The following is a 72089-nucleotide window of genomic DNA, read 5'->3' on the forward strand; positions in this document are numbered from 1 at the left end:
GGTGATATGATTTGGAATCATGAACTTGGTACAAGGAATAAATTAGGTTCATAAATTTATAATGGAATCAAGTGTATAAATGGTAGATTGAAGTTAGGAATCAATTAAGATTATTTGATTGGAAGAGTGAATCAATTAAGATTATTTGATTGGAAGATTGGAATCAATTAAGATTATTTGATTGTAACATCGGGAATCAATCAACATTTATTAAGAGGATTTGATGACAATGTTGATGGGTGGCCTTGAAGCCTATAAATAGAGAGAGCTTAGCTCTCATTTTTGCATGACATAAGAAGAAGAAGAAGAAGAAGAAGAAGAAGAAGAAGAAGAAGAAGAAGAAGAAGAAGAAGAAGAAGAAGAAGAAGGTGGAGGTCTAGCTTAAGGGATCGAGATTTTTGTGAAGAAAGGGATCTAAGATTAAGGTAAGATCTCGATGGTTAGTTTGAATTCTGTTATGAGTTTCTTCTTGGTGGTCATTGGAGTGTGGTTTTGTGGTTTAGAGGTGTTTGAACTCCAAGAAATCAAGGAAGGGTAGGATTTGACTTTTTGATCTCCAAAGGCATCACTATCGTTATCATTTTTTTTAGTTTATTCTCACTTAAGGTTGTATATATTTAAGTTTGATTACAAAAATATGGATACTATGATCATGGGTTTAATGCATGTTGTGCATGGCCCATGCAAAGAGAGTGGGACGTGTGGCTTAGATTTTGGGCCTGATGTTGATTCTTACAATAAGGCTCTTATTTTATATTTAGGTTTTGCTCATTGAAGGGGAATCACTTTCTTCTTTTCAAAGACTTCACATACACGCCAAGGTAAGAAGGTTAAACATGTTTGCTTAATTGCTAATGTTAAAGGGATGCATGTTGTATGCTATATGTTTCAGGGCATTGTCTTGGGAAGGTAAAAGGTGGACAAAGGTAGCTACAAAGTTTACCATGGATGTCGTAGAAAGGACCATGAGTACTTCCTTGTAGTTATTCCTCCCCTTTACATGCATAGTGCACGCATAGGTTTTCTGTTTGTTGTTGTTGTTGATGATGATGATGATGATGATGATGATGATGATGATGATGCTATGTCTTATTATGATATGAAATTATGATTTGGCTATATGAGGTTTGCTTTATATTGGTGTTTGGTTTGATTCTCCTTACTAGGCTTTAGCTCACCCCTTTTTTTCCTTTCCACGGGCAAGAAATGATTATTTAATGGCATGGTGAGCAGAGACCGTTCCAAGAAAGTGTATGTGCTCTGTGAGGGGACCGTGTGGACAATGACGATCCTAAGAACACCATAGTTTATTATTAGTTTTATGAAATACATTTATTTTATGTTGGGACATATTTTATTTAATTGTATGTTTTGGCTTTATCTTTTATGAAACTCAGCTCCGGAGCATTTTTAAAGACTACTTTCTTTTGCATTTAAATTTACTCAATGAATATGTCCTAGTTAAATTAGGATGTTACAATAATAAACAGGTTATTACACCCCCACTGAAACAGACTACATGGGAGACCAAAGAAAGCAAGGACAAAGAGCCATGATGAAGATGCACCAAAGACAACGAAAAAGATGAGGTTTGGACAACAGAACCATTGCAGCAATTGTAAACATATTGTGTTGGGAATTATGCCCTTTAAAGTATATGTGTTGAAAAAAAATTTATGAAATAAACAATCAAAATAATTTTTTGCATATATTGATTGTTTGTTATTATTGTTAGAAAAATATTATATGAATATCAAAAAATTCCCAAATTCGTTAATGTGACTACAATCTTGTATTGGTATGAGAGGATTAAGAATATAGGGAACGAGTTTAAATAGTTCGTTGTAAAACCAAGTTATATGGAATATTTGGATCAAATACTGTGAGTACGGTTCACTAGTATTATGGATACATGTAATCTAGATCCAAATTACTGATGTAGTAGGATATTTTAATGGATATACTTTGTATAAAGTAGTTATACATGAACGGGACTTGATAACTCTTGAATAAAGAGTTATTTTTATGCTTTTAAGCTTATAAATGTAAAATTAGAAAGAGTGATGTTTGCTTATTATTGTTATTTTTAGTTAGTTTCTTTTCCTTTTTATGTTGTTGAGAATTTATTGTGTCTTTTTAGTTTTTAAGAGTTGAAAGTAGGAAAACGGTGAGTTTATACATGAATTATCTAAGGAGAAAGAGGAAAAGTAATTTGGTTGCTAAGTTGTCTTGTTTGTGCTTAAATTCCATATTCTGTTGTAGCAGAGAAAAATTTGCTGGAGCATTTCTATCAGGATCCAAGTGTGGATTTTCAGCATGTGAAGGAGAGCCACTTGGCACTTCATTAATTGAGCTGGAAAAGATTGTTGAGGTGGAAAAATCAGAGGCATTATTCAGTATTTTGGAGCATTTTCAAGAGGGAAATGAAAGGAGTTCAAATGTGAAAAATGGAAGGAACAACTTTTTCATTTGTCATCTAATTTGGGTAACCTAGCATCATCAAAAGGGGAGGCCAGCCACCATGTGAAGAAAGAGATGCCATTGTATAGAGAGGAGACGAAAAATGAAGAAAAAGAAGAAGAAGAAGTTTCAAGCTTGAAGAGGAGAATCAAAGGAAGAAAAGGAAGAGGAGGAAGACAAGATTATTGATTTATCATCTTTGGATTGTTTTATCCTCTTTAATCTCATTTTTAAGTTTGTAATTTATATAGTTTTTCTATTTAAATAGCCATGGGATGTTTTGATTATGTATTTTTGCTCTTGAATTTAGCCATGAACTAAATCTTTTGAGGCTTTAATTATTAATGAACCCTAAGTCTTAGTGTTTAAATTTTTAGCACTTTATTTTAGCAAAAATATTCATTGTTCATTCAAGTGTGCTTAATGGTTAATTCTTGTTGTTATTTGGGCATCAATAGCAAGATGTTGAGTCATATTTGTGCTAGAATGTTTGAATGTAATGGATGAACTTGAATGACATAAGTAGATAATCTTTGTTAGGCTATGTTTAGTTAATAGCGTATGGATGTGTTATTTGCCTTATGTAAAAATTGTGAATTGAAGCTTAAAATTGTATTCTTAAATCTTATTTGGCATAGAAGTATGTTTAATTAGGTGAAAGAATTGATACCATAGGATTTGGGAAAGTTCTATGAGCATATTTTTAAATTATTGTTAACTCTAGAAATTTTGCTAAAATATTGTTGCAGCAAACGTTACATGTTACTTGACATAGACGAATTTGATAGTTCAAGCCCATTTCACAAAAAGTGAATTTCTCTTGCTTTTAAATTGGTATCTTAGTTTATTTTAAGCATTTTAATTGGTCAAAATTAGTTTTAGGTTACAAGAATCAACCCACTTTATATTTCACCACTATTAAATTTTTTGGTAATTGATTTGTGTACAATGATTTGTTGATTCAATCCCTGTGGAGACGATACAACTTATCATTATATTACTTATTTTGTGATTGTGTATATTTGTACATTATTGATCAAATTATATTACAACAGGACTCGATATTTTATTAATACTTAACTGAATACCATTTGTTTATAAGTATTAATTAAACATATAATTAGATGATCATATACAAATTGATCTTAATCCTAAAGTTATTATGAACTCATGTTCATGTCATTTGGGTTCTTCGATTCATTTGTTATGGTTTGTCAAAATGATCAGGCTGGAAACTTTTGTTTCGAGAACTCATTGGTGTAAATGGTTGGGGACATAATATACAGATATAGAATCTATACATTTTCGAGAGGAATTGAATAATGGTTCTCTTAAGGGTTAGCTTTTGTAACGGAAAGGTTATTGAGTTCAAATTCATAAAACAGTTTACGAATTAACCTTCACTAGTAAACTTAATGGTACTTAAGGAAACAAGATATAATTAAATTGGTAAAACTGTATCTTATCCCTACTTTAATTATGAACCACTAATAAATGATTAAATTGTATGTAATGATTAAATCAATGGACGCATTTTATATTTAAAAATTACTCAATAAATAAATGGCTATAATTACAAGAGTACAGTCTCATATTTTTAGTAGAATAATATTGAGATTAATAAATTAAGTTCGTTATATTAAAAAGTTTTAATTAATAATCTAAATTTATTGGAACTTGAAATTATAGGCCCATAGGTCCCCGAGTTGGCTCTATCAATATTATTCAAGATAAGAGATGAAACTGGAAAAAATAAGAGAAATGACATATTTGAAAGAAAAATGTTCTTTGGAATCAAATATGTAATTGAGGTAAATTAATTAATTAATATATTAATTTTTTAAATTAATTAAAAATAAATTAATTTTTTAATTAAATTTAGTATTTTCAAAAATGGCATTTAAATATTTAAGATAATTAATTTTGAATTAATTAATATTATTTATTTAAATAATGTGAAAATATAATTCAAATGATTCAAAATTGGTTTTAATTGATTTAAAATTTATTCATTAATTAATCTGATAAGGTTAGCTATGAGGTTTAGATATTTTTTAATAAATGATTATTAAATAAAAGTGGTTAAGACACATATCCCTGAAAAATGGATGTGTTACACGCCAATCAAAGTGACTAGGTCCAAGACTGGGTCTTGGATATTTCTTTTATTTAAATAACTATGTATTTAATAATTGGTTTATATTTTGAATTTATTATTTCTTTTATAAATCTATCAGATAGAAAATTATTTTCACAAATTACAATACGCTTAACAAATAGAATATTCTAGAGACAAAGTTCTAAGAATTTCAGAGAGAGAGAAAAGTATATTGTAATATTTTTCTTATCCCTGAAAATTGTCTCAGACCTGAAAATTCCAAGATCTCATGTGTTAAGAATATCTTGTGAATCATAAATTTTTCACCATAACTCTACGTGTCCACACACGTCTTGAGGTGTAGAGAAACATCTTGAAAGATCGTGGTTTGAGTATTTGGAGGCTGCTTTGGATTGGATGTTCGTAGGAGAAACAAAAAGATAGCAATGATTCTTGATAGATCTACAACTAGTAAATTCTTTATCTTTTTCTTTCTCATTGATTAAGGTATGCATATTGATGGATCCGGTTATTTAAAGATTGTTTAAATAATTTTTTTTTTAAATCTCTGGGCCCACCACCCCGCGCATTCTGCTGCACACATGATAAACCAGTTACCAACAATTAGTACCATAGCAATCATTAATTTGTGCATACATTAATTGATATGTGGGTATAATATGCATTCTTATATTATTGTAATATGTGATGAATGGATGGATGTTTGTTTGATGAATGCTTGTTCTTAAGAGTCCTTAATTATATATGGTGTTTTGGGTTTAGGAATTGTTCTTAATTGTGTAGATCTACAAAATGTAAGGCATATGGGGCATAGGATTTTTGTAATTTTACTTTATGCAATTGTAAAATTATTATTTGAAAAAAGTTGAAATATTGAGCCTCTAAGCCCCAAGAGTGCCCAAGCCTACTCGACACCCCAAGCTTGAGCGCCCTAGGCACACGCTCATGTGCATGTGTCTGCCCGCGCCTACCTACGCACCCTGTGCGCCTACCTGCAGACCTCGCATGCCTGCCTATGTCTGCCAACGCTCCCCCCACCCCTCGCCCCCCGTGCGCGCCTGACCCGTGCCTGCTTGGCGCCTCTTGTGTACTTGCATTGGCAACTTGGTGCGTAGGTGTCTCTTGGGCCACCCGTACCAAGTCGAGCCCCTTGTTGCAAATTTCCACCACCTGGCTCCTTACCCGAGCCCGAGCCCTAGGGTGGCTGGTGGTTTCCTTGAATTTGTGGGCTTGGCCCAAATTTGAATTTTAAAATTCTAATCAAATTTTGAAATAAGTGGCCCAAGTTCAAAATTGGCCTAAATGACCAATTGGGCTTTAATAAGCCAAGTTCAATATTTTTATGGGCTTGATGGTATAAAAATAATGGAAGGCCCAAAAGATGGAGATGGAGATTTGACATGATGCCTTGGTTTTATTTTTATTTTATTTTGTAATTTATTGAAAGTGTTGTAATTTTTCTAAACATATCCAAAGAACAAGGCTCGCATTTATTTATTTAAATATTTGAATGTATTAAATGTGTTTAATATCATTATCATGCATTGTAACATGTCATACATGTTACTCACACAGTATCTAATTAAACACATGCATCTCATACGAGTAAAAACATGTTTTGATTAGGAACATCCTATTTGATTATATGTTTTTGTTGAATAGGGTGTTTTGAGAAAACATATATTCTAAAATAGTGAGTGGGAGAAGGAGATGTAACAATAACTCATATGGTCTCCATTGTTAGTCAACACGGATTTTTCATGGAATGGACCTCGAGGCTCCTTTGTTTGTGTCCCCCTAACGAAGGTTTCTAACTATGTTGTTATTCAAGGTTAACTTCTTTAAAGAATAGGGTGGAATAATGTATTTCAAGTTTAACTGACCCTAAGACTCACTCTTGAGTTAAGACATTAATCTAAAATTATGGGTTACACTCACAAAGGTTAACCAATTAATTTTGACCAAACAAGCAGTTTTTTGTAAGCCAAAAGAGAAAATAGTTGATTTTAAGTTTTCACTTTTGGATTTGAGAATTCTCTCAAAATTAATTTGAGATTAGTCTGACCTACCCTAAGGCTGGTCCATTAATTGTTAAATTAATTTATCACAGAATTAGTAATAATTGTTTTCAAGTGTTATTTAAATTTGTTGCATTCATGCATCATATTTACTATTCCAAAAATTATTGATATTCATAACATGTGCTAAATTTATTTTTATTCATTTATTTATTTCCACGTCATGTCACAGAATCAAACAACGAGATCCCGACTTCAGCCTGAAAACACTGGTTAGGCAAATCCTGAAACCCAACGACTAGTTGGTCGGGCTCCAGGATCTGCTCAGCCATCACGGTCTCGGGACGGGACCAAGTAGTCCCCCTTGCAAAAACTTTGAGCCAATGTTCCAATAGGGGGCTCAGTCCAGGGTGCAGCGACCACTTCATCAAGACGAGAAAATGTTGCCCAACAGAGAGCAAGGTTGCGCCAAACAAGTGTCTGGAACTAGAAGGCCTGCTAATGAGTCGCTGAGGTGGGCAACCTCATGGGAAGGCCAGTCTCCTAATCCAAGAGTTGGTCAGCAATTCTGATAACCAAGGAATGAAAGACCAAGTTGCCAGAATTGAGGCTAGCCACCTCGATATGATGAATATAAGTAATCCTCACAGAAGAAATAGAAGGAGGAATGATCAAGAAGCCAGTAGCAATTATCAAACAACATATAGAGATGGTTATGATGATGAAGAATGGGATAGTCGGTAATATTAACCCCGTAATTATCAATATTATAACGACCATCGCAATGATGGGCACCTAAGATGACTGTTTATTCTACCAAGGCCACCTGGGCCTCAAGATATCTCACCTATGGAAAATGTGCAACTTGAAGGACCATTTGTTCCACCAAGGCATCAAGAGCCATCGAACTGTCCAGAAAGACCACCTCTTGGCCTTCCTTGAGAAGATAGATAGAATGCAGGGGGTAACCCAAAGGAGGAAGAGTCTTCGATAGACTTAGGGACAGAGAGCCCAATTTGTGATATATCCTCAACCAGCTCTGGGAAGGCAATGGTTCTAATGTTGCAGGAACTATTGAACCAGTAATCCCACCTACACCACAAGCAGGAGCTGCTGAAATCCCAGTTGGTGCTTCAGCAGTTGTGCCAATAGTTTCTCCAACAATCCAAGCACAACTAGATGCCCTCACTTAGATGGTTCGGGAGCTGACCACTCCAAAACTCATTGATATTGATATTGAGATTAGGAAATGATTTCCTTTCTCTGAATGAATCAATGCTCTTACAATCCCTCCTAAGTTCAAGATGCAAACTTGGAAAATGTTTAGTGGAAGAGATTATACCATTTCACATGTCAATAACTTTGAAATACAAACAGATCTTCAGAGAGTAAGAGATGACGTCTATTGCAGGACTTTCCCTGCAACCCTAGCTAATTCCGCCCAATAGTTGTTCTTCAAGGTAGAACTAGGAACTATGACATCTTGGGATACATTTGTGAGGCTTTTCTACTAAAAATTATTTGATACTCATATTCCACCAGCTAAGCTCAATGGCCTTGTTGACATCAATAAAGGTCCTAATGAACCCCTTAAGGACTATGTACAACGATTCATGCAGGAAGCTACTAGGTCAAAATTGGTCAGTGATGATGGAAAGCTGATGGCCATCATGGCTGGGATCCAAGTAAAAGGTCCCCTATGGACTGATCTCAGAAGAAAGACCGTCTACTCAACTAGAGAATTTCTAAATCGAGCATACAAGTTTATTAAGCTAGAAAAGGCTATCCAAATAATAAATCAGGAAAACCAAGCAGGCACCAGTACTGCTCCAACAAAAAATACTGGTACATCTAACTAGAACCAGATAACCAATGGTAATGGTAGTAAGAAAAACCAGAATGATGGCAAACAAAGTAATAATTCCAACAGTGGCAACAATAATGATAACAAATGAGCAAAAACCAATGATAAGCAACGAGAGTACAATCCTCATTTTACCACCTATTCTACGCTATTGGGGTCACGCGCAGAAGTCTCTCAAGATACACAGGCTGAAGTGCCTTATAGGAAACCAAATCCTATTAGGAAAGATATAAGTAAGAAAGACACGACTACGGACATGACACCATTGAGTGTAACCAACTCAAGGATGAAATCTAATTTCTCATCTGCAAAATCACCAAGCCATAAGAAGGTATGTCCGACGTCATGCCGAACAAAATTAGGCTACTACACCCAATAGGGATGCACCAGCACAACCACTACAACCAGCCCATGTAGCTGGTTGTTTAGACATAATCTGTAGAGGAACACACATGGCCGGTGAAAGTAGAAAGGCACTAGAGCGTTATGCTCGGACACTTCACCATGAATTGGGAGATGAGGTGTTGGCTGTAATGTCTCAAATTTCTTAATAAGGCTTAATGCCTTGATTAGTGTGCCAGAAGGGCATAATTGATTTTTTATGTGTTAATATGATTATATATGTGATTATGTTAATTATATGATTTATATTATGATTTGACTGCTCATGCATGTTTAAGTGTATTAAACATGCTTGTGAGCCCATTTCTGTTAAAAATGGCATTTTCGTAATTTTGATTCGTTGAGGGTATATCTGTAATTATATATGCTTTAGGATTAAGACTGCAATATTATGTGGATATATTCGAGATATTCAACAGAATGTGATCCTAGTGAGGAATTTTGCGGAAAAGTCACAACGGGGTTAAATACCCGACTTGGGGTAAACTTAGGGGTATTTTGGTAATTTGGTAAATTGTCATGATTTATTAGTTAATGAGAATTAATTTGGTGGGTATTTGAGTTTAATGGATTTAATTGGTAATTTATGGTATTATTTGATGAATAGTGGGAATTTCGAGAAAAATACCAAAATGCCCTTGAGAATGCTTTGGGGAGAAGTTAAGGGCTAGGGGTAAAGTGGTCTTTTGAACACATAACTAGAGAAGAGAACCTTGGCTGATGGGTTTGGCCATACACGTAACTCTCTCTCTCTCTCTCTCTCTCTATCTCTCTCTCTCGTTCCTTGGGGTTTCTCTAAAAAACTTGCTAAGTGCACACAAAGTTTTCAAGTGATCCAAGCTTGAAGCTACTTGAGATTTCTTGAGGAAAATCGGGTTTGACAGGAGCTAGGAGCTTCTAAGTGGTCATTCAAGGGCTAAGATCACAAAATTCTTCATCAAAGGTATGAATTATCTGAGTTTTCTTTAATGTTCTTGGTGTTCTTGAGTTTGGGTGGGTTTTGATTTTTAAATTTGTAATTGGTGCCCTTAGTGTTTTTTAAAGGTTTAATTGATGATGGAAAGTCGTTTATAAACTAATTTTGATACTTGCTGCTGTGAAATTATGTTTTAAAATTGAAATTTCACAATTTGAAGCTTAAGTTGAGCTTGAAACTCAACAATGGTAAGTTATGTTCAACTAGGTTTTAAGTGTGTTTGTGTGGTATAACGAGGTTGGGTTCTGATTATCTAAGTGGTATGAGGTGTTTTGAGGTCAAAAATATGGTATGGAGACTTGGTTTCATGATTTTTGAGGGATTAGGTTGGATTGGGGCGAGTTTGGGTCGAAGGAATTGTAGAAAACGCACCCCAGAATTTTGGGTTTGCGACGTAGCGTCCCTGCACTTGTTTTGGATGCCCGCGCTATGCATGGGAAAGTTTTTGGGATTCTTTGACTTGTTGGACGCCCTTTCCCTTGTTTTGGGCACCCCTACCCTATGCCCATTTCAACATACCTCATTTTTAAGGTTTGGGAAGAACTTGGGGGCTCGGGGGACGATTCCACCACCCTGTTTAGTGGAATTGGAGGCCCCGAGAGCTTGGGATTGGTCCCAAATTTAGTAATTAGAATTAGTTCTTAATGAAAGTACCATTTGTGTTTGTGACTAGGTATACCGGAAGGCTTGGGAAAGGATCGTGCTCGGGGTCATACCATTATTCGCCTAGAACCTAAGGTAAGAAAACTATACCCGAATTGTGAATATGGCTTGAGGCCTGGTTATTAAACATGATTATAATCATGCCTTTGAATATCTGTTTAAATGCGAATGATTGTGTTATGTCTGAATTGCATACTTGATTGAATCTGATTGAAAAGCTCAGCTTATAAGCTGTGGTCGGCATAAGCATGTGGAATGTAGGTCGTTATGGCTGGGACACTTTCGAAGTGCGATATGCACTTGTCTGGCTCTAAAGCTGCTTGAATAAATGAAGTGCGGTATGCACTCATGTGACTTTATGGTCGCATAATTGAGTTAAATTCCTGCTTGAGTATGGTTATTACTACTAAGCATGTTATTTATGACCTATTAAATATATGTATATGTTTATTTAAGCTTTCTTGCTGAGCCCATGCTCACAGGTGGTACATGGTGCAGGTAAGGGTAAGGAGAAGTTGGACCATCCATGAGTTGGAGTGCTTCAGGGGCGACGTGTACATATGTAGTCTGCTCGACCGCCACAACCCGGATTTTTACTGACGAACTAGGGTTGAGCCTTGTTTTTGGTCGGTCTATTTTGTATTCATTTTGTGTTTGTAATTAAACGTTAAACTCTTTTTGGGATCCCATGTACAAACTTAAACTCTTAATGGAAAATTATTACTTATTTGACAAAAAAGTCTAATACCTAAACCATTACTTAATTTAATTACACGTTTAAGTCCAAATGACTTACTTAACGAGTTAAGCATAATTTTAAACACACAGTATAACGGTATTGTAGGGCGTTACATTGGTCGTCGAGGAGTGTACTCCCAAAACACCTCGGTATGAAAGTAAGCCTATAACATTCACCGAGGAAAATGTCACACATGTTGAATTCCCAAACAATGACCTTTTAGTGATAGCACCCCAAATTAACAATATGATCATTGCCAGAACCATGATAAATCATGGCTCCTCCGTAAACATCCTTTTCAAAACTACCCTTGAAAGGATGAAGTTATCTATACGAGATCTAGAGCCCTACACACAAACCCTATATGGATTTACTGGAGAAGGAATGGCTCTAGCTGGAACAATTATACTAGCAGTGACAGTGGGAACTACACCAACAAACATTACAGTCATGGCCACGTTTGTGGTGGTCGACACTCCCTGGGCTTTCAATGCCTTACTCGGAAGATCGATATTGATCGACCTAAGAGCCATTACATCCATATTCCACTTAATGATGAAGCTCCCCACTAACGCCGGAATCGGGTGTGCTAAGGGAAACCAAAGAGAGGCTCGAGAATGTTATAAATCCTTCATGACAACTGCTAAAAAAGCTTGGCAATGACTAGCATGATATTTGCTAGACCAACAGAGAGCAAGCCAACAATAGTGATGGGAATAAGAACCATTGAAGAACAAGCCACAATGTCCTCGGATAAACCAAGAAACTCCAAATAGGGAGTTGCCCAAAGTGAAGGTGAAGATGTTGATCCTCGCTTTGAGGACTTTGATACTGGAGTGGGACCAATTGAACACCTAGAGGAAGTTTCACTCGACCAGAACGAACCGACTAGAACTGTAAAAATTGGAAAAAACTTAGCAGGAGAAGTCAAGTATGAACTTATAATTTTTTTAAGAAATAACCGAGACGTATTTTCCTGGTCGCACAAAGACATGGTGGGCATTAACCCCACTATTATTAGCCATGCCTTGAACATAGACAATGACAACTTCAAACTGATGCAATAGAAAAGAAGGTTGCTCGATAAAGAAAGATCTAAGGCCTTAAAAGAAGAAGTTGAAAGACTAAAAGAGAATGAATTCATAAGAGAAGCTTTCGACCCATATTGGGTATCTAATCCTGTCCTAGTACCAAAGACCAACGAAAAGTTGAGGACGTGTGTGGACTTCACTAATTTAAACAAGGCATGTCCCAAAGATTCTTTTCCTCTACCAAGAATTGACTAGCTGGTTGATGCTACCGCAGGACATGAAATCCTTACATTTATGGATGTCTACTTAGGGTACAATCAAATCAGCATGCACCCTCTGGATGAGGAACATACCAACTTCAGAATCGACAAGGGCTTATACTATTACAAAGTCATGCGTTTTGGATTCAAAAATGCTAGCGCAACGTACCAACGACTTGTAACACCCTGGATAACCAAGGTCGTTACAGTGTGTGATTATAAAGGTGCAAAACTTGCTAATCAAGTCATATAGTTGAAAACGTTACCCTAAAGTCGTAGTTAGGTTAGGGTTAAAAGATTTTGGTCATAAACAGGAAATTTCTCTTTAAGTTAAACATTTAATACATGGGATCCCAAGATAGGTTTTAAAGGACAGTTTACAAAATTTCAAAGTTTATGTACAACCACAAGCCACTCTAATGGAAAAATAGGCACTTTAGGTTCTCCTGTCCCTGTACCATCCCTCGGCCATGGCGGCTGATCAGCTGACTATGTACATTCTGCCCTAGAGCTCTCCAACTCAGGACTAGTCCACCTTGCCCTTGCCCTTACCTGCACCACGTAGCACCCGTGAGCCAAGGCCCAACAAGAAAACCATAATGCAGAGCATAAACGATAATCAATATTCACATAATTCACAAATCATCAATCAGATACTCAGCAGGTCACATTGTTCACATAATCAATGATATCAATCTGCAAACCAATAATCAATCATCCAGATAATAAACATGTAACGACCCAAAATCACTAATATGGCTTAAGGGCCTTGATTAGTGTGTCAGGAGGGCATAATTGGTTTATGCATGAATTTATTGAATTAATGCGTGCTTCTGTGATTATATGAATGTAAGTGTGGTTAAATGTTATATCTGTGAGAACCACATTATTATGTGGGTAGATCTGCACCGTGCGACTTGAGGCAATCCTAGGGAGCTAGAAAGTGGGAAAGTCACAACGGGGCTTAATATTTGACTTTGGACAAGTCAGGGGTATTTCAGGTATCGGGTGGTTATCTAGACTATCGGGTTATGGAAATAAATATATGGAGATATATTTGAGGTTAGGAAGCTTAGGCGGGAATTTTGGGGAATTTTATTCTTTTGTCCTCGAGGACGTTTCCGGTACCCCAAGCCTTGGGATTAGCTTAATCACTTAAGGATAGACTTAAGAAGCTTTAGAAAACAGTAGAACAAATTAGACCGATACTTTCCTCTTCCTCTCTTTCTCTCTCAAAGGAAAAACACAGAACCTAGAAATGGTAGCTGGAATTCTGAGGATTGAAGCTGGGATTTAGAGGATTAACCCAAGGGTTAATTGAGGATTCAATCAGGGTCTAAGGTAAGGATTGATCCCCACTCTCTGTTGTTGAAATTTTGTGATTTTGGTTGTGTTCTAAGTGGTTTTTCGGTTTTGGATTAGAAGATTAAATTGAAGCTAGAACCTTAAAGGTTAGCCCAGAAATCTTTTGGAGGATTGATTCTGCAGTTAAGGTAAGCTCAAATTTATGGTTTAATGGCTGAATTTTGGTGTTTCCATGGCTGGTTTTTGTGTTCTTAAGTTAGTAAGTTTCAGAGATTGAAATAGGATTTTGATGGGTTTCTAATCTAGGTTTCAGCTGGGTTGTGTTGCTGGAATTGTGTGGGAAGTCTTTGGGTAATTGAGTTGTGGAGTTGGGGTAGTTTTGGAGGAGTTTGAGAGTAAAAAATGGAGGTTTTTCTGGGCAAGAAACATTGGGCCGCGACTCTGTTCTAGAGCGTTGCGGCCCTACGAAGCAAAGGAGCCAGGGAGGCTCGGCCGAAGGGGAGCGCCGCGGCACCACAGGGCTGGGCCGCGGCGCATGTCTACTCTCTGAAGGGCTTGGTTTCTGTTTCAGGGGTGAGCCGTGGCTAGGTTTCAGGGGCCGCAGCCCTTAGGTGCATCTTTGATCTTTTGGGGATTTTAAGCGCGGGAACCTAACCTAGGGTGCTTGGGATCAATTTCACCACCGTGTTTGGTGGAATTCGATGTCCCGAAAGCTAGCGTTGTACCCAGAAACCTTTATTTGAATATTAATGGAATCCATTACCTTGGTCGTGACTAGGTGTTAAGCTAGGGCTCGGGAAGCGGATCGTGCTCGAGAGTCATCACTCGGAGTCAGTGAACGTGGAAATTAAAGGTAAGAAAACTGCACCCAGTTGTGTATTTGTTATGGGACTAAGGGTTCTCTAATATGTATACTTTGAAAGGATGGTATTATGCCATGTAAACAGTAACCACCACGGCCTAAGAGTGCCCAATGTTACACTAGCACACAGGGCGCGGCTCGGCCACTGGTAGCCAAGGACAAGTTATTATGCACTGAGCTCGGTTAAACCGGGCCAGAGTCAGTGGGATAAACAGAGGGTGCGGCCTAAGTTGTCGGCCCTAATAATCATGTAACTTGATTATTGTTAATGCTTGCTTGCATCTTTGATTCTGATACGTGCTATGTGGTTAATATGAGTGCTAAGAATTCGATCATGCTTATAAGACTATTCATCTGTTATTGTTGTTTGTGATGCATATTATGTTTTCTTGCTGGACCTTGGCTCACGGGTGTTACGTGGTGCAGGTAAAGGTAAGGGAAAACTTGATCAGCCCTGACTTGGAGGGCTCTGTGAGTTGAATGTACATGACTAGCTGCTTAGTCGCCACGGTTGTGAGGATGATAGGAACATGAGAGCTAAAAACATCTGTTTTGCCTTAGAATGGCTAATGGTTGTCTGTATTTTGGAGATTCTGTAAACCGGCTTTTAAACACTGTTTCTTTTTGGGATCCCATGTGTAAAACTATTTAATTATATAAAATGTATCTTTTGAGACCAAAGCCCTTTTAAACCCTAGCACATTTATGGTTTGTGACATGTTTTTAATTAAATGACTTGATTAGCAAGTCATGCACCTTTATAAGTACACAGTGTAGCGGTCTTGGCTATCCAGGGTGTTACAACTTGGTATCAGAGCATCCTAGGTTTAAGGGTTCCTGAAGACCGGCTGGATATGTACATTCGCTGCTAGAGACAACCTCGATTCAGGGTTTGGTAATGTGTATATGTGCATATATGCTTGTATGTTTGGAATGAATTATGAATGTTGTTATTTATTGAATTAATAGGAAGCATGAGAGATACTGATAGGGCCAAGCCCTTGACTGCTGTATGAAAATATTAAGGCATGCTTATTAGCATCGCTGTGCATGTAAATGAATATTTGGATGATTAACGGTATATTGAGCATGGATGAATGCTTTTATCTTAGCTATTGTGTGGTAATGTTGGGGCATGCTTATCAGCAGCCGGTGCATGCGGATGAATGCCCATACTCTGAATGTTAGTGATTGGTTATGTTACTTTGATGGATTTTGGAGAAGCTTTTGCCCTGTCGTCATGATCTGATTGTCGAGTCGTTGATTGCAGATTGACTTAGATAATCTACATGGCTAGCCGGCAGTAGGTCTGGGACCGGGGATGATGACTAGGGCCAGATTCCTCTGCCAGCTCTTGAGAACTGGCAACAACTCATGGCTGATATGCAAGCTCGGTTGTAGAGCCAGGATGAACATATTCATCTACTGCGACAGTAGGATCCATCAGGGAGTGCTGCCCCTATTGTACCACCTGCAGTGGTACCAGTTGTGCAGTCTGGGGAGGTTGGGAACAGGTGGAAGCCATTATATGAGAGGTTCAGGAAGCAGCAACCTCCAATCTTTGAGGGGGGGCCTGATCCATTGAAGGTTGAGCAATGGTTGACGATGATCACAACTATTATGGATTTCATGAGAGTAGAGGGGCATGACAGAGTGGCCTGTGCCACCTATATGTTGAGGGAGGATGCCTGGATCTAGTGGGATGTGGTATCACAGACCAGGGATGTGACCGCTTTGAGTTGGGAAGGCTTCAGAGACTTGTTTAGCCAGAAATACTACAATGTTGTCGTGAGGGTAGAAAAAGTTAATGAGTTTGTGGGTTTGGTGCAGGGCAATATGACTGTTACAGAGTATGCCCTAAAATTTGACAGGCTTGTGAAGTTTGCACCAGATCTTGTGCCTACTGATGCTGCTAGGCAGGATAGATTTATCAGGGGGCTTAATGCTATGATAGCTCGGGATGTTAGGATTACAACGGTACCTGGAGGAACAACTTATGCCCAGGCTGTTGAGAAGGCTCTTATCGCTGAGGAAGCGGAGAACAAGATTTGGAGGGAAAGTGCGGTGAGGCGCAAGGGTCGCAAAGTGGTGCCTCCTTATTCAGGGACAGGTAGGGGCGGAGGCCCCAATGATTTCAAGAGAAAGACTCCTGACACTTCGACCACTGCTGGTCCTGATAGGAGGGGTCGGGGTGGTTAGGGTGGCCATCAGGGTGGCGGCGAGGCATGGCAGACCTATCCAGAGTGCCCAAGGTGTAGAAGGTATCACCTGGGCGAATGTCGGGCCAAAGCTTGTATTGTGTGTGGAACAGTGGGGCATCTCAGGAAAGACTACCCAACAATGAAGAAAGGTGAACCAGGAAAGGTGGATAGCTTGACTCCAACTCGAGTATTCACTTTGACACAGGTAGAGGCCGAGGCTAGTCCCTCGGTAGTGACAGGTCAGCTTTCTAGCGCTGTCTCTCCTTTTATAGTATTGATTGATTCTGATGCTACACATTCCTTTGTTTCTAGTAAAGTGATTGATAGATTGTGTAGACCTAGTGAATATCAGACTACAGGGTTTGGGACTTTATTGCTTACAGGGGAACTAGTAATTTCTAGGAGATGGATTAGGGCACTGCCAGTGATGGTTAATGGTACGGAACTTTCGGTAGATCTGATTGAGTTAGACATGGAGGATTTTGATATGATCTTAGGGCTGAACTGGTTGGTCAGATATGGGGCTACTATTGACTGTAGGAAGAAGATGGTGACTTTTGAGCCTGAGGGCGAGGATCCTTTCGTCTTTGTGGGTGTGGTGTGTGGACCCCGCGTACCCATGATTTCTGCATTGAAGGCCAGAGACTTGTTACAGGGTGGATGTATAGGTTTTCTGGCTAGTGTGGTGGACACTACCAAAATGTTGCCAGCAGGGCCGAGAGAGACCAGGGTGGTTTGTGAGTTTTTGGATGTATTCCCTGAGGAGCTACCGGGATTACCGCCACGCAGGGAGATTCAGTTTGTTATTGAGTTGGCACCGGGGACAGAGCCAGTATCAAGGACACCATATAGAATGGCACTAGCAGAGCTGAAGGAACTAAAGATACAGTTGTAGGAGCTTCTGGATTTGGGATTCATTAGACCTAGTTACTCTCCATGGGGCGCTCCAGTGTTGTTTGTTAAGAAGAAGGATGGGACTCTGAGAATGTGTATAGACTACAGAGAATTGAACAAGTTGACTATCAAGAATAAGTACCCTCTACCAAGGATTGATGACTTGTTCGATCAGCTGCAGGGAAAGACAGTGTTCTCAAAGATTGATCTAAGATCTGGTTATCACCAGCTGAGGATCAAAGATGAGGATATACCAAAGACGGCCTTCCAAACGCAGTATGGCCACTATGAGTTCTTGGTCATGTCTTTTGGTTTGACCAATGCCCCAGCAGCTTTTATGGATTTGATGAACAGGGTGTTCAAGGACTTCTTGGATCAGTTCGTCATTGTCTTCATCGACGACATTCTAGTATACTCTGATTCAAAGGCAGAGCATGAGCGGCATCTTCCTCAGGTTTTGCAGAGGTTAAGGGAGCATCAGTTATACGCCAAGTTTAAGAAGTGTGAGTTTTGGTTGCCAGAGGTGATTTTTCTTGGACATATAGTTGGCACAGAATGGATTAAGGTGGATCTGTCTAAGGTGGAAGCGGTGAGAGATTGGCCGAGGCCAAGAAATGGCTCGGAGGTGCGAAGTTTCCTTAGGTTGGCAGGTTATTACAAGTGGTTTGTGGAGGGATTCTCAAAGATTTCTTCACCAATGACAGAATTGACAAGAAAGAATCAGAGGTTTGTTTGGTCAGAGAAGTGTGAGAACAGTTTCGAAGAGTTGAAGCGACGACTTATTTCTGCACCTGTGCTGAGTCTTCCTTTGGAGGAAGGAAAGTTTGTGGTTTACTGTGATGCATCGAGGATGGGTTTAGGCTGCGTGCTAATGCAGAATGAGAAAGTTATAGCTTATGCATCGCGGCAGCTGAAAGAGTATGAACAACGGTATCCTACTCATGATTTGGAACTAGCAGCAGTGGTATTCGCACTGAAGGTGTGGCGTCATTACCTATATGGGGAGAAGTGTGAGATATACACTGACCATAAGAGTTTGAAATATTTCTTCACTCAGAAGGATCTGAACATGAGACAGAGGCGTTGGTTGGAGTTGATTAAGGACTATGACTGCGATATCCTTTACCACCCAGGGAAGGCCAATGTCGTGGCAGATGCGTTGAGTAGGAGGGGCCCAGGACAATTGTATAGTTCCACCCAGATCTCGAGAGAGTTAGCTGATGAGATGGCCAGGGCAAAGAGAGTTGGTGGTGGGCCAGCTAGCTAATATTACTTTGCAGTTGACCCTGCTAGAGAGGATCAAGGAGGGACAATTGATGGATGCGTAGTTGCAAGATGTTAGGCAGCATGTCTTAGCTGGGACAGCTAAGGATTATTCTGTTTCTGAGACTGGTATACTTCGATATCAGGGATGGATTTGTGTTCTGGCAGATGAGGGGATTAGACGAGAGATACTGGATGAGTCTCACACTACACCATACTCGCTTCATCCGGGTACCACGAAGATGTATCAGGCTTTACAGACATTATATTGGTGGCCCGGGATGAAGAAGGATGTGGTAGTGTAACGACTCAAATTCGCTAATAAGGCTTAAGGGCCTTGATTAGTGTGCCAGGAGGGCATTAATGGAATAATTTTGATTTAATGAGTAATTATATGTTTAATAATGTTTATATGATAATTGATTATATTATGTGTTAATATAATATGTGATATATGTGAGAGCCACATTATTATGTGGACAGGTTCGCTAAGCACGACTCAAGACGGTTCTAGGGTCAGATAGTAGGAAAAGTCACAACAGGGCTTAAGATATGACTTTGGATAAGTCGGGGATACTTTTAGATAGCGGGTAGTGATTTGGATAATCGGGTCATGAAAATAAATATATGGAGATATATTTGAGGTTAGAATGTCTAGGCGGGAATATTGGGGAATTTTACCATTTTGGCCTCGGGGACGGTTCCGGCACCCCGAGCCTCGGGATTAACTTAATATGTGAGATAGACTTAAGGAAGTCTTTAGAAGAAAACACATACCGACTTAGATTTAGACTCAGCTCTCTCTCTCTCACTCTTAAGGGAAAACAAAGGAAAGGAAAAAGAACACAGAAAACAGGGGAAACAAGTTCGGATTTTTGAGTTTGGTGGTGTGAATTTGGAGGTTTAGCTCAGGGGAAATCAAGGAACTAAAGCAGGGATTAAGGTAAGCATCTAACTCTATTTTCTGTGGTTGAATTCTGAGTTCTAGTTGGGTTTTAGTTAAGTGCTGAAACAAGTAAAGTTTTGATGTTCTAAGGCAGAATTAAGAGGGAAAACTTGGGATCTTAGCTTGGCCACAGCTTGGTGAAGTGATTCTACAGCAAAGGTAAGTTTCAACTCCAAGTTTAGAGGTTTTAAATTGAGTTTGAGTGGCTGGTTTGAGTGTTTATAGCACTTGGGTTTTAGAAATTGAAAGGAGGAGATTAGAGTGTGTTAGGCTGTGTTTTCTTGGGAGTTATGTTGTTTAGATCATGCTAAAGAAGTTGGGAATTAATTAGTTAAGAGATGGGAAGTTTTGGGATGGTTTAAGGTAAGGTTTTGAGCTTTGAAATGGTGTAAAATCTGGGTTTGAAGGGGAGGGCCGCGGCTCTGTTCTAGAGCATTGTGGCCCTAGCATGCAAAGAAGCCAAGGAGGCTCAGCCAAGGGGGCGCGCCGCGGCGCCCAAGGCAAGGGCCGTGGCGCGTGTGTGGTTCAGTGTGGGAGTAGGTTCTGTTTTAGGGAAGGGCTGCAGCTAGGCTTTGGGGGCCGCAGCCCTTGGTTGCACACTTGAGATTTTTAGGGTTTTAAGCACGGGAGAGTGGTCTTGTGTGCTCGGGTTTGGTTTCACCACCGTGCTTGGTTGAATTAGGAGTCTCGGGAGTTAGTTTTGTAACTGGAAACCTATATTTGAATATTTATGAAAACCTATACTTTGGTTGTGGCTAGGTGATAAAAGCTTAGGCTCGGGAACGGATCGTGCTTGAGGGGCGTTGCTCGTAATTCGATAACCGTACAGACTAAAGGTAAGAAAACTGCACCTGGTTGAATATATGAGACGGGACTAAGGGCTCCCTATTGTAGATGCTTGAAAAGATGGTATTATGCCATGCAAGCCATTTAGTGAGCCAACGGCCTAAGGGTGCCAAGGGTCTCACTAGCGCACAAGGTGCGGCTCGGCCACTGGTAGCCGAGGACAGCTTAATATGCATTGAGCTCGGTTTAAGCGGGCCGGAGTCAGTGGGTTAAACAGAGGGTGCGGCCTAAGTCATCGTCCTTGAATATTATGTGATATGAATATTATTTGTGATAGAATGTATCTTGTATTGGTTTGTATATGTTGAATACCTGTTGAGGATTATCTGATGAGAATACATGCTTACTGAGATATTTGTCTGTTGTTATTGTTTGAGTTATCTATGATGTTTTCTTGCTGGGCCTTGGCTCACGGGTGCTACGTGGTGCAAGTAAAGGCAAGGGCAAGTTAGATCAGCCATGACTGGAGAGCTCAGCGAGCGGAATGTACATGGCCAGGTGCTCGGCCGCCACGGTTGAGGTCTAGGCAAGGACATGGAACCTGGAGGTTGTCTGTTTCGCCTTAGTATGGCTAGTGGATACACTTGTACTTTTGGGAGTCTGTAAACTTATTCTAACTTCGTTTTGTATGGGATCCCATGTTTTCTACAGTGTAAATATATGAAATGAGTCTTTTAAGACCAAAACCTTTTTAACCTTAGATCCTACATGTTTAGTGACACGTTTTCAAATTAATGAATTGATTAGCAAGTCCTACACCTTTATAAGTACACAGTGTAACGGTCTTGGCTATCCAGGGCGTTACAGGTAGAGTATGTGGCTAGATGTTTGACGTGTCGGCAGGTAAAGGCTGAGCATCAACGACCAGCGGGGTTGCTTCAGCCTTTGGGTATCCTAGAGTGGAAGTGGGAGGACATCACGATGGATTTTGTGGGAGGACTACCCAGGACAGTGGGACTTTGTGACTCGGTGTGGGTGATAGTAGACAGATACACCAAGTCAGCTCATTTTCTGCCAGTGAAGTCGACCTATACAGGGGAACAATATGCAGAGTTGTATGTGAGGGAGATAGTTCGTCTCCATGGGGTTCCAAATTCTATTGTATCTGATCGAGATCCTATCTTTACCTCTAAGTTTTGGGGAGCTCTACAGAGAGCTATGGGGACCCAGTTGAAGTTTAGCACAACTTTCCATCCTCAGACTGATGGACAGTTTGAGAGGACGATTCAGGTGCTGGAGGACATGCTTAAGGCGTGTGTGATTGATTTCGAGGGACCTTGGAGTAAGTATCTACCATTGATTGAGTTCTCGTATAACAACAGTTATCAATCAACGATTAGAGTGGCTCCTTATGAAATGTTATATGGGAGAAAGTGTAGATCACCCATTCATTGGGATGAGATGGGTGAGAGGAAGTATTTAGGGCCAGATATGGTTCAGAAGACTAATGAAGCTATTGAGAAGATTCAAGCCAAAATGCTTGCCTCGCAGAGTAGGCAGAAAAGCTACGTTGATCCTAAGCGTAGGGACGTGGAGTTCCAGGTTGGGGACCACGTGTTTCTGCGAGTTTCACCATTGAGAGGGGTGAGGAGATTTGGGATGAGGAGATTTGGGGTAAAGGGAAAGCTGAGACCCCGGTTTATTGGACCTTTCGAGATTCTAGAAAGGATTGGACAGGTGGCTTACAGGTTGGCCTTGCCACTGTCGCTGTCAGGAGTTCATGATGTATTCCATGTCTCCATGTTGCAGAAGTATGTTTCAGATACGACGCATGTGCTGAAGTATGAGGACTTAGAGTTACAGACAGATTTGTCCTAGGAAGAGCGACCAGTTCAGATTTTTGATCGGAAGGACAAAGTTCTACGGAATAAGAAGATTTTGTTAGTTAAAGTGTTGTGGAGAAATAGCAAGGTTGAGGAAGCGACCTGGGAGTTAGAGACAGCGATGCAGGATCAGTATCCCGAGCTATTCAGGTAAATTTCGAGGACGAAATTTTCAGTACGAGGGGATAGTTGTAACAACCCTAAATCACTAATATGGCTTAAGAACCTTGATTAGTGTGATGGGAGGGTATAAATGGTTTATGCGTGAATTTATTGAATTAATGCATGCTTGTGTGATTATATGGATGTAAGTGTGGTTAAATGTTATATCTGTGAGAACCACATTATTATGTGGGTAGATCTGCAGCGTGCCACTTGAGGCGATCCTAGGGAGCTAGAAAGCGGGAAAGTCACAACGAGGATTAATATTTGACTTTGGACAAGTCAGGGCTATTTCAGGTATCGGGTGGTTATCTAGACTATCGGGTTATGGAAATAAATATATGGAGATATATTTGAGGTTAGGAAGCTTAGGCGGGAATTTTGGGGAATTTTACCATTTTGCCCTCGGAGACGTTTTTGGTACCCCAAGCCTAGGGATTATCTTAATCACTTAAGGATAGACTTAAGAAGCTTTAGAAAACAATAGAACAAATTAGACCAATACTTTCCTTTTTCTCTCTTTCTCTCTCAAAGGAAAAACACAGAACCTAGAAATGGTAGCTGGAATTCTGAGGATTGAAGCTGGGATTTAGAGGATTAGACCAAGGGTTAATTGAGGATTCAATCAGGGTCTAAGGTAAGGATTGATTCCAACTCTCTGTTGTTGAAATTCTGTGATTTTGGTTGTGTTCTAAGTTGTTTTTGGGTTTTTGATTTGAAGATTAAATTGAAGCTAGAACCTTGAAGGTTAGCCCATAAATCTTTTGGAGGATTGATTCTGCAGTTAAGGTAAGCTCAAATTTATGGTTTAATGGCTGAATTTTGGTGTTTCCATGGCTGATTTTTGTGTTCTTAAGTTAGTAAGTTTCAGAGATTGAAATAGGTTTTTGATGGGTTTCTAATCTAGGTTTCAGCTGGGTTGTGTTGCTGGAATTGTGTGGGAAGTCTTTGGGTAATTGAGTTGTGGAGTTGGGGTAGTTTTGGAGGAGTTTGAGTGAGGTTTGAGAGTAAAAAATGGAGGTTTTTCTGGGCACGAAGGGTTGGGCCGCAGCTCTGTTCTACAGCGTTGCGACCCTACGAAGCAAAGAAGCCAGGGAGGCTCGGCCGAAGGGGAGCGCCGCGGCGCCACAGGGCTAGGCCGCGGTGCGTGTCTGCTCTCTATGGGGCTTGGTTTCTGTTTCAGGGGCTGGCCTTAGGTGCATCTTTGATCTTTTGGGGATTTTAAGCGCGGGAACCTAACCTAGGATGCTTGGGATCAATTTCACCACCGTGTTTGGTGGAATTCGATGTCCCGGAAGCTAGCGTTTTACCCAGAAACCTTTATTTGAATATTAATGGAATCCATTACCTTGGTTGTGACTAGGTGTTAAGCTAGGGCTCGGGAAGCGGATCGTGCTCGAGAGTCGTCACTCGGAGTCGGTGAACATGGAAATTAAAGGTAAGAAAACTGCACCTGGTTGTGTATTTGTAATGGGACTAAGGGTTCTCTAATATGTATACTTTGAAAGGATGGTATTATGCCATGTAAATAGTAAACCATGACCTAAGAGTGCCCAAGGTTACACTAGCGCACAGGGCGCGGCTCGGCCAGTGGTAGCCGAGGACAGCTTATTATGCTCTGAGCTTGGTTTAAGTGGGCCGGAGTCAATGGGATAAACAGAGGGTGCGGCCTAATTTTTCGGCCCTAATAATCATGTAACTTGATTGTTGTTAATGCTTGGTTGCATCTTTGATTCTGAATATGTGCTATGTGGTTAATATGAGTGCTAAGAATTCGATCATGCTTATAATACTATTCATCTGTTATTGTTGTTTGTGATGCAAATTATGTTTTCTTGCTAGGCCTTGGCTCACGGGTGCTACGTGGTGCAGGTAAAGGCAAAGGCAAACTTGATCAGCCCTGACTTGGAGGGCTCTGTGAGCTGAATGTACATGACCAGCTGCTCAGCCACCACGGTTGTGAGGACGACAGGAACAGGAGAGCTAAAAACATCTGTTTTGCCTTAGAATGGCTGATGGTTGTCTGTATTTTGGAGATTCTGTAAATCGGCTTTTAAACACTGTTTCTTTTTGGGATCCCATGTGTAAAAATGTTTAATTATATAAAATATATCTTTTGAGACCAAAACCCTTTTAAACCCTAGCACATTTATGGTTAGTGACACATTTTTAATTAAATGACTTGATTAGCAAGTCATGCACCTTTATAAGTGCACAATGTAGCGGTCTTGGCTATCCAGGGCGTTACAAAACATGTCATAATCATCAGATTAATAACAATAAACATATCACACAATATCCAAGGCCGGCGCCCGCCGCACCCTCTAATTGTCCCACTGACTTTGGCTAGCTTAGGCCGAGCTCAGTGATTATATATTTAACCTCAACTACCAGTGGCCGAGTTGCGTCCTTGTGCGCCAATATTAATTCTTGCACTCTTAGGCTATTTATTTCATGTTCACATGGCATAATACCATCATACAATATTTCATGCAAGTATAGGGAGCTCTTATTCCCAACATAACCACATAACTGAGTGCAGTTTTCTTACCTTTGATTCTGAGCGCTTTGGCTAAGTGAGATTACCCTTGAGCATGATCCCATCTGAGCCCTAGCGTACACCTAGTCATAACCATAAAATAGAACCCTCATTAACATTCAATTTCGTAACCCAACTTCGGAACCACTCCCAAGCTCTCGGGAAGCCCAATTCCACCAAACAGGGTGGTGGAATTGACCCCCGAGCCCCTAAGCAAAAACCCTAAAAGAAATCCCAAAAACCGAGGTTTGGAGGCAGGGTAGCGCTACAGTAAGAAAGCTAGCCCCCCCAGAAAACGAAGCATAGCATTGTAGCGCTCCTATCCTAGCGTTACAGCGCTACAACCAGAACATGCAAACTTTTTAGGTTTTTCCTTCGAACTTTCCCGAGCCAAAGCTCCAAAAACCCACTCCAAACCTCAACTAGACTCAAAATTGACCTTATAACCCACTATATCTCATCCATACCACCTAACAACATCAAAAACTTAGCCAATAGCATCAGTAAACACATAAAACCAGAGTTGAGCTTGAAGCTCAAGAACTTCATCTGAAACCCAGAAAAACTCAAATGGTCAAGACCAGAAATTGTTACCTCAACTGAGAGAATTCGACCCTAGGTTGCCTTCAATTCCCTTCCATACTTTAGTTCCTCAAATCCCCAAGCTCAAGTCCTTAAATTCCCATCCAAAATCTAAATTCAGAGATCAACCACAACAAACCTAGAAAAATTCAGACAAAACCTTTAAACCTTACCTTAATTGGTAGCTAATTCCAATTAAGCTCCTTAGCCACTCCAAGGATCAAAGTCCCAAGACCTAGCCTAGATCTCCTCTGAGTTCACAGCTCCAAAATCCAAAAGAGAGAGAGAGAGAGGAGAAGAAATCATGTGGGGGAGAGAGAGAGTATTCTGTTTGTTTTTTCTTTCCTTTTCTTTTCCTTCAGTTTCTATCACTTTCCCTTATACTCTAAAAACATCAGATATATCAAGTATATCTCCTAATAAGCAAAAGACTCTTTTACCCTCCCATTTAAATCCAAGCCTTTTAATCAATCTAAGGGCATTTTGGTCATTTACTCCCAATTCCCGCTAATTCCTCGAGTATCCCTAACATTTACCCCTTAAATCCCGTCAACTAATTAATCACCAATTATTTTCCCCAACATCTAAAAATCTCCAATATATTTCCAAAATTCCCAGAAATACCCCCAGGCTTCCCCCGAGCCAGGTATAAATCCCCATTGTGACTAATTCGCTAAACCGCTCACTAGGATCGCCTCGAGCCATATGCTGCAAATACATCCACATAATAATGTTGTCTTAAGAATTTATCACAAACAATCACATTTATGCCCTCAACGGGCCAAAATTACAAATACGCCCTTATAGTCTAAACAGGGCCTACATGCTTACTAATACTCATAATCATGCATCTCATATATCCATATAATCATATAAGCATGCTTATCACATAATCATGCATTAAATCATCTAAATCACACATAAACCAATTATGCCCTCCCGGCACACTAATCAAGGCCCTTAAGCCTTATTAGTAATTTTGGGTCGTTACACGACTGGTAAATATGATGTTCAAGAATCAAATAGGCAACAACATGGAAGTCTATGTCGATGATATGCTGGTAAAATAAAAAAAGGTTGGGGGAGCACGTAGCGGAACTAGCAGAATGCTTCACCATTATCAAGCATTACGATATGAGGCTTAACCCTTTAAAGTGTTCATTTGGGGTAAGCTTGGGCAAATTTCTTGGATTTATTGTCAATGCAAAAGGCATAAAAGCTAATCTAGAGAAAATCAAGGCTTTAATTGACATGAAATTGCCAACCAAGATAAAAGAAGTACAAAGCCTAATAGGAAGAATCGTAACTCTTAGTAGGTTTGTCTCAAAATCAACTAACAAGTGTGTGCCATTTTTCAACTTGCTAAGGGAAATAACAAGTTTAAGTGGACAGAAGAATGTGAAAAGGCTTTCCAAGCACTCAAAGATCATCTGGCACAACCACCAGTCTTGTCAAAAAACCAATTGATGGGGAAACACTTTACCTATATCTAGTAGTTACGGAACATGTTGTTAGTGAACCACTTATCAAGGAAGCAGACGGAGTCCAGCATCCAGTGTATTATATAAGCAAAAGGCTTATTAGAGCATAAACATGATACCCCTGGTCAAAAAATTAGATTATTGCTTGCTGTTAGCAACAAGAAAGATAAGGCCCTATTTTCAAGCTCACCCTATCACAATACTAAATGACAAACCTCTCCGGCAGGTGTTACAAAAACTAGGAACATTTGGTCAACTACTAAAGTGGGCAATAGAGTTAGGGCAGTACAAAATCGCATAATAGCCAAGAACCGTTATCAAAGGACAGGCTTTAGCAGATTTTATTGCTGAATGCACTGGAGTACCATAGGAAAATGAGCAGACAAAGGAACCAGAGAATGATGGAGAAATTTTGCCAACATGGAAGTTGTTTGTGGATGGCTTCTTAAGCGAACAAAACTTTAGGGTTGGGCTTATTCTTATTATGCCTAAGGGGCATCGCATTCATTGCGCACTTAGATTCGGCTTCAATGCTTCAAATGATGAGGCAGAAAACAAGGCTCTCCTGGCAGGATTACGACTTGTTAGAGACGTTAAAGCTCTAGCAGTAAATATATACAGTGGTTGACAGCTAGTCGTAAATCAGGTATTGGGCGAATACTAGGCTCGAGGCATAAAAATTGTAATGCCCTGAATTCTCCGCTGTGGTTTAATGGCAGGATTAGTAGGCCGGGAGGGCCATACTTACTTAATTATGCCATTAATTGATAATATGCATGTATATGTGAATTATATTATGATATGATGTTATATGCATGCATGTGGGTCCACATTTGTATATTACGATATTTTGATAATTTGGCCCTTTAAGGGGGTATTTGTGTATTTGGGTGCATAATGTGATTTGTAAATGAGATTCCATTATTATGGAGATATATTCGAGCTATTCTGCATGAGACGGTCATATATAATGGATTAGCGATTTTATCATAACAGGGTCAATTATTGGGTAATAGGAATGTTTATTTGATGATAAGTTGGGAGTATTAGAGATCAGGAGGGAATTCTGGAAGTTTTGGCTATAATGTCCCTGAGGGTGTTTTTGGGACCCTGAGCACTAGGTTTTATTTGAGGTTACTTAAGCTTGAAGTAGCTTATCAGATAGAACGTACGTTAGAAAAACCTCTCGTTCTCCCTTTCGTCAGTTCGTTTTACTGTTTGAGCCTTTTTGAAGAAATCTTGAGTTCTAGGAGTCGGAATCAAGCGAGGATCGAGGCATAGCAATCCTAGGAAAGATTAGAAGCTTCTTAACCAAAGGATTTTATGGAAAATAACCCAATCGAAGGTAATCAAAGTTTAAGTTTTGAGTTTTTCGAGTTTCTAAGCTTTGAATTAGATTTTGTAAATTGTTGAGTTTTTGGTTTGTTCGAACCTTGGGTTTTGAGGGTTTTGGAGTATTGGGAAGCTTGAGAACTTTGATTTGATGATTGGGGAATGTTTAGGTATGATTTTGGAGGCTTTGGAGTGTTAAAATGTGTTTTGGAATGGCCCAGATTTGGGGGCCGCGACCTTGTTCTTAGGGTGCCGCGGCCCTGCCTTGAAGAAGCAGGTGGGGCTCTTTGTACCTGCTAGGCGCCGCGGACCTTGATGAAGGGCACCGTGGTCCTTGCCTCAGGAAAATATGGGGGTCGCGGCCCAAGGTTCTAGGGTCGCAGGCCTTGCCTAGTTTTCACCTCGTTTGCATGTTTTGACCCCGGGAACTTAGTTATAGGCCTCGAGAGTGTTCCTACTACTTGGATTAGTTTGGATTGATGTCCCGAAGGCTAGATATTGGTTTGGAAACCTATGTTGATCATTATTATTAATGATGTCCTGTGTTTGGTTATGATTAGGTGACCGCTAAAGGACTAAAGGTTGATCGTTCTCAAGGGTCGTTCTTTTAATCGTTCTAGCTCGAATCTGAGGTAAGAAAACAGTGTAAGAATACAACTGCACCCTGTATATGTATATGACATGCGTGATTGTTATTGAGGCGTGTTGATTGATAAATGTGGACATGGATTGCTTATTAAATGCTAGTGAATGTTGTATACCTGTATATGTATTGACTAGTCAGGGATACGAACCTAAGAGTCAGAAATGGCAGAGCATCATGAACGTCGGGCCACATGAAGATTAGATCTAATCGATTTAAGCGTTGAATGGATCTAAGGCATTAACGCTAGACCGTCCCTAAGGTCGAAGAACTTATAAGTGCTTGTCTAGTCTAAGACTAGTTACTAAAGTCAGGGCCTAGGGCCCAGGTGACTGCTTGTCACATGGCTAGGGAACGATGTTCCAAGGTTATGACTCTATGGTCGTGAGGAAGGTTATGTTGGTGACTAATCACCATGCACCTATCCTGTTTAAGCTATGGAAGGTTCACTTATCTGTTAAGCCCTGGTGACCCTATCGTCACATGGCTAGAGGGGGCTGTACCCACTTTTGTGACTGTCACCTATCTGTTTTGGACTGATAGTCCTGAATGATTATTATGATCATTGTTGATATTATATCATGCTATATTGTGTTTTCTTGCTGGGCCTTGGCTCATGGGTGCTATGTGGTGCAGGTAAAGGAAAAGAAAAGCTCACCCAGCCTTGAGTAGAGAGCTTAGGTGGTGATGTGTACATATGCGGCCGCTTGACCACCACGGCCAAGGAGTTCTCAGAGGAACTAGGGGGTTTACCCTATTTTTGCCGCTTAGGTCGGCGGGGTTGTAAATTTGAAATAGTAGTGACCTTTTTGTACCGTAAACAACTTGTAAATGTTTTGAATATCTCATGAGCAGTTAATAATAAAATATATCCTATCCTTTTTATTGGTTTTACACCTTAACCTATTAATTACACTTAGAGCACATTTTTAACCAAAGGACTCGGGTAGCGGGTCAAATTTCTGGTTCACCGTTCACCGTAACTATTTTGGGGTAACCAGGGCGTTACAAAAATGGCTTCCTACCTTAGTAAAGTTAAAGATCTTCTGGCACAGTTTAAAAAGTTTACCATAGAGCAGGTGCCCTGTGACCAGAATTCTAACGTTGATGCCTTAGCGAAATTGGCAAGTGCCAAGGATGTCGATACTCAAAACGTAATACTTGTTGAGCACCTTGCCCAACCTAGTATAAACGAATCAAAAAAAAATGCTACTGCTCGACAACACCCCCTCCTAGATGACTCCTATCGCAACATACTTAGATCAAGGAATTTTACCTCAAGGCAGAAATGAGGCTAAAAAAATTTCAAGGCAAGCCGCTAGATACGTAATCGTTGATGGAGTGATGTACAGAAGAGGATACTCGATGCCTCTACTTTGGTGTGTCACTAGAAGAGAAGCATAATTGCTAATGATTGAAGTACTTGAAGGATTATGTGGCAATCACACAGGGGGCATAGTCTAACTAAGAAGATATTGCGACAAGGGTATTTTTGGCCAACAATGAGTAAATATTCTATGGATTATGAAAATGTGACAAGTGCCAAAGATTCTCCAAATACCTCAAGCAGCTCCCAATAAACTTAAACAAATGCAAAGGCTATGGCTCTTTGTATGTGTGGGCCATTGACTTAATTGAGCAACTACCAATAGGAAAAGGTAGAGTCAAATTTGCAGTGGTCGCAGTAGATTATTTTACCAAGTGGGCTTAAGCAGGGCCACTGGCAACCATCACATCAAAGTAGGTGCTCGATTTTGTAGTAAAAAATATCATCTGTAGGTATGTGCCACCAAAGAAAATAGTTTCAGATAACATGACCCAGTTTGACAGCGATATGTTCATGTACTTTTGTGTTCGCCATGGTATCATTAAAAGCTTTTCAGCAGTGGCACATCCTCAAGCAAATGGACAAGTAGAAGTTGTCAACAAAACTTTAAAGGATACAATGAAAAAGCGTCTTGAACAAGCTAAAGGCGATTGGTCATAAATTTTACCATAACTGTTGTGGTCATATCACACTACTGCTCGTACCTCATCTGGCCATACTCCATTCTCCTTAGCCTATGGATATGGAGCTATGATATCGGTTGAGTTAACCCCTCCATCGCATCGAAGGAGTACATATGAACAAGAACAAAATCACTAATTGTTAGCTAAAACTCTTGACCTGATTGATGAAAAAAGGGAGAAATCACAATTACTAGTGGCTGCTTGCCAACATAAAGTGGTCTGGTACTTTAACTCTCGTTTTAGAGATAGAAAATTTTTTCGAGGAGATCTAGTATTACGACAAGTGTTCCAAAACACTAAAGACCCTGTAGTAGGAGTTTTGGGGCTATATTAGGAAGAACCATACCAATTCATAGATGTTTTACAACCGGAAACATATAAGCTTGCTCAATTAAATGGTGAAATAATCGTAAGATACTAGAATAGTAAACACTTATGAAAATATTATCAATAAACACTTGTAACGTCCCAAATTACCTAATAAGGTTTAGAGCCTTGATTAGGGGGCCAGGAGGGCGAATTATGAAAAATTATGTGATATACATATATATATATATGTATGTTTATCATTATATGATTACATGAGTTATATTATAATATGACTAGATATTCATGTTTATGTGTATTAAATATGCATGTGGACCCGTTTCTTATTAGAAGGGTGGTTTTCGTAATTTGGCCCACTATAGGTATATTTAGAATATATGTGATATATGTGTGAGACCACATTATTATGTGGATATATTTAGGTTACTCGGCACAAGGCAATCCTAGGGAGCAAGTTAGCGGGAAAGTCACAACGGGACCAATACCTGACTCGGGGTGAGTCCAGGGGTATTTTTGGTATTTAGTGTATTACTGGGATATCAGGTAATGGGGATAAATATTCGAGGATATATTTGGAGTTAGTGAGATTAGGATGAAATTTTGGGGGTTTTGACAATTTACCCTCGAGGACGTTTTTGGGTACCCCGAGCCTCGGGATTTACTTAGAGTTACTTGAACTCTAAGTAACCTCACACAAACAGAAAACCACTCAGCAAGGCACTCTTTCTTTCTCTCTCTCTCGTGTGCACACTCTTTCTCTCTCAACCCATTGGGAATTTCTTGCGTTCTAGGAGGAATCAAAGCTAGCATAGGCTCGAGATTACTTGGGGAGAAGCTTAGCATCATTTTGGGCAGCAGAGGTAACGATTTCTAGTCTTAATTCTCTATGATTTCTCTGGTTTTGGTTGAGTTTTAGAACTCTGAAAACTCAATTCTGAGTTGGAGATTTTGTGAGGTTTTGGCCAAGTTTTAGCTTGAGTATTGTGGGTAGCGAGGTGTTGGATGGATTGGGAACATAACTTTTGAGATTTAGCTACGTTTGGATAGGTTTTTGATGAATTTGGGTTGAAGAAACGAGGGAAAATTCTGGGTTTTCACATCAAGTTGCGACCCTGTTCTTGGGGTGCTATGACTTTTATGAACGTTGGGAGAAGCAGGTTCTGAAATCCCAGAGGAGAGCCCTTGGGCTCTCTGACATGAGGTGTGTCACGACTCTTTTGTCTTGGGTCGTGGCGGTTGAAGGGCTTTTGAGCCCCGAGAAGGTTTTGAGTGTGGGAACTCAAACCTAAGGGCTCAGGATCAATTCTACTACCCGGTTTAGTAGAATTCGACGTCCCAGAGGCTAGGACTCGGTCCAGAAGCCTTTATTCACTTGTTTTTTACGAGATTCTCTATTGGTTGTGACTAGGTTATCACTAGGGGCTCGGAACTTGGATCATGCTCTAGTTTTATTCTTAATATACATTGCACTCAGACCTAAGGTAAGAAAACTGCACCCAGTATGTGTTAAATGTGATTATTTGCGTGGTTAGGGCTCGGCCCTGTTAAGGAACATGGTCATTACTGTGTTTGTATCTAATTAGCTAAGATGTATGATTAATATGTATGCATACTTGTATTATCCGAAGTATGCTTATCAGTAACTAGTTATTTATTTATCTAGTTGTTTAATGTGATTATGAATAGGGCTCAAACCTTTGAGAATGAACATGATTATGATTATGTCTGTGATTAATTGATTAAGCATGCGTGAATGCTCTATTTTGGGATAACTATTAAAAGGTGTAGGCTTTTTTGCATTATCTGATTGAAAAGCCTTGGCTCATAAGTCAAGGGCGGTAATAGCGCGCTAAGCGCTGGTCGATATGGTTAGGCTTAATCAAGTGCGCTTTATACGCTTGTCCGACCCAATGGTCGTGGAACTCATTAGTCCCATATCCTAGGGTGTCGGGCCGCAATATGACTTATTAACCATTTATTTAGGGCAGCCGACCCCCATTATGACATGGTAGTCATTTATTTGTAATTGTATGCATGCATGAGTAGGTTATTACTGTTGGGCATGCTAGATATGCATCTGGAATCTGTATTTACTATTCATGCATATGTTTAAGTTTTCTTGTTGAGCCTCGGCTCAAGGGTGCTATGTGGTGCAGGTAAAGGGAAAGGGAAGTTGGACCAGCCATGAGTTGGAGAGCTTCGGTGGCGGTGTGTACATTTGCGGCTGCTCGACCACCACGGCTAGGGTTATCTTGGAGGAACTAGGGTTGTATCCCTTATTTTGTCGCTTAGGTCGGCTGGTTGTAACTTTTGAACTATAGTAGACCTTTTAAACATTTGTTTATGTTATTTTGGGATCCCATGTATGAATGCAAATATTTTTAATGAAAATTCAACGTTTCCCTTCGACCAAATTTTTTAACCAAACCCTTGTCACTAACCTTATTTACACGTTTATAACCAAGGGACTTGATAAGCAAGTCTGATAATATTTAAAGTACACAGTGTAATGGTCCTGGATTAGGAAGACGTTACAACATTGGTTGAAAGGCATGCTTTGCCCATTTACTCTGACAAGCATAGTTCTAGATTTATTTTACTTGTAAGGCACGATTGTTGCCCACTTTTATTCTATGTTTGTTTTTGGTTGTAAGGCACGTATTTCCCATTTTTTAAACATCAATTATTGCTTAGATCACTTTTTGTTATTTGGTTATCATGCATGTTTTTCCCTTAAATACGACTAGTAACCTCTGATTAATTCAATTTTTAATTTTTTTATGCGAAACATTCATCGCTTATAGAATTTTTTAATTCAATAGACACATTTTTTCCATGCTATTACAAGATATTTACAAGGGAGTGTGCTAGACACACTCAATATTGCCAAATTTTGTCATTATAACAAGTATTGCTTAACATGTGAGATTTTTTAACAACATATAGGTATACTACTTTATGAAATAAATTCGAGTAGTTGTGTTAGCTCGACTAGGACTGGTTATTTGGTAAGTGATTGTGATTTTTTCATAACATATAACATTTAAATTTCTATATCAAGTCAAAATTAACGAGCAATATATTGTATCTAATGCAAGAAAATTATTACAAAAATATCCGAGATTAAAAGCTGCTCGGTCAGCACCAATGTTTTTTCACCACGAACATGACGATTTTGATGACCAACAAAAGAATATATATATTACTACCAAGGACATTCCCCCTCAAGGCTTGACCACTTCAGCATCATCCTGCTCGAGCCTCTGGTTGCCATCAGGATTCAAGGAGACTTCCAAGGAAGCAGCAGCTAACTCTTCCTCCTCACAGGCTAAGCATTTAGCAATCTCTTTGTCCCGAAGGTTGGCGGGTAGGTAGTTGTAGTTGGCTCCCTTATTTTTTTTCCAAAACATGAGAAGCAATTGAAGGTTGCACTCCTGAACCTTGTTAGGTCCAAGGAATGCGAATCCTTCTCCTTAGCTATCTCATCCTTGAATACTTTTTTCTCATCCGCCAGTTTTGCTGCTCCACCTCCAACTGTTTCACGCGCTCCTCGAGGTTTGTCCTCTTCTGCTCAAGCTCCTCGATCTAGCATTTTTGCTTGGTTCTTGTCTCATCGAGTGCCTTAATCACGTTGCCCTTGTTTTCAACCTCAGTGATTCTATCCTTCAAATCATCTTGAAGCTCCTTGCAAAGGTTGTAGTTGATAGTATTTTAATATTGAAGCTCTTCACGACCGCCTGTGATTTCTTCAACGACTTTGCAACTTTGAGTGCTTTAGTTAAGGTATTGGCGAGAGTTATCATACCATGTGAGAATAATAGAAGTTAGATTCAAGCAGGAAACTTAACAATAAATTTAATAGTTTAAATGGATACTTACCAAAAGAAGCTCATACATGGCGCGACGCAGTCCCTAGTCCACGGACGAATGCTCGTGGTTTATGAAGGATTCAATACTCAAGCGATGTTGGGCAAGCGTTTGGGCATGGGAAGAGATGGCCTCCATGGTGACCTTCAATTTCCCTTTTGCCCACTCGGTCTGAGCAGCAGTTGGGTCCATGGCGGGCGGCCAGTGGGAGATGGAGCAGGTTGGCTAGTAGGAGACTCCCGACCAGCAGAGGGAGTCTGAACAAGAGAAGATGGAGAAGGTATTGTCGGAGAGGCAGGAGCAGGTGGATCGCTCCTTGGGTGCTTGGTGGCTGGCTATTTGCTCGAGCCAGCCTTAGGAGCACCTTTCTTTTCATACCTTCTTTGGTCAAGGCTGGACGAGAGGCGTAGAGATTAAAAATGTCTGACTAAGACACTACTGCAAAAAGAAAAAAGATGAACATTAAAGAAAAAATCGAAGATACACAATGAGAAGCAACAAAGAGCCTATGTCAACATTCAACAAAATTAAACAATTCTCCAATAGCCTATATTACATAGGAATTCCTCATCGAAATCGGAAGAGGAAGACATATCAATAGGATCGTCCTCCTCCTCTAGCACTTGTTTGCCCTTCCCTTTGACCGCGGAAGGGTGCTGGAGCCCTTGGGCAAGGATCATCCTCTTGCTAATCCCTGTTATCCTCCTCCTTTGAGGGACATGGGTTGCTTAGGGCTGTTCAGATCGCCCCACCTCCTTGCCAACTGTGGGATCGGTAGTTCTTCCACTAGCTACACCATCAGTAATGCCTCCCTCGTGGTTCTGTTGGGCATTAAGCAGACATACCATCCTCAAGTTGTCGTCAGGAGCATCATGCATTTCTTCTACTCGAAGGAAATTTTGTTCAAGGTTGCTGCTCATTTTACCATATTAGACGTAGGAAGAGGGCTTTCCCACGGACCTAAAGTATAGTAACAGAAATAAAACTAAGGACTAGAGTAAAGGAACAATGAGAAAGAGAAAACTAAGGATTATCATTACTTCCTTGCTAGAAGGCCAAGTTATCTGCGACCAGATTAGTTGTCAGAAAGTATTCCTTGAAATAACCACCCGCGTTGCTCCTAAACGTGGGCTTTGTTAGAACACCCTAGTCATGTCCCTATGGAAGAAATAAAAGAATCTGGTGCCCCGCTGGTCTGGGTTTGACTTTAAGTCAAATAGGTAATGAACTTCGTTAGGAGTAGGAGCATCCCACCCTCGGATGCGATAAAGGATATATAATGTTGAAAAAATTAGATATCCATTTGGTGTTAATTGGAATGGGGCAATTTCGAAGTATCTAGCAATGCCCCTAGAGTAGTCATGGAAGGAGAGAGTAGTGCCTACTTGAGTATTATAGCACGACCAGGAACTAAATGCGCCACCAGGAAGGTTAGCACATTGGTCGGCCTGATGAATAACCATATTTTCCCCCGTGATTCCATACTTCTTGGGGGTAAAACTCAAGAAAGATGCTTATGAGGGTACTAGCAAGGACTATATACCAAGGCACGTTCTTCCTCCTCTTACGAGGCCCTTGCATGGCATAGAGCCTTATGGTGTCGGTCAACTGCTCTTGTTCTTGCGGCAGCTATTGTTCTTGACGCCTATTTTGTTGTGTGTTGTGGAGGTTGTTGTTGCTGCTGTAATTGTTGTTCATTGGTCGCATGCCTTGTGACCTGAAGGTCTGCAGCCGATCTTTGTCTGGTCGTTTGTTAAATCCTAGACATATCTAGGGAACAAAAAGCAATAGGTACAGCCTCTTTACCAAATGTGGACCTTCTCGTTGCCCTCCCACTGGTCGAAATTCCGACCTGGAGTGGATTAACAGAGTTAGGCTAGATAACGAAAGTCTAATCAGTTGAAAGGAATTTCCTTATTCTTTGGTTTAATTCGAAAATATTTTTGAATGTGAACAAAATGAAAATCATAATGAGAATCACCAGATTCATCAGTAGGTTCTGGAATATCGTGATTGAGATCAATGTCTGGTCGAGTCCGTTCCACTTCATCGACCAGCATTTGTAGCAAATCCGGGTTAATTGAATAATCACTTCCCCAGTGATCACGTACATACATCTAATAACAAGTAAAGGGGAAGTGAGTTATTCGATCAGCTTATGTGTGTGCCTAATAAATGTGAGTTGCTTGAGAAACACAATTCTACACTCAAGAAGAGGCTAGGTGGGATGCAAAAGGTAGTTAAAAAAAAATTTACGAAAACTTTTCACTTACCTTTTGGAGGGAAAGTTCCCATCATTTTTTCCAAAAAAACAACAAGCACTATCTCCTCGATTTTTTAGAATTTTCTCGATGTATCAACACGATCAAATATATCCCGAAGCCTAAACCATTTTCTTACTTCCCAAACGAATACTTTCCCAGAAAATCGTTGGTTTGTACAAGAAAATTCAAAAACTTTCACGTGAAGATCAAGAACATCAAGAACACAAAAGATCCAAAAGTTCATAATCATCTAGAAAGCAGTTAAATCAAAGTAGGAAGTTACAAAAGTAAGGCAAATGTGATTGTAAGATCATAAAACTTAGTGTATTGAAGATTTTGAAGTAGAATCTTGAGTAAATTGAAATTTGGGGATTTAGAAAATGAAGAGAAAGGCTCCGGTTTTAAAAGATTTCAGAGAGAGAAAGTTTGAGAAAATTTTGAAAGTGTGAAAATGAAGAGAAGGAAAGTAAACCTATTTATAGCCTATGGCTCACACGCGAGCGACTGACGTCATGGGAAATTTTTTTCATAATGAGTTTCCGAATGAGGTGACGTCGGACGCATGGGGGAGTGAAAAGTTGCCCCCTTTTTTCAAAAAGTATAGTAATTGTTGTATCTGGAAAAGGTGTCAGACTGCATAGGGACTCCAAAAACCAGCAGTTACACCACTAAGGAGTTGCGATCACTGCCTATAAAGAAGACACTATAAATTTTTATATAAGTTAAAATATGAAGAGGTGTTAACCTGGTCGAAGCTTGCAAGTTCATCCAGTACTGGTCGTAACAGGATAAACTAGGGGCAAATGTTTAACCTAATTTTGTACTCAGTGACATGACATTTGAAGATGACACGTGACAATAAACGACATCAAACTTTGAGAGGTGGTCAAAATGAGATAGCTTCTCGAGAAAGCCATATCAGAAAACTCGATATACAAGATAATTTCACAAGAGGATCCGAATTTCACGAGATATTGTGAAATATCCCAAGATATTTATGTGACTGATATTTAAATATATTTCTCTGATATTAGTTGAATCTGTAATCAGCTATCACAATCTCACACTACACGTGCAGAGCCTAGAATAATTTGTAAGGGCCCATAGCCCAATAAGAGACACTATAATTAGAGATCTCTTTCAATCATTATCTCTAAGTTGAATTGGTGCGCACTTTACATACAATACCCTGCTAAATTGTATTCTCTCTCAGGCTTGAGAAACTCAGTTGAACCTTGTTTCTTCTTGATCTTGAGTTTGAGACTTCTTTGATTAATAACAGTGCAAGTGGACGTAGGTCATTACAAACCCTTATGGCCAAACTGTTAGGAAAACTTTTATACAGGATCTTTATTTATTTTCATGAAGAATTAATATTAAACAAATTAATATGAGATAACCTAGAACATGTTTCTAAAATTGAATTCAAAGAGAAACAAAGATAAGAATACTTACAGTATACACAGCGGAATGAAAGAGTCCTTCCTTCAGTTTCTCTAACTCTTGTATCCTTTTTGTCGCAGAGTATTATCAAGAAACTGAATCGTTCTTCTGATTTCTTCACTGTCTTCCAAAGTATCCTTAGAATCACCTAGACTAGAGTGGGCAATTCTCAACACATGAGATAGATACAGAGAGAAGAAGAGAAAATAACAAAGAGCCTTAGAAAAGGACTTATGTTTAGAGAGCATCTAAAACTATCAAAAAACCGGTGATTAAACTTATGTTTTGACTTTTCTCTAAGCACTCCTTTTATAGACTCAATTAGGCCATTTAATTTAATTAAAAATCAATAAAAATAATAGCCAATTTGAAGCCCTAGGTCGAAATTATCATGGGCTTTAGGCCCGTGAAATTTCCCATTTGATTATAAGCCCATTGGACTTAAAATCAAGGCTTGTATTATTTTCCATTGATTTAATTAATTAACTAATTATATAAATCCTTTATCAAATTAATTATTTATAATTTGAACCTTGATTTAAAATTATTTATTAATCTAGATACCAATTTATATTAATTAATAAATCTGCCCTAATTTCTATTTTCTTCTCAAAATTACATAACTCGGTGAAACTATCCAAAATTGACATCGTCAACTTTGATAATTCTAATTGATAATTAAATCAATTAATTGAGACTATCTAGATGATTTTATCCAAGGTACAATGGGGACCATGGTGTTAGGAAAATATAAATTGCCTCAATGGAAATTGATAATAATATGTTACAACTCTATGCAAAATATTACAATAGACAAGGATTGATTAAATAAAGTGTTACAACTCTATAACTGAAAATACAAATAAAACAAAGGAAATGATGAAGAAGAGAATAATAAAATACAACTCTAAGCAAAATGTTACAAATAAAGTAAAGTGTTTGAAACAAAAGAAAAGAAAAGATTACAACTCTTGAATAAGAAATACAAGTAAAAAGAACAAGAGAATAAGAAGAAAACAATACAACAGAAAGAAGAACATAAAAACAAGAAACTCTCACTTGCACAACCTAAGTGAAGAGGATTGGGGATCACCAACTTGAACAAGGTTTAAAACCTTTGTCCAAAAGCTTATTTCCCCCTAACTCAAGCATTAAGGGATCTCTCACAAATTATAGGAAAAGCTTTCTGGAATTATCAAGCCTCAAGGTGTTTCTAGCCAAGTGCTCTAATGGATAGAAATGTTGTGTCTTACAAGTGAGCTATAGGCTCCTATTTATAGAGTTTAGAGACACCCTTTGAATTTCAAATTCCACCAACCCCCATGGTTGCTACCAATGTTTAATTGGATTAATATGGAATTAAAAATGAGATTTGGGAGTTATTTGGATTTTTTGAGCCGTTCAACAAAGATTGAAAAAACTGAAAATTTGGTCAGTTTTGGCCTGTGGCCGCGGCCAGAGACATTAGTGGCTGCGGCCACTGGTCTCTGACCCACAGGCCGCGGCCACTGACCAATTTCAACACAAAAAATGTGTTGTTTTTCCAAACGGTTCCAAACCCTCCCAAATGATTTTGTAACTCCCAAAACTCATTATTGGGGTTAAAATCATATCTCTAACAGCCATATCACATATGGCTTTATGAAATTCATCTCAATATTTTTTAACAACAATTTTACACAATAAAGGGTAATATTTGGAAGTTACAAATTTGTAACACCAAATATGTTACATTATTTGGATATATCTCAAATATCAAAATATTTTAACTCTCTATTATATGTTACAATATGTGACACACTTTTTCACATTTATTTAATCTAAAACATTATATTATAATATAATATAATATAATATAATATTATAAAATAATATAACACATGGGCCTATGAAATCAAGCTCCAATAAGTTATCATAAATCTAACAAATAAATTTACTAACTTATTAATTCCTCGTGACTCCACTATAGACTTGGAATTGCACTCTTGAATTCATAGAACACTCTATAACAAATATAGATACGCTATTAATTATCCATTGTTACAGTCATAATTGTCACTCAATCCTCTATAGACGGTCTACAATGAGATAAGACTAAAATACTGTTTTACGCCTCATTGTGTTTTATCCTTAAAACACTTAGTTCCTTGTAAATGATATTTAAGTAAACTAATTTAATTAGTGAAATGAGATCTCTATCATTTAACACCTTGAACCAAACTAAAAGGAAACCATCGTTTCACTTCTTCATCAGAAGCTATAGATGTTCATATCTATGATTAACACTCCCACTCAATTATACTACCGAGTTCCCAAGATGTAAGTATGGGCTAGTCCGTAGGGTAAGCTGGTAACGAACAAGTCAAAGAACTCAGATAATACAATCAGTTAGAATACTAACCACTCAGAATTGAGATTGAATTGACCTATGGTCACTATATGATATGACTAGAATAGATAATAACAGTATGTTTACTTATCTTATCAACTGTCAATATCGATTCAGTCCGATGTAACAAATACATCTGATCTTATCTACTTTTCTAATGTTCTGGAAAGAACATAACACTGTAATGTGTAAATAGATAATATCGTAGATTGGCAAGTCAGTGTAAATCTGGTGCACTGACTAATCTTAGGACTAACTTATTTTGAACATATAATCATATTTATATTCCACTGTGATTACGTCACTATAAATAAGATTAGCTATATGCTCGAGATTTAATAGAAATTTATATTAAGCAAACAATCATGAAAATAAAACATGTGAGCAAAGTGATCGACCAAGTCAAACAATGATATCTATTCTTTTATTGATAATAAAATGAGATTACAAAGAATTTGGGTTTTAATTAGGGCATAAAACCCCAAATCAAACAACTAAAAAATTCTTTATATCGTTTACTTGATTTCATTTCGTTATAATTCTTTTCTGTCGTAAAAATTGACTCATTGTCGTTGACCAAAACGTTGGACAACAATTCAATTTAAATTTATTAAAAAAGTGTAATCTATGCACAAGGCGCAATGGCGCCTCAAACTCTTGCTCAAGATAAAATTATAAGTTCTGGCAGCGGTCTAGGCGCAATGACGCCTCTCGGGTAAGTTTCTAGTTGACTAGATTTTTTCAACTCGCTTCAATTCTCGATTTCAATACTGCTCAGTAAAACATGCATAACGTTTTCATCCAAACTTCAAATTCAATGATTCAAAAAGATATGGAAAAGTGGAGAAAAAGATCTTCAACTTGTATTTCTAAAGGTTTTTCCTGAATATAAAGGAATAATAGTCAAAATTCAGCTTGGAGTTGCAATTTGGCCACAAAATCATCAATTAAGCTTATTCTTGCACACTTAAGAGAATACATAAAAGCTAAACAAAAACTTAAGGAAAATACACTAACTCATAGTTTAAAAGATAAGAATGAGTGTATAAATATGCACTCATCATGCAATGATCGACACACATTAGACTCTCAAATGTACTTGCATACTCAAGTTTAGCCACCATTCTACCATTATTCCTTTCAAGCTTTATGCTTGAATCAAATGGTGTGTTTGTCTCTTTGATTTTGAGATGACTAAACTTGTTGAGCACTTTCTCAACATAGTGTTCTTGACTTAAGGCATATCCCCCACTATTTCTGTAACGACTTGACTAACTTAAAGACCTCGGACCATTAAAACTACTAAGCATAACTACTATTTTGGAATACATACATAAAATAATATAACTTTATTAGAAAATCCAAAATACAGGATCCCATTGTTATTACATAAGGAAAATAAAACCTTTAATTAATTGTTCAAATACTAACTGAGGAAATAAAACATAAATACATAATTAAAAAGACTTGAAACAAAATGTCATCCTCAATCTTCCCCCTCAGTCCATTCATTCAGTCCTCGCCCAATACACATGCCAAAGCTGCCATGAATCCATCTCGCCTTTCAAGATTATTTTCCCGCACGATCTAAAATAAAAGGAATGAGCCTAATACCCAGCAAGGAAAATCTACTAAAACATATCATAAATCATAAGTCTAAAAACATAAATCATAAAACATATGATGTAAAAACATAAATCATAAAACATAGGACTACAATATTAATGGTCATTAACTCATTGCCGTAGCATGTGATAGAAACCATCTAGGTTCTCTTGCTACTATTCGGGGTAGGTTTAAATACAATATAATATATGTAAACCATCTAGGTCATCTTGCTACTATTCGAGGTACGTTAAATCATAACTATAGTCTACGATAATGATAAAAATCTTTTGATTTGCTTATTTGCTATCTAAGTAACTACATTTCCCAAGCGACTACAACATAAAACATATACATACATACTTACATACACATATAGCGCATAAATATAATCATAACAAATAAAATCTAACCTATTTTCCTTACCAAAAATCAGGATATTGGAGACAAGAACGGGATTGAAAACTCCTAAAACAAAACATCAATAATCATAAGTTTTCTAAAGAAAATAAGATGAAAAGAAGATACAAACCATCAAGATAAGAACTTACCGAAAAACTTTAAGTTTCAAGAAACTCAAACACCTAACCAAAAGCCAATATAATAAGTTAGGATTTGGAAAAAAATTAAAGGAATAAGAGGAACTAAACCTGAGGATAAAGAATACCTGGATAGATTAGAACTTCAATCTACACCTCAATTACCAAAATATAACTTTATCTTACTTCCCAAATTTTTAGAAAAGCTTAGATCAGAAAGCTTTTAACCCCAAAACCCTAGTGTTTCTCTCTAGAATGAACCTAGCAGATTGGAGGCTTTGAAGAATACTTGAATGATCATGCAAATGGCTGAGTGAAAGGTCATATTTATAGAGTTCAATGAGTGAAACTAACTCCTTTTAAAATGAATAAAAAAACTAATAAAATTTGAATTTTCTATTCAATAGATGCCCATAACTCGGTCAAAAATGTTCAAAAGCAAGTCCAAGTTGTTGAGGGTTGTTTCTAGCTCGGATTCCACTGATTTTCAAAACATACAAGTGGTCAGTCACCTAAGGAGGGCGATATATCTGCTCCATGTGTGTATTTTTGAAAGTTTTGTTTTTCAATTTTAAAAATAGCCTTAACCACTTAGACCTGCCTTTGAACGATTTTGACCGAGTTCTGGGCATCTGCTGAATGAAAATTCAAATATTTTTCATTTTATATTCATTTATTTATTCAAATTAAAAGGGGTTAGTTTCACTCCTTGAACTCTATAAATAGGACCTAGTGCTGAGCCATTTTCTTCATTCTTCAAGCATTTGATCAGAGCCTCCAAAGTACTAGTGTTACTAGAGAGATACACTTGGGTTTGGGATAAAAGCTTTATCATTCTAAGCTTTCTAAACACTTGGGAAGTGAGATATAGTGTGCTTTTGGTATTGAGGTTTAGATCAATCCATAAGATCAACCAAGGTATTCTTATTCCTGAGTTCATTCTTTATGATTCTTTAGTTTTCTTTAGTTTTCTTTTGTTCAGATCCTAACTTTTGTTTATGATTCTTGATTAGGTATTTAATTTCTTGAAACTTAAGGTTCTTCTTGGTAAGTTTCTTCTCTGATGGTTTAGTGTTCTTTTCTTCTCTTTATTCTTTAGAGATACTCACCATTTTACGATTAGTTTATAGGTGTGTTCTAATCCTATTCTTGTTCCTAAATATCCCGATTATTGGTAAGGAAAATATGATAGATTTTATGTGCTTATATGTTATGTTATGTATATGTTTATGTTATGATATGTATATGTATATGTATATGTATATGTATAGTATGTCTTATAGTCCTTGGGCATATGACTTGTTTAAACAACAAGCCCCAAGAATATGTTTTCAGTCACTTGGGCATATGACTTGCTTAGATAAGCAAGCCCCGAGAATTTATGATTGGGCATATGACTTGTTAAGATAACAAGCCCCAAGAATTTATGATTGGGCATATGACTTGCTTAGATAAGAAAGCCCCAAGAAATTATACTGGGCATATGACTTGCTTAGTTAGCAAGCCCCACAAATTTATGGGCATATGGCTTGCTTAGCTAACAAGCCCCAAGAATTTATGATGGCCATTATTATTATAGTCCTATATGATATATGTTTTTTTTATAGCCATACGTTTTATAGTATATGATTATGATATAGTCTTATGCTTATGAAATATGATGTATGTTGTTAGTAGATTTTCCTTACTGGGCATTAGGCTTACTCCTTTATCTGTTAGTGTGATGCAGGAAAATAATTATGGAAGGCGGAAGGATTCTTGGTAGCTTGGCTTGTGTGTTGAGGATGAATGGATTCAATGGATTGCGTGTTGATCGAGGGCGACGTTATTTATTTTTAGGCTTTTAAATTATTTTTTATTAATGTAATTCCGCAATTAGTATTTAAAGTTATGTTTTATGTTTTGTAAACAATGGGATCCCATACCCTATCACATTTTATTTTATACTTTTATGTTATTGATACAATATAAATTTTGGGTTTTCAATAAAGTTATGATTATTTCTTATGTATGTTTTCTCAAAAATGGTAGTTATGTCTAGTAGTTTTAATGGTCCAAGGTCTTAGAAATAGTTGGGTCATTACAGTTGGTATCAGAGCAATGGTGCATTTGCATGAAATTCTCCTTGATACACCCGCTCAAGCTCTGAATCTAACCACCAATGTAAGTGCTTATGTTATAGTGATTATGTTTATGTTATTAGTTAACGTTTCAACCCTTATGTTTTCAGTTAAGAATTGATGGTGCCTTGACCTATGAGGATATCTGAGCCATTAAGGCCTTAAAAAGGATTAGAGAGCCAAGGAATATAGTAGGAGTGTTAGAAAGAATTACTCGGAGATTACTCTTATTCAACAAGGAGATAGTGTTGGAAAAACTTATACAGGATCTTTATTTATTTTCATGTATATCTAATATTAAACAAATTAATACGAGATAGCCTAAAACATGTTTCTAAAATTGAATTCAAGAGAAACAAAGAATAGAATACTTACAGTATACGCAGCGGAATTAAAGAGTCCTTCCTTCAGTTTCTCTAACTCTTGTATCCTCTATGTCGCAAAGTATTATCAAGAAACTGAACCGATCTTCTATTTTCTTCACGATCTTCCAATGTATCCTTAGAACCACCTAGACTAGTGTGGGCAATTCTCAACACATGAGATAGATATAGAGAGAAGAAAAGAAAATAACAAAGTGGCTTAGAAAAGGACTTGTGTTTAGAGAGAATCTAAAACTATCAGAAAATCTGACTTGTGACTAATCAAACTTCTTTTTTTGACTTCTCTCTAAGCACTCCTTTTATAGATTCAATTAGACCATTTAATTTAATTAAAAAATCAGTAAAATAACAGCCATTTTGAAGCCATAGGTCGAAATTATCATGGGCTATAGGCCCGTGAAATTTCCCATTTGATTATAAGCCCATTGGACTTAAAATCAAGGCCTGTATTATTTTCTATTGATTTAATTAATTAAATAATTATTTAAATCATTTATCAAATTAATTATTTATAATTTGAACCTTGATTTAAATTTATTTATTAATTTAGATACCAATTTATCTTAATTAATAAATCTGTCATAATTTCTCTTTTCTTCTCAAAATTACACAACTCTGTGAAACTATCCAAAATTGACCTGGTCAACTTTGATACTTCTAATTGATGATTAAATCAATTAATTGAGACTATCTAGATGATTTTATCCAAGGTACAATGGGGACCATGGGCCTATGAAATCAAGCTCCAATAAGTTATCATAAATCTAAAAAATAAATTTACTAACTTATTAATTCCTTGTGACTCCACTATAGACTCGGAATTGCACTCTTGAATTCATAGAACGCTCTATAACAAATATAGATACGCTATTAATTATCCATTGTTACAACCATAATTGTCACTCAATCCTCTATAGACGGTCTACAATGAGATAGGACTAAAATATCGTTTTACCCCTCATTGTATTTTATCCTTAAAACACTTAGTTCCTTGTAAATGATATTTCAGTAAACTAATTTAATTACTGAAATGAGATCTCTATCATTTAACACCTTGAACCAAACTAAAAGGAAACCATCGTTTCACTTCTTCATCAATAGCTATAGATGTTCATATCTATGATTAACACTCCCACTCAATTATACTACCGAGTTCCCAAGATGTAAGTATGGGCTCGTCGGTAGGGTAAGCTGGTAACGAACAAGTCAAAGAACTCAAATAATACAATTAGTTAGAATACTAACCACTCAGAATTGAGATTGAATTGACCTATGGTCAACTATATGATTTGACTAGAATAGATAATAACGGTATGTTTACTTATCTTATCAACTGTCAATATCGGTCCTGTCCGATGTAACAAATACATCCGATCTTATCTACTTTGCTAATATTCTGGAAAGAACATAACACTATAATGTGTAAGTAGATCATATCGTAGATTGGCAAATCAGTGTAAATCTGGTGCACTGACTAATCTTAAGACTAACTTATTTTGAACATATAATCATATTTATATTCCACTGTGATTACGTCACTATAAATAAGATTAGCTATATGCTCGGGATTTAATAGAAGTTTATATTAAACAAATAATCATGAAAATAAAACATGTGAGCAAAGTGATTGACCAAGTCAAAAAATGATTTCTATTCTTTTATTGATAATAAAATGAGATTACAAATAATTTGGGTTTTAATTAGTGCATAAAACCCCAACAAACTCCCACTTGCACTAATTGAAACTAATGTCTTAATTCTACTAATCACATTTCATTGATATGCTTATCAAATGTAGCTTCTGGTAGTGTCTTTGTACACGGATCTGCAAGATTGTCTTCAGTTGCAATCTTCATAACCTTCACATCTCCCCTGGCCACATATTCTCGAATAATGTGATACTTCCTTTCTATATGCTTACTCCTCTTGTGACTTCGAGGTTCTTTCGAGTTGGCTATCGCTCATGTATTGTCACAAAACAACACAAGCGGTTTATCCATTTCTGGAATAACACCAAGATCCGAATAGAACTTCTTTAGCCAGACTATTCCCTTAGCTGCTTCTGACACAGCTATGTACTCAGCCTCCATGGTGGAATCTGAGATTGCAGACTGCTTTACGCTTCTCCAAATCACAGCTCCACCCCCAAGAGTAAACACCATTCCAGAAGTAGACTTTCTGTCATTGACATCAGTCTGAAAATCTGAATCGGTGTAGCCTACAGGGTTCAGAACACCACCCTTGTAGACTAACATATAATCCCTAGTTCGTCTCAAATACTTCAGGATATGCTTAACTGCTATCCAATGTTCCGGTCTTGGGTTTGACTGATACCTGCTCACTACTCCCACTGCATAGCAGATATCTGTTCTAGTACACAACATGTCATACATTAGACTTCCAACTACAGATGCGTAAGGAACTTTTCTCATTGCATCTTCCTCTTCAGGAGTCTGGGGAGACTGCTTCTTTGAAAGATGAATTCCATGGCGGGACGGTAGACGCCCTTTCTTGGAATTTTTCATTGAGAAACGTTTAAGCACTTTATCAATGTAAGCTGCTTGAGATAGAGCTAAAAGTTTGTTCTTTCTATCCCTGATGATCTGGATACCTAGAACATAACTTGCTTCACCCAAATCCTTCATCTGGAATTGAGTGCTCAGCCAATTCTTCACATCTGATAATTTCTTAACATTGTTTCCAATGAGTAAGATATCATCTACATAAAGAACCAGGAATACCACTATTTGATTTGCCTTCAGTTGGTAAACACAGGGCTCATCAATATTTTGTTCAAAGCCATAGGTTTTGATTATTTCATCAAACCTAAGATTCCAGGAACGAGAAGCTTGCTTAAGTCCATAGATGGACCTATTTAACTTACAAACTTTTCCTTCTTTTCCAGATACTTTAAATCCTTCTGGCTGATCCATATAAATGACCTCGTCAAGCTTTCCATTAAGAAAAGTTGTCTTGACGTCCATTTGCCAAATCTCATAGTCGAGTGCAGCTGCTATGGATAGGAGGATGCGAATGGATTTGAGCATGGCTACCGGACTAAAAGTTTCCTCATAGTCCACGCCTTCTCTTTGGGTATAACCCTTTGCCACTAATCGAGCTTTATAAGTCTCAATATTTCCATCAACACCTCATTTCTTCTTATAGATCCACTTGCACCCAATGGCCATAAAGTCACTAGGTGCTTCCACAAGATCCCAAGCGGAATTTGAGTACATAGACTCCATTTCCTGTTTCATGGCTTCGAGCCATAGTTCATTTTCAGGGCTAGTCATTGCCTGTTTGAAAGACAATGGATCATCATCACTAGTGTCACGAATAACCATATTGGTTTCACCATCCAAACCATAGCGAACTGGGTTTCTAGAAACCCTCCCACTACGACGAGGCTCCGTGACTGTTTGCTTAGGAACAGTGGTACTTTCTTCATTTAAATCGACTTGCGTCGGTTGTACATGAAGAGTGGGAATTTCATCATCGACTTGCGTTGATGACGATGGAACATTGGTTGGAGTCAATTCTTTAACCATCTCCTCTAAAACTACTTTGCTGCGAGGTTTAAAGTTCTGGACATAGTCATTTTCCAGAAAAGTAGCATTTGTAGAAGTAAACACTTTCTTTTCTGAATGACTATAGAAAAGTCCACCCCGAGTACCTTTAGGATAGCCAACAAACATGCAAACTTCAGTTCGCGGTTCTAGATTTCCCTCCTTTTTCCTCAGGACGTGAGCGGGACACCCCCAGATTCTATAATGGCATAAACTAGGTTCACGACCATTCCAGCGTTCTAAAGGTGTTTTGGGGATTTATTTTGACGGCACGACATTGAGAATGTCATTTGTGGTTTCAATTGCATGTCCCCAGAACGAAGTTGGTAGAGTTGAGTAACTAAGCATGCATCTAACCATTTCCAATAAAGTTCTATTTCGGCGTTCTGCTACACCATTTTGTTGCGGAGTACCTGGGGCAGTAAGTTGTGATAAAATCCCAAGTTCAGTTAAATGATCTTGGAACTGCATATCCAAATATTCTCCACCCCTATCAGATCGCAAGATCTTTAACCTTTTACCTAATTGGTTCTGAGCCATTGCTAGGAATTCCTGAAACTTTGAAAATGTTTCTGATTTCCTATGCATTAGGTAAAGACATGAGTATCTAGAGTAATCGTCAATGAAAGTGACGAAATACTCAAAACCACCCCTGGCTTGTATATTCAAAGGTCCACAAACATCTGAATGCACAAGACCAAGTGGTTCTTTGGCCCTATCACCCTTTGCAGAGAATGGACGCTTGGTCAGTTTGCCTTCTAGACAAGATTCACAGACAGGTAATTCACCTAAGGTGAGTTCCCTCAAAGGTCCGTCCTTTGTAAGTCTTTGAATCCTATCATAGCCAATGTGACCTAGTCTCAAGTGCCATAAATACATCATATTATTATTATCGGTCTTTTGATGTTTATTGGTCCTAGGTTTAGCTACTTTGAATAAATCATTGTTAAGAGCGAGGGGTTCGTTAGGTCGCAGAATATAAAGCCGGTTTTCCAAACATGCAATACACAATTGTGATCCATTGAAAGAAATAGATATATTAAAACTTATGAAAGTCATAACAAATCGTTCTAATTGCAACATGGAAACTGAAATTAAATTTCTACTAAAATCCGGGATAAAAAATACAACTTTTAAAATTAAGTATTTATTTCTGAACTTCAGACGAGCTATTCCTCTAGCTTGGACCTTAACGAACGCTCCGTTCCCAACTCTAAGATTTAGGCTGCCTTCCTTCACTTCCTCCCACTATTCAAGAAGCTGTAAAGAGTTACAAACATGGTTAGTAGTTCCAGAATCATTAATCCAAATGGATTTATCATTCTCTAAAACACATGTTTCCAAGATAAATGAACTATAATCATTACCTTTGTTTTTTACTGCTAGAAACTTAGGGCAATCTCGTTTCCAATGCCCCTTCTCTTTGCAGTGAAAGCATTTATCTTTACCTTTCTTGTTTTTCATGTTCTTCCCCTTAGGCATCTGTGCACGTGGCTGTGCACTCGTCTTTGCAGCCTTTGCAGACTTGGGGTTGTTTATTTGTCCACCTTTCCTCTTGTTTCTAGCTTTCGAAGACGAAGCTGGGTTAGCTTCAGCCTTAGCTAGATGAGCAGCAACATCAGTAGTCTTATTTTCACCTCCTTTACTAGGTCCACCCATGATAGGTTCAATAATCTGAAGCTCGTTCATGAGCTGCGTCAAACCATAGTTGAGTTGAGCACGAACGTGCAGACACGGTGCCATCACGAACTTGCAGACACGGTGCTATCCTAGCATTTACGGTACCATCACGAGCATTGACGGTGCCATCACTAACGTGCGGACACGGTGCTCGTTCTGGGGATTCCTCAATCATGACGAATTCCGAGTTGTCACCAATCAACTCCATGTTGATATTCTGCTTCCAATTAAGGAAGTTTTCTCCAGTGAGTTTCTCCATCGAAAGTTGAGAAAGGATGGGAGTAGACACAGACATAACTCAAAACTACAAAGTACCAATAAAATAGAAATCAATCACATTTGCTCAATAAAACTTCTATTCACACAAATTTCAAGAAATAGCACAACATTTACCAAAAATATGTAAGATATGAGAAAAAATACCAAAAACAATCATATCTCTATTTCTTTATATTTTTAACTAATCTATGATATCCTTGTCCCGGTTGGCGAGAGTCAAAAATACCACTAGTTAAATAGAGTTGTAAACTCATTTAATAATGGACACCATTATTAACAACCTACTATTCGATCAAAATAAGAAAACAAAATCTCTTATTTTATGAGCTAGACCCACGGTTTCAATAATCATAGATTTAGTCCTAGTAGTCACCGTAGGGGTGAGTCTAGTAGAATTTGACCTATAATTATCTATCTTTCGAAATCTAACCTTGTCAAAATAACTAATGAACACTTTCCGTAGGGGGACGAATCAAAGCGCCTCGAGGCCCCATTAAGCTATTGACTATGTTAAACCAACGGTGGAGATCGAATAAAATTCTTAAAATGAGCTCATTATTAAATTAAAATTAGTATTTTTATTATTTATTTTTAGAAAATTAATGACTATGGTTTTCCAAAAAAAAAAATTAAACAGATTAAAATTTTTAAAACCAAAGTCCTATAATTTCTTATTAATTCTAAAGTGTCACATTGAAACAAATTCAATTAATTTAGAATTAATTTGTTGCTAATCAATATATAGGTTTAACTAATATAATGAACCTATACAAGTAAGTCCAACTCAGGTAAATGGGCCTTAACAATTGGGCTTGTATGGAGGAGGGTTGGGTCCAGTATGTCGTTCCCACTACAAATGCCCCCTATCTTCCATACAATTTCCAAAAGACAGGAATTTAAACCTTCGTTTTATTAATTGTTATTAATTGATTAGGCCCACTATAGTCATGCAAAGCAAATGGGCCTTCACAAGTGGAATCACACACAAGAGAGGAATTTAAACTTTACATTTTCTAATGGGCCCAAATAAAACCTACCATTTTATGAATATTTTATTTGGCAAAACACCATATATCTAACAAACATATGGGCCACTATACACATCTAAGCTCAATTGCAAAAATACCACATATAGTGCAAACAGACATGTTATAATTGGATGGGCCTAATCATGTTACTATATGGGCAATTCTATGAATTTATGCAAAAATACCACAATTTATTTCATTTGCAAAAATACCACAATTAATTATCTAGAATTTATCAAAAAAAATTCAAATTAATTAAATTTTTACAAAAAATAAGTCAATTTAAATGAAATTTATCAACAATTAATGATAGTTAATTTAAATTTCATTTATCAACAATCAACTTGGTTTTAGGTTAATTTGAAAAAAAAATATTAATTTAATTTAAATAGGATTTATCAACAATTAACCAAAGTTAATTTAAATCCCATTTATAAAAAAAAATATTTTATTAATTGGCTGAAAAAAAATGATATTTTTCAAAATTTAACCAATTTTAAATTTTAAAATCAATATCTAAACTATTTTCCAAAAATATCTTGTGTTGTTACAACTATTATCTAATATTTTAACATTTAAAAATAATAAAATACAAATAGTTATAACAACCCTAAAATATCTCAAATAGTTAAACAAATTCAAATATCCATAAAAATATCTAACTAACAATATTCAAAGTTCAAATAATTTAAATATTAAAAATTATAGAATAAAAAGATATTTATATTTTCAAATAAAGATTCAATTAGAATATGAAAAATTTAAATGAAAATATCTTAAATATCTGATATCATAATTCTAATATTTTAATATATTAAAAGATTTAAAATTAAGTTGTTAGTTTATTTTTAAATTTGAATTTGAATCTTTGTTGAAAATATCTAATTATTTAAATCTCAACTAACAAAAATATCTTTTTAAAAAAGAAACAATTTTAAATGATAAAACAAAAAAAGATATTTTTAGTTTTGATAATAAATAATGTATTTTCACAATTTTAATTTTTTTTTTATATTTTTCAAAAAAAAAAATTATGAATGAACAGTACCCGTATCGGGTACAGTTCACCCGATTGCCCTGGCTGCTGGGGCGCGCGCGCGCGCAGGAGGAATTGGCCAGGGATGCGCGCGCGGAGGCGTGCTAGGTGTAACATGCCGGCCTTGATGGCATGTTACAAGCTAGGATGGCCCTCGGTCAGATGCGCACGCGAGGGTGCAGGCTGGTGAGCATGTTGATGCCTAGTTTGTACGGCAGTGGCATTTTCGTAAATATCTTCAATATTGCCCGGAAATGGACGGGACTTGGTAGGTTCCATATTGAAGGGTCAATGAACGCAATGGTATGATCGTATTTGGGAGATTCGAAGAATTGACGAGCTAGAAGCCAAATATGTCTCCCAAGCAAAAATCATATATGTTCTTGGTAGAAGGCTAAAAGCTCAGAAGGCTCTTTGTAGGGGGAGCACCTGGTGTCAACTCTCCACCACCCCCTGGCGCAGGTGCGTCAAGTGAGCTACTACTAGTTGGGAGGACTAGTAGGGCGGGCATATGAGGACCACGAGGGGACTCATACGTCTCCATGAGTAGGAGTACTCATGGACATTACCGGGCCGCCCTGGTAGTGCGTCGAAGTGTGCTGCCAGAGGTTTAAGGGTACGGTTCCCTTGGCTTGCCGGGATGCCGCTTGCATGGAACGTGGCCCAAACCTTCGAGAGATGTCGTGGTGCGCCATGGCCACGAATCTCGACACGAGATGGCATGGGAAGTCATTCGTGGGACTTGTTAGCATGCAAGCATTGGAGGGTGCACTATGCTTGAGTAGGACAGAGGTCTAGTGTATGCTACTAGTCTGGCAGCCAGTCTCGAGGGCCTGCCAACATGCATGATGGTATGGTGCCTTGAGGATTGGGCCATTGACGTATGGGAGTCCTTGGTCTGTGTCGTGATGTAAAGAACGCCCTAGACTAATACTTACAAAACATTCGCATAACGTAATTTATAAAAGAATACCATCCATTATTAAAGTCTCAGGGGGACTTATTTAAATTCATGCAAGTTGGCGCCATAAGTTTAAAATAAAACATAGGTTTTTATGCAAAGTTCAAAGAAAAACCAATTAAGTTAAATAACAGAGTCCCACTGATAATTTAGGAAAAAGTCCCTTAAAACAAAACATAATTTAAATAGCGTTCTACGTTGATCGTTTTATCGTCCATAGGATTGCCCCACGCCATACACCCCATGATGAAAGAACTCCTCACGTCACCACGCGTGCCATAGAGAAAACCTACTTGCTACCTGGAAGGAAAGTAAGGGGGGTGAGCTAAAAGCCCAGTAAGGAAGTACAAGCAAATAAGCAAATAAGAAAACAACAAACAACCAAACACTAACGTTCATCTAAAACATCATGGTATATCATAACATAATCGTAACACTTCATCACATCATAACATAAACGTAACGTTTCATCATATCATAACATAAATGTGACATATCATCATATCATAACATAAATGTGACAAATCATCATATCATAACATAAATGTGACATATCATCATATTATAACATAAATGTGACATATCATCATATCATAACATAAATGTGACATATCATCATATCACAAACATACAGCATACATGATGAGCATGGAACGCTAGTTGTCCATGTCACCCTATGAGGTAAACAGGAGATCACTGGTCCTTGAATAACCTCGGCGCGTCCGCCCTAGGAGTCACGTCTCAATGTCCTTAGTAACTCGTTCGATGTATCTGACATCGAAATCTGTTTGATGTATCTAACATCGTATTCTGTTTGATGTATCTAACATCCATACACATATCACATTCAACAGATCATCACATTAAGGCATTCATAATTTCATAACAGTTCATTCATATAACAGCCTTACCATTCATAGCATAAAATCATAAAATCTATCTAACTTCCTTACCTCAGGTCCAAGCTAAGAATTTCACAATCTTTCAACGAGCCTATATCATAATCAAAATAACGTTTCTTAGGTTCATAAAATTACTATTTTGCCCTTCCATACAACTCATGTGTGCATGGGCCATGCACTCATGACAACAGTTACACTAAACATGCAATTATCGCCAAAAAGAATAATGCTCGCTCTACCCATTTTACTAACATGATTGTTTTATAAAGATCACATAGTTGAATAATAATCATGATTTTGGACGTAAAAGTTGATTTGCATGTAACATGCATACGTGGGAACGTTGCGTAATAAAGACGTTTTCAAAAACGATAATTCTACATTTCTTTTATTATTTTAAAATCAATAGACATATTATATGCTTTATTTTCTTAAAATTTATAAGTTGATTAAATTTCTCAAAAACTTTATTTTATTTTATAAATTTATTTTACTTTAGCTCAAAATAAAATATGTGACATTTTCATTAAATAAATATTAATTCATCAAGAATTACCAAACAAGCTTGGATTTAATTAAAATACCTATTTTAATATGTTTCTTTAGAAAAATATAATTTGTCATTGTGTTATATAAATGATGTGAAAAATATATTTTAAGTGTGGAAAAATACCTTTTGATTTAATTTACTTAAGACTTAGTTTTTAAGTAGCAAAAATCGATATGTGACAATTTAATAACAATTGTTAACCTTTTTAAAACAAACTTTCAGCCACCATTTATTTTATTCAAAAATCACAAATAAATAGAGTCTAAATATTTTTCTCAATCAAAATAAAGAAAAATCATTATTTAACAAAATATGCATTTATACCATTAAAATATCATTTTTCAATATTACCATAACTTAGGAAAAATAATTTATTCCAAAAATTACTCAAATTCATTTTTAGTGAAACTTACTTCATATTTTATTTACAAAATTCCAGCAACTAATATTTTCATTAAAAATCACCATATTAAAGTTTATAAACTCATATTTTCCCAAAATTCAATAAAAATTCTGTAGGAAATTAATTGAATAAAATATCATAACATGAAACTTAAAATCCTCTTTTAATTTCATAGAAATTAACATATTCATCAAGAACATTATTTATGCATGCAACTCATCTTTTTATCAACTTTTACCCAATTATTTACAAAAAACAGCAAGCTTAATTCTTTATAAAACTCAACTTTTGTCTCAAAAATTACATAAAATCATACATGCTTAACATCTCATTATACTCTTATAATATGCATGATTCTAATATCACTAACATATTCACATGAATCCTTTTAAAAACCATTTGTTGCAATTCCATGAAAACCAACAAAACACTATCAATAAAATAACATATAGTAATTTATAAGCACCATATTCACATATGCCTTATATTAACCTAACATGTTTCTATCATTATTTTCATGCATCTTATAATTTAATCATTCAAAATATAACATGCATCTAACAAAATTTCATGATCAAAATATCAAGATTGCCACTTATTCTCTTACCCATATAACATAGGTCCTAGAACATGGATCTAATATATTGTAAATCACACAACATATCAAGAACACCCTTGGGTGTGCCTAGGCCGAAATCACCATACAAGTATTCATAGATTATTACAATTTTTATGCATAGCAAAATCAACATCCCAACCCTTAAACACAAATCATACTCTCACAAAATCCAAATCCTATACATCAATCCTACCAAAATCAACCATTAGCACCATTAACAAAACCTCATATACAACCCACCAAAACAATATAAGGGCTAAGAAAAGGCCATTACCTCTCTTGATTGTAAAATCAAGAACACAAAAGATCAATACCCAAACTCCACACCCTTGTTTCAAGCCTAGGGTTTTTATGGGCAAGCCACCATGAGGAGAAGGAAGAACCCAAACACACACAAAAAAACAACACAAATCAATATCATATTATCAAATAAAGAGATTATGCAAAAGAGAAAACAAGAAGACATATTCTAGGAGGGGTTCCTCCTCACCTTCTCCTTCCTTCTTCCTTTCTTTCTTTCTTCCTCTCTCTCTTTCTCTCTCTACACGCCACTCTCTCTCTCTCTCTCTCTCTAGGTCATGGCAGCCACACACACAAGAGCAATGGCTCTTCTCTCCTTTCATAGCCCCTTTATCACAAATCCTCCCATAAAGTCTCCCCTAACACAATAAGGTAAGTTTCCATTTCTCTTTTATTTTTCTTAATTCCTCTTTATTTTTAAAAGATATAAAGGAATAAAAATATGATCATGCCTATCCCCAAATGATCATGGTCTTCAATTTTTTACCATCTTAAGGAAATTATTCCTTTCCCACTAGGTCACACGCCCAACTCCCTATTTCCCTTTCCTTTTCTTTTTTTTTAAAAAAAAAAATAAATTAACCCAAATAAAATCTAAAATAAGGAAACATAAAATGTGTAGAAAATCTACACATGTGCACCATGCTACCATGCACTAACACACACTAAATCACTAGGGTGCATTACTATCTATCATGCACCTTAGTGCATTCCACCATAGCTCACATAATTACCTCAATTGTCACACTTAAATAAAATGTAACACTAATAGTAAAATAACATGTTACACAATTATTCACTTATTAAATTAATTAACCAAAACATTTCTAACAATTAAATAAAATAACACACAATCAAATAAAACAAATAATCAACCAAATAAAATAACAACACTTAAATAAAACAATTCATCATACTTAACATTTAAATCAAATAAATCACAAAAATTTAAATAATCTAAAAAATAAAATTTGGTGCACTACACGTGAGCTAATCGGATAGTATCGAATGGGGCATGATGAGAGGTGTTGGCACGTCAGCTTGGTGTTGGCTCTTGACCACACATGCTACCTTGACTTGCGAATGTCTGGGTGAGCATCGATGTTGGGATTTGCCTTGCCATAGTGAGAACCTATGGACAGTGTGAGTGTCTTGGCTAGATAGCCTTGATGCATGATTGCACTCATAGATGCTTGAGAGCATGACTCAGCGAGAGTTGTTCAAGAGACGGAAGTGTGCAGAGGCACACGGTCTCGCGAAAAATGTGCCCATTGTTATTCGAATAGCTGGAAGGCTGACCTTGGCTCAGAGGAGTCAAGGTGACGCACGGGCATTTCCGCTGTCAAAATGTCAGCCCGTGACAGTTGGTATCAGAGCCAGGTTCATCTCAAGTTGGGGTGAACTTGGTTGGCCCATCCTAGAAAGGATGTAGGCGTGCAGAAGGACCAGAAAGGTCTGGATGCTTGGACAGATGTCGTTGAGCCTTTTAGTCACCTAGAAAGGATCAGTAGGCTGATACGGGATGAGACTTGGTTGCTCTTCTTCGTAGGAATACTGGACATCCTAGAGAGGGGACAAGTTATGGTTGCTTCGAATCAAAGTTCAGAGATGCTAGAAAGACAACAACCACGTGCAATTGTGGAGAGGTGCTACAAAAGAGTTGGAACTCATTGACATGAGACAAGGTTTGATCGAGAGGTCAAGGTTTTATGCTTGGTTCACTAGTTCAGGTTTGCCTGAGTGACAGTGTAAGTCGCGTGGAGCGCTGTTGTTGAAAAGGGAGCTTGTACGCAAGAGTGGGTGAGCATAATAGTGGCCGTCAGATGCTTGTCAGTCACGACAGAAGTTGAGAGTTGATAGCTTTGGGGAACTAGATAAAGTTGAGCATGTAATGCTTCAGTTGCTACTTGTGTGCCAAAGGGCATCACATGGAGACCAAGGTGGTAGTGGCCGCGATCGTCAGAGGATAGTCGTACTTGGAAGTGTTGGCATGTTTACTTGTTCTGGTCCGGAAGGGAGGCGCCGAGACAATTGAGTGGGACGTATATGCATTAAAGGCCAGCAGGGCCGAGTAGACCGCGCGCAGTGGTCAGAATAGTACTAGAGTTTCGAGAGCGCTGGAGGGCTGCGTCAGGGAAACTTAGTACTGCAAGAAGGCTTAAGGAGGCAGAGATGGTGCTTGAGTTAAAATGTGGGCCGGAGGGCCTTGCTATTGGGACTTAGTGACCATAGAAGCCGAGAGAAGCTGCCTGGAGGGGCGAGATGCTAGTATAGAGCAGATGGATAGCTATGTGGACAGTGCGTGCATAGGGGAATCGACAGTGGTGCTACACGAAGTAGTTGACTCGAGAGTCACATCCTACGGGGGGCACTTCTAGATTTGTTGGGTGCATGAAAACTTGGGGTGGTCAGACGCTCTTGCGTGTGGGCAAGTTGTCGAGGACGCCAACATTTGAAGTGGGGGAGAGACCTTCACGATTCAAACATCCAAATAGCAGACCAATGTTCCATTACGAAAGCATCGAGATGAGTTATCATGGAGATCGTTAGTTGTTCAGAATGTAAAGTCAAGGAGACTCAGAGACAGAGACAGAGCCAGTTACCTAGGGTGAAAGTCGTCAGGACTCAGGTACTAAGGTAACATCAGTGCAACGTTTGCCTAGGGTGAAAGTCAACAGGACTCAGGTACTAAGGCAACGTAGAGATGTCGAGGGGCGAAGAGTCAGAATGGCTGACACATTAGTTCAACATCATCTTCAAAAGTGATAAATGGAAAGAGGGACCGCACGAGAAAAGCGGTTAGCTTGCGAGCTATACCTTGAGAGATACACCTTGAGAAGAGAAGTTATTCCCAAGTTGAAGTGGGGGAGCCCACTAATTCATATGTTCGAAGGGTCAGGGTACTTGTTCAGTTTTGGTGTGTGAATCTAGAGAGAAACACAACAACAAATGGGTTGTACAGTGCGAAGACATGCATGACTGATGCGAGTAGGTCAGGACCAATTGAAACTGCAGATAGACAGTATGCATGGGCGTAGGCTGAGACCAAATATTGGGTAGGTTTTGCAGCATGTTATGGGACATGCTTAGTGTTTTATGGGGACACATGTTTATGGGAACCCAAGCCGAATGATTCAGAGAACATATGCCGAAGGGAGATAGCGGATTGGGACAACTTCAGACCTCAAGGGTGAGGTAAAGTGCAGTCAAGTTGGTCAAGATTCAACAGGCCGTCTAGAGTTAGGCAAGGTTGATTTTGGGGCAGAACTTGAGGCACGATGCTGAGAGTCAGCATGAGCACGAGCCAGAAGGCAATGCAGTGGTTTCGAATGATGTCAGATCATTGACCACATTGTAGCAGTTATGGTTATGGTCAGGAGTGGCCATTTCGCATCAAGCCACGGGTATGCAGTAAGGCCGGAGGGCCAAAAGTCTGAGAGACTACTTCGCGAAGTCTGTGTGCAAGGATGCACTAGATACTGCATAAAGGCTACAGTCGGCATGAGTGCCACGTTGAAGAGAGACATGCCTTCAATGGAAGGATGTTTCGTAGGTGCCGTTGGGAACGGTTGGTTTGCGAACCTCACCCTGAGGGGGGTGCACCTTAATTTCCTCCTTGTCAATAAGAGAGTAGGCATTGGAAGATTGGCGGGAAAGCAACAATCAAAAGATGTGTTGGCCTTGGGGTCAGTGTTCCAAGGGCTGCTTGGTTGACTGAAGGGACATCGTGATGGACTCAGAGGAGTTCATGTATGCAAGGAGTATTCGAGTGCTGCGGCACTACTTCATGGGAGCATTATGAATAGCGATGGTGGCATGGGGTCCTTGATCGAGTCCAAGGGTGGACATGGGAGATCATCACCAAGTTAGTGGTTCTACAGTAGTAGAGGGACTAGTGCAGACTCAAGATTAGGAAGAAGCATGGAGTGAGCTTAGGAGTCGAGGCAGGAAGATTGGCCAGCGGTCTGTCGATGAGGGCATCGACAATTCAAGTGTGGGAGAGTGTAACATGCCGGCCTTGATGGCATGTTACAAGCTAGGATGGCGCTCTTTCAGATGCGCACGCGAGGGTGCAGGCTGGTGAGCATGCTGATGCCTAGTTTGTACGGCAGTGGCATTTTCGTAAATATCTTCAATATTGCCCGGAAATGGACGGGACTTGGTAGGTTCCATATTGAAGGGTCAATGAACGCAATGGTATGATCGTATTTGGGAGATTCGAAGAATTGACGAGCTGGAAGCCAAATATGTCTCCCAAGCAAAAATCATATATGTTCCTGGTAGAAGGCTAAAAGCTCAGAAGGCTCTTTGTAGGGGGAGCACCTGGTGTCAACTCTCCACCACCCCCTGGCGCAGGTGCGTCAAATGAGCTACTACTAGTTGGGAGGACTAGTAGGGCGGGCATATGAGGACCACGAGGGGACTCATACGTCTCCATGAGTAGGAGTACTCATGGACATTACCGGGCCGCCCTGGTAGTGCGTCGAAGTGTGCTGCCAGAGGTTTAAGGGTACGGTTCCCTTGGCTTGCCGGGATGCCGCTTGCATGGAACGTGGCCCAAACCTTCAAGAGATGTCGTGGTGCGCCATGGCCACGAATCTCGACACGAGATGGCATGGGAAGTCATTCGTGGGACTTGTTAGCATGCAAGCATTGGAGGGTGCACTATGCTTGAGTAGGACAGAGGTCTAGTGTATGCTACTAGTCTGGCAGCCAGTCTCGAGGGCCTGCCAACATGCATGATGGTATGGTGCCTTGAGGATTGGACCATGGACGTATGGGAGTCCTTGGTCTGTGACGTGAGCTAATCGGATAGTATCGAATAGGGCATGATGAGAGGTGTTGGCATGTCAGCTTGGTGTTGGCTCTTGGCCACACATGCTACCTTGACTTGCGAATGTCTGGGTGAGCATCGGTGTTGGGATTTTCCTTGCCATAGTGAGAACCTATGGACAGTGTGAGTGTCTTGGCTAGATAGCCTTGATGCATGATTGCACTCATAGATGCTTGAGAGCATGACTCAGCGAGAGTTGTTCAAGAGACGGAAGTGTGCAGAGGCACACGGTCGCGCGAAAAATGTGCCCATTGTTATTCGAATGGCTGGAAGGCTGACCTTGGCTCAGAGGAGTCAAGGTGAAGAAGTCGAAGAAGAAAGTTTCAAGGGAGTTTCAGTCTGGGGGTAGCACTACAGCGCCCACCCTAGGGTGCTATAGCGCTACACAGGATTCTTTTGGGCGTTCTGAAAATAGCACTGGGGTGCTAGGGAGTAGCGCTGTAGCATTACTCTGTTCCTCCAAAGCCCCATTTTTCGTGTTTTTAAGGGCTTTTGGCTCGGGGTTTCAATCCTTAAGGCCCGGGATCGAATCTACTCACCGCTAAGGAACCAAAAGGTTGATCGTTCTCAGGAGTCGTTCTTATTATACTTCTCTCTCGAACCTGAGGTAAGAAAACTGCACCCTGTGTATGTGACATGCATGATTTTTATTGAGGCATGTTGGTTGATAAATGTGGATATTGATTGCATATTAAATGCTAGCGAATATTGTTTACTTGTATATGGCACTGACTAGTCAGGGACACTGACCTAAGAGTCAGAAACGGCATAAGCGTCCTAAACGCAGGGCCGAGTGAAGATTAGATCTAATCGATATCAGCATTGAATGACTCTATGGCATTAATGCTAGACTGACACCAAGGTCGACGAAACTTATAAGCGCTTGACTAGTCTAAGCTAGTTACTCAGAGCCAGGGCCTAAGGCCTAAGTGACCGTTTGTCACATGGCTAGGGAACGATGTTCCAGGGTTATGACTCTATGGTCATGAGGACCTGCGTTCAGTTAGTCACCATGCACCTATCCTGTTTAAGCTAGTGAAAGGTTCACTTATCTGTTAAGCCCCGATGACCCTATCTTCATATGGTTAAAGGGAGGTGTACCCACTTTAGTGACTTTTCCTCTGTCACTTACTTGTCTTGGACTGAAAGTCCCAAATGATTATTATGATCATTGTTGATATTATGTCATGCTATATTGTGTTTTCTTGCTGGGCCTTGGCTCATGGGTGCTATGTGGTGCAGGTAAAGGGAAAGAAAAGCTCACCCAGCCTTGAGTGGAGAGCTTAGGTGGTAATGTGTACATATGCGGTCGCTTAACCACCACGGCCAAGGAGTTCTCAGAGGAACTAAGGGGTTTACCCTATTTTTGCTGCTTAGGTCGGCAGGTTTGTAAATTTGAAACAGTAATGACCATTTAGAGTTGTAAATGTTTTTTTATGGGCCCATGAACAGTTTTATGATTTAAATAAAACATATCCTTTCCTTTTGATTGATTTTTCACCTTAGCCTGTTAATAACACTTAGAAGCACGTTTTTAACCAAAGGACTCGGGTAGCGGGTCAAATTTCCGGTTCACCGATCACCGTAACTGTTCTGGGGTAACCAGGGCGTTACAAGGATGAATGGATTCAATGGATTGCGTGTCGATCGAGGACGGCATTATTTATTTTTAGTCTTTTAAATTACTTTTTATTAATGTAATTCCGCAATTAGTATTTAAAGTTATGTTTTATGTTTTGTAAACAATGGGATCCCATACCCTATCCAATTTTATTTTATACTTTTATGTTATTGATACAATATAAATTTTGGGTTTTAAATAAAGTTATGATTATTTCTTATGTATGTTTTCTAAAAAATGGCAGCTATGTCTAGTAGTTTTAATGGTCTAAGGTCTTAGAAATAGTTGGGTCATTACAAAGGCAAAGACTCTGGCTGGAACCATCTTGTTGTCCTTCTTTTCTTCTTGTTTGAGCTGTGGACAATCCTTTTTCTGATGACCTTCCTGGCCATAATTGAAACAACCCTTGGTGTTTGCACAAAACTCCCCAGGATGTCTTTTCTGACACTTGGAGCACTGAGGGTATTCCACATAACCTGACCTATTATTATTGTTATTAGTACGTGCTCTTTTGTCAACGTCAACTTGCTTATTATCAGGATGCTTTCTTTTCTGCCCATTATTGCTATGCTGGTTGTTGTTGTGGTTTTGACCATTCTGAGTCTGATTCTGTTGCCTGGGTTCAGACTTGCTTGCCTCATCCTTACTAACATTTGCTTGGGGCCCTTCCACCTCTATAGCCATTTCCAGAACATCGGTGTAACAAGTGGTTCCAGGATTTGCTAGCTTAACACCTAACTCAATCTTGGGTTTGATTCCCTTGGTGAACTTGGTAACCCTCAAGAAATCAGTTAGGACCAACTCTGGTGCGAACTTGGCTAGACGATCAAATTGTCGAGCGTACTCGACTGCCATTAAATTGCCCTGTTTCAGATTAGAAAATTCTTCCACCCTCGTAGTGATGACAGCCAAGTTGTAATACTTTTTGTGAAACAACTCCACAAATCTAGCCCAAGTCATGGTGGTGACATCATGAGTCTGTTGTACCATATCCCACCAGATTCTGGCATCCTTTTTCAGTAGAGAGGACACGCAGGATATGCGATCCGCGTAATCGAGGTTCATGTGTGCTAGAATCGGCTCTACATTCCTGAGTCATTCTTCAGCCTCAAAGGGGTCGGTTGTCCCTTCAAAGTTTAGAGTGTGCTACTTAAGGAAACGCTCGTAGATTGGCTTTATGTACTGAGCTGGATAAGGCGCATAGTTTTCCACCGGCCATCCCCCATACAGATATCCTAAGTTCTGCCCTTGCTGAGGTGCTTGAGACTCTGGCTGAGGCTGAGGCTGTAGCTGAGGTTGTTATCATTGTTTCTGCAGTAGTTCTTCCACTTGTTGCCGTAACCGGATAATCTCAGCGATGTGATCAACCGGAGGTGGTGCATTTCTATTAGCAGCAACATTGGTAGCTTGCGTTCCACTTCTTTGGACTGGAGGGGCTTCATGAGTCTTGTTAGCGGTGTTGGACGCATTGTCGTTCATGCGTGCAGGCCTTCGGAGCGACATCTTCAGCAAAGTTCTAACAGTTGAGAAAACACGTTAGAACTTACCCTAATAGTTTTTGAGGAAAAACTTAGTCTAAACAAACATAACTCGGACCTATCAATTATAATTTCTTATGAAAAATTATGTAAGCCGTCTTTATAAATTAGGGTGTGTTTCTATACTTAGACTATTAAACCACACTTATTATTTTCTAAGTCTGTTTCTAATCACCCTATATGACTTAATTCTCACACTCAAAACTCTTCGTTGTTCCAAAGTTAACCATATTGAGGGAGGGTTGGGATCAATAAAATCGTTCCCACTACTATGGTCCCCTAAACTCTAAATACAGAACCCGATCCATTGATTTGTATCCACCCTCACCGAACCCAATCATTATTTATTGGATTTATTCTAAATTTATTATGATTGTAAAAATATCAAACTCATACATGCCATTCAAAAATAACAACTTTATTCATTTGGAAAAAGATTTTCACTTATTACCATCATAAATTCAAAATAAATAAAGAAACTATACTACTAATAACTAGGGTAAATCTCTAAAAATCAGGATCTTCTACATCTGACCCTTCATCTAACATATCATCATTTATTTCTTCATAATCATCATTATCATGAGCCTCGAAACTACCTCGGGGAATATTCATTAAGATATTATGCTTTTGTTCATTAGTGAATTGAAACTCAAACCTATAGGTAAACCTAAGTATAAGAAAATAATATCTCATGGCTACCGGTAAATCATCTTCATCATCCATAGTCTCCCATAATTCTTCCAATTTTGAAACTATAGTAGGAAAATCCTTAAAAAGCCTAATTACTATGACATATTGTTCCATGGCTCTCATCATAATTTTCCTAGCAAGTTGAAGGTGAACTATCTCCTTGTGAAATATGACCAATCTTTGAGTGATTCTTTCTAGAACTCCTATTATGTCCATTGGCTCTCTAATCCTTTTCAATGCCTTAATGGCTCGGATATCATGATAAGTAAAAGCTCCATTCATTTTGACTGAAAACATAATAATTAAAACGTTAGCTATTAACATAAACATAATATTCATAACATAAACACTTACATTGGCGATTAGATCCGAAGTTTTTGCGTGTGTATCAAAGAGAACTTCATGCATATGAACTGTGGCTCTGATACCAATTGTAACGATCCGACTAACTTAAAGACCTCAGACCATTAAAACTACTAAGCATAACTACTATTTTGGAATACATACATAAAATAATAGAACTTTATTAGAAAATCCAAAATATGGGATCTCATTGTTATTACATAAGGAAAACAAAACCTTTAATTAATTGTTCAAATACTAACTGCGGAAATAAAACATAAATACATAATTAAAAAAACTTGAAATAAAAAGTCATCCCCGATCTTCCTCATCAGTCCATTCATTCAGTCCTCGCCCAATACACATGCCAAAGCTACCATGAATCCATCCCACCTTCCAAGCTTATTTTCCTACACCATCTAAAATAAAAGGAATGAGCCTAATGCCCAGCAAGGAAAATCTACTAAAACATATCATAAATCATAAGTCTAAAAACATAAATCATAAAACATAGGACTACAATATTAATGGTCATTAACTCATTACCGTAGCATGTGATAAAAACCATCTAGGTCCTCTTTCTACTATTCGAGGTAGGTTTAAACACAATATAGTATATGATAAACCATCTAGGTCCTCTTGCTACTATTCGAGGTACGTTAAATCATAACTATAGTCTATGATAATGATAAAAATCTTGGGATTCACTTATTTGCTATCTAAGAAACTACATTTCCCAAGCGACTACAACATAAAACATATACATACATACTTACATACACATATAGCACATAAACATAATCATAGCACATAAAATCTAACATATTTTCCTTACCAAAAATCGGGATATTGGAGACAAGAACGAGATTGAAAACTCCTAAAACAAAATAGAAAAAATCATAAGTTTTCTACAGAAAAGAAGATGAAAAGAAGATCCAAACCATCAAGATAAGAACTTACCGAAAAACCTTAAGTTTCAACAAACTCAAACACCTAACCAAAAGCCATTATAATAAGTTAGGATTTGGAAAAATGAAAGGAATAAGAGGAGCTATAATGAACTAAACCTGAGGATAAAGAATACCTTGGATAGATGAACCAAGACCGTTACGGTGAACCATGAATTTAACTCGCTACCCGAGTTCTTTGGTTAAAATGTGCTTCTAGGTGTTATTAACAGGTTAAGGTGGAAAACCAATCAAAAGGGAAGGATATATTTTATTTAAAACATAAAACTGTTCATGGGCCCATAAAAAAGTTTACAAGTTATTCACAACTCAAAATGGTCATTATAGTTTCAAATATACAAACTCGCCGACCTAAGCTGCAAAAATAGGGTAAACCCCCTAGTTCCTCTGAGAACTCCTTGGGCGTGGTGGTCAAGCGCCAGCTATTGTACACATCACAACCTAAGCTCTCCACTCAAGGCTGGGTGAGCTTTTCTTTCCCTTTACTTGCACCACATAGCACCCATGAGCCAAAGCCCATCAAGAAAACACAATAACGCAAGCATATGATATCAAACGATGATCATGATAATCATACAGAGCTTATAGCTCTGAATAGATGAGTGAATATCACTTTGTGTTTACAATAACCATGAACGAGCTTATAGCTCTAATCAGATGAGTGATTTAACACTTGAGGTTCTGGTAAACCATACTGAATGACTAACAAGCAAGTCGCTAACTTAAACAAATGAGAGACTGATGGGTAAGTCTCTAGCTCAACAGATGAGTGACTGATGGGTAAGTCACTAGCTTAAACAGATGAGTGACTAATGGGTAAGTTACTAGATTAAACATATGAGAGACTGATGGGTAAGTCTCACGGGCTCAACACCCACAGCCATGTGACTAAATAGTCACTGTGGCTCTAAGTGACTAGCCTTTGGCTAGGCAAGCGCTTATAGTATACATCGAACTTGAGGTCGGTCCGGCATTAATGCTCTTCTGAGTCATTTAATGCAGATGTCGATTAGATCTAATCTTTATCGGCTTGCGTTGAACACGCTAAAGTTGTTCCTGACTTATGAGTCAGCACTGTGTGACCAGTGCCTAGTACCACTACCGAACTTGACTAATGAGTCACAACTTCACAATTGATACTGACACCTTTTCCAATTCTGACTATTCAGTCAGTACCATGCACAAGTGAGCAAGATTTGCTAAGCATTCAATAATCAATCCATGTCCACATTTAAACATTTAACATGCCTCATGAATAACCATGCATGTCACATATGGGGTGCAATTTTCTTACCTCTGATTCAAGCGAGAGTTAACATAAGAACGACCCTTGAGAATGATCAACCTTTAAGTTCCTTAGCGGTTACCTAGTCATAACCAAATATGGAATACCATCAATAAAATCAATAACAAAGGTTTCCAAACCAATATCTAGCCTCCGGGACATCGAACCACACTAATCCGGGTAGTAGGAACAATCCCAAGGCCTAAAACCAAGTCCCCGAGATGAAAACACTCAATTGGCCTCAAAACCACTCAAGAGTCATGACCCTAGAAGCTTGAGTTGCGGCCCCCAGCCAGACCAGGAGCAAGGGCCGTGGCGCCCACTACCCAGTGTCGCGGCATCCAGCATGCCCAAATGCCTCCACCAGCTTCTTCGAGCTTGGGCCGCGACCCCCACCCAGAAACCAGCCATAACCTCATTATCTCTCATTCTAAACCTCCCAAAAACATACCTAAACACTTCCAAATCCAAATATCAAAGTTCCCAAACATCCCAATGATCCAAAATCATCAAATCCCGAGGCTCAAACAAATCAAAAGCTCAACGATTCACAAAATCCAATTCAAAGCTTAGAAACTCTAAAAACTCAAAACTTAAAACTTAGATTACCTTTGATTGGGTTGTTTCTCATTAAATCCTCCGGTCAAGAAGCTTCTAATATTTCCTAGGATCGCTATGCCTCGATCCTCGCTTGATTCCGACTTCTAGAACTCAAGATTTCTTTAAAATTGCCTCGAACAGTAAAAGGAACTAACGGGAAGAGAGAAAGTGTGTTTTTAAACGTACGGTTCTATCTGACGAACTACTTCAGGCTTAAGTAACCTCAAATAAAACCTAGTGCTTGGGGTCCCAAGAACACCCCCGGAGACATAATAGTCAAAACTCCCAGAATTTCCTCCGGGTCTCAATAACTCCCAATTTATCATCAAATAAACATTCTCATCATCCAATATCCCAATAACTAACCCCGTTATGAAAAACCCCCTAATTTTTAATATAAGACCGTCTCATGCCGAATAGCTCGAATATATCTCCATAATGATGGGATCTCATCCATAAATCACAATATGCACCAAAATACACAAATATGCCCTCAACGAGCCAAATTACCATAACACCCTAATAATCAAATGTGGACCCACATGCATGCATTTAACATCATATTATAATATAATTCACATAAACAAGCATATCATTAGTTAATGGCATAATTAAACAATTATGGCCCTCCCAGCCTACTAATCCAGCCATTAAACTGCATTAGGGATTTCAGGGCATTACAGATTAGAACTTCGATCTACACCTCAATTACCGAAATATCACTCTATCTTACTTCCCAAGTGTTTAGAAAAGCTAAGATTGGAAAGATTTTAACCCCAAAACCCTAGTGTTTCTCTCTAGAATGCACTTAGCAGCTTGGAGGCTCTAAAGAATACTTGAATGATGATGCAAATGGCTGAGTGAAAGGTCCTATTTACAGAGTTCAATGAGTGAAATTAACTCCTTTTAAAATGAATAAAAAAACTAATAAAACTTGAATTTTCTGTTCAACAGATGCCTAGAACTTGGTCAAAAACGTTCAAAAGCAAGTCCAAGTTGTTGAGGGTTGTTTCTAGCTCGGATTCCATGGATTTTCAAAACATACAAGTGGAGTCGATATATCACCTCCCCTTTTGTCTCGAGCCTCCGTGTTTTTGTTCATGTGAAGTCGACGTGTTTTCCATATCACCCATAGGCGATATATTGGCTCCTATACCTGCGATATATCGGCATGTGCTAATATATCAAACATGTTTTTGCACACTTTCAACACACTTGAAGTTTGTTTGAACAACTTTGACTGAGTGAAACGTAATCCTAACAGTTGAGGGAAGGTTCTAAACTTCATAGGTTTATCTTTTATTAATTTATTCATCTAAAATCCTTAATAAACATTCATGTGACAAGTGTCACGTTCTTAATTATTCTATCTAAACTTTAGGTTATAATAAATATCATTTCTAGGACCAGCTATATTAATCAAACCTTATGTTAAAATTAATATTTCTAAACTATAGGCCAAACTTATAAAATCCATAACTATCTCTATGAGTTTCCAACTAAATCCCCGCTTGAACCAATAACCACGAAAACTAATATACTAAGCTACTACTACTACTATCTAGCTAAGTAAAATTCTGAGACGCTATAATTTATTCTCACTTTTATACCCAAGATAGTATCAACCTCTCCAAGGTCCTTCATCTTAAAAGTGGAAGACAGAAACCACTTTGTTTCTGTTATGCCTTTCATCTCATTACTTAAAATCAAAATATCATCAGCACATAGACACACCAAGATGACATAGCCATCACAAGTCTTAGAGTGTAAGCACTTGTTTGCATTATTATGTCTAAACCCATCCGAAATTATGGCTTTATCAAACTTCTCATGCTATTTTTTCGGTGCTTGTTTTAAACCATGCAATGATTTAACAAGCCTACACACTTTATGTTCATTTCCCTTTAGAAAAAAAATCTTCTAATTGTTCCAAATAGATCTCCTCATCGAGATCTCCATTTAGGAATTTCGTTTTGATATCCATTTGATGTATAAATGTTATATATATATATAGATGATAAGGCAAATAAAACTCTTATTGTGGTTGTCCTAGCAACCTGTGCATACGTGTCAATATAATAAATTCCTTCTTTTTGCTTAAACCCTTTGGCTACTAATATAGCTTTGAAGGTTTGTTATGTGTCATCGGTGTGATATTTCCTCTAAAATACCCACTTGCACCCAATTTTTTTTGCACCTTGTGGAAGGTCTACCAATTCCCATGTGTGGTTTGACATAGCTGAATCCATCTCATCATTTATTGTCCCCTTCCAAAAAGCGAGTCTCTCAAAGACATTTCTTCTTGGAATAATTTAGAATCATCTTCAACTTGAAGATTCATAGGAAACTTCCATGTGACTTCTTCAAGGTTTCCCTCTACTAGGTAGAGTGTCTCCATTTGAGAACATTTCTCATTTGATCTCATCTCTTTAAGCCTTTGGCTTCTCCGAAGCAATATAGGTTGCTCATCAACATTTGGATCTCTCTCTTCAAGAGATTCTTCTACACTTGCGGATTCTTGAGAGT

This window comes from Humulus lupulus, chromosome 7 (assembly GCF_963169125.1).
Source record: "Humulus lupulus chromosome 7, drHumLupu1.1, whole genome shotgun sequence".
Taxonomy (NCBI): domain Eukaryota; kingdom Viridiplantae; phylum Streptophyta; class Magnoliopsida; order Rosales; family Cannabaceae; genus Humulus; species Humulus lupulus.